We start from the raw sequence: 67,671 nt of genomic DNA, 5'->3' as shown, positions 1-67,671 counted from the left end.
GGGGGCGGCTGCTGCTGGGACACACCTACTCCTGACGCGCACTGGGTGGTCCACGCGAGATGAGCTCGGTGCTGGGGTACGGGCTGTCCCACCGTGGCCTCCTGAGCCCGAGCGGACACGCGTGGGCCCTCTCCGAGGGCCGGCAGGGCCGGAGTCTGGGCCCTCCTGCGTTCCTGGGCGCCTCCGAGGTTCCCCCCACCTCCCTTGGATCCCCGGGTCATACAAACATTCTCTGAGGACAGTTCGAGCCCAGGGCAGCGTCCTCCTCTGGCTCTCTGGCTCTCTGGCTCCCTGGCTCATGCATGTGCAGACCAGGACTCCCTGTGCTAAGAGCTGGTAGGGCGGGGCTGTTCCTAGGGGCTCCTGCTGGGACACACCTACTCCTGACGCGCACTGGGTGGTCCACGCGAGATGAGCTCGGTGCTGGGGTACTGGCTGTCCCACCGTGGCCTCCTGAGCCCGAGCGGACACGCGTGGGCCCTCTCCGAGGGCTGGCAGGGCCGGAGTCTGGGCCCTCCTGCGTTCCTGGGCGCCTCCGAGGTTCCCCCCACCTCCCTTGGGCCGGGCCGGGACGAGGCGCAGCCCCAGGAACCCTGTGCCACCTGGCTGGCCCGTGGAGGCCCCGCCCACGGGCAGGGCAGCAAGCTCCAGAGCCCCACGGCCGATGCGCCCGACCCTGCAGCCTGCTGGCCGGCTGGAGCCACAGAGACGGCAGGTCTCCCCCGGCCAAGCCAAGAGTTGGCAGCGCGCTCCCCAAAAGCCTCCGCTGGCAGTTCCCGGGAGGATGCAACTGGCTGCCCCTGGCTGGCTCCCTCCCGCTGGTCGGGCAATGCAAAGCCAGACCCACTTCTGCCCCCTGGGGTCCTGGCCTCCAGGGCGCGCTTAGAAGCGGTGCGGGCGGGCCCCTTCGGCACCCGTCTGCCCTTCGCCCGCCCGCCCGCCCGCCCGCCCGCCCGCCCGCGGAGCCTGCTGCAGCCAGCCCTGGCTCTAGGAGGCTGGCCAGCCGGCACTGCCAACTGGCCCCAGGTGCTAGCTAGAGGCAGCGGCAGGCCTCGGCAGCACACCTGCGGGCGCCCCCAGGCCGCACAAGCATTCTCGGAGGGAAGAGGAGCCCCAGGCCTCATCTCCCTCTGGCTGGCGGGCTCGCCGGCTCGCGCGTGCGCAGTCCAGGACTCCTCACAGGGAAGGCTTGTCTAGGGAGGGGCCGTTCCCGGGGTGGGGGGCGGCTGCTGCTGGGACACACCTACTCCTGACGCGCACTGGGTGGTCCACGCGAGATGAGCTCGGTGCTGGGGTACGGGCTGTCCCACCGTGGCCTCCTGAGCCCGAGCGGACACGCGTGGGCCCTCTCCGAGGGCCAGCAGGGCCGGAGTCTGGGCCCTCCTGCGTTCCTGGGCGCCTCCGAGGTTCCCCCCACCTCCCTTGGATCCCCGGGTCATACAAACATTCTCTGAGGACAGTTCGAGCCCACGGCAGCGTCCTCCTCTGGCTCTCTGGCTCTCTGGCTCCCTGGCTCATGCATGTGCAGACCAGGACTCCCTGTGCTAAGAGCTGGTAGGGCGGGGCTGTTCCTAGGGGCTCCTGCTGGGACACACCTACTCCTGACGCGCACTGGGTGGTCCACGCGAGATGAGCTATGTGCTGGGGTACTGGCTGTCCCACCGTGGCCTCCTGAGCCCGAGCGGACACGCGTGGGCCCTCTCCGAGGGCTGGCAGGGCCGGAGTCTGGGCCCTCCTGCGTTCCTGGGCGCCTCCGAGGTTCCCCCCACCTCCCTTGGGCCGGGCCGGGACGAGGCGCAGCCCCAGGAACCCTGTGCCACCTGGCTGGCCCGTGGAGGCCCCGCCCACGGGCAGGGCAGCAAGCTCCAGAGCCCCACGGCCGATGCGCCCGACCCTGCAGCCTGCTGGCCGGCTGGAGCCACAGAGACGGCAGGTCTCCCCCGGCCAAGCCAAGAGTTGGCAGCGCGCTCCCCAAAAGCCTCCGCTGGCAGTTCCCGGGAGGATGCAACTGGCTGCCCCTGGCTGGCTCCCTCCCGCTGGTCGGGCAATGCAAAGCCAGACCCACTTCTGCCCCCTGGGGTCCTGGCCTCCAGGGCGCGCTTAGAAGCGGTGCGGGCGGGCCCCTTCGGCACCCGTCTGCCCTTCGCCCGCCCGCCCGCCCGACCGCCCGCCCGCGGAGCCTGCTGCAGCCAGCCCTGGCTCTAGGAGGCTGGCCAGCCGGCACTGCCAACTGGCCCCAGGTGCTAGCTAGAGGCAGCGGCAGGCCTCGGCAGCACACCTGCGGGCGCCCCCAGGCCGCACAAGCATTCTCGGAGGGAAGAGGAGCCCCAGGCCTCATCTCCCTCTGGCTGGCGGGCTCGCCGGCTCGCGCGTGCGCAGTCCAGGACTCCTCACAGGGAAGGCTTGTCTAGGGAGGGGCCGTTCCCGGGGTGGGGGGCGGCTGCTGCTGGGACACACCTACTCCTGACGCGCACTGGGTGGTCCACGCGAGATGAGCTCGGTGCTGGGGTACGGGCTGTCCCACCGTGGCCTCCTGAGCCCGAGCGGACACGCGTGGGCCCTCTCCGAGGGCCGGCAGGGCCGGAGTCTGGGCCCTCCTGCGTTCCTGGGCGCCTCCGAGGTTCCCCCCACCTCCCTTGGATCCCCGGGTCATACAAACATTCTCTGAGGACAGTTCGAGCCCAGGGCAGCGTCCTCCTCTGGCTCTCTGGCTCTCTGGCTCCCTGGCTCATGCATGTGCAGACCAGGACTCCCTGTGCTAAGAGCTGGTAGGGCGGGGCTGTTCCTAGGGGCTCCTGCTGGGACACACCTACTCCTGACGCGCACTGGGTGGTCCACGCGAGATGAGCTCGGTGCTGGGGTACTGGCTGTCCCACCGTGGCCTCCTGAGCCCGAGCGGACACGCGTGGGCCCTCTCCGAGGGCTGGCAGGGCCGGAGTCTGGGCCCTCCTGCGTTCCTGGGCGCCTCCGAGGTTCCCCCCACCTCCCTTGGGCCGGGCCGGGACGAGGCGCAGCCCCAGGAACCCTGTGCCACCTGGCTGGCCCGTGGAGGCCCCGCCCACGGGCAGGGCAGCAAGCTCCAGAGCCCCACGGCCGATGCGCCCGACCCTGCAGCCTGCTGGCCGGCTGGAGCCACAGAGACGGCAGGTCTCCCCCGGCCAAGCCAAGAGTTGGCAGCGCGCTCCCCAAAAGCCTCCGCTGGCAGTTCCCGGGAGGATGCAACTGGCTGCCCCTGGCTGGCTCCCTCCCGCTGGTCGGGCAATGCAAAGCCAGACCCACTTCTGCCCCCTGGGGTCCTGGCCTCCAGGGCGCGCTTAGAAGCGGTGCGGGCGGGCCCCTTCGGCACCCGTCTGCCCTTCGCCCGCCCGCCCGCCCGACCGCCCGCCCGCCCGCGGAGCCTGCTGCAGCCAGCCCTGGCTCTAGGAGGCTGGCCAGCCGGCACTGCCAACTGGCCCCAGGTGCTAGCTAGAGGCAGCGGCAGGCCTCGGCAGCACACCTGCGGGCGCCCCCAGGCCGCACAAGCATTCTCGGAGGGAAGAGGAGCCCCAGGCCTCATCTCCCTCTGGCTGGCGGGCTCGCCGGCTCGCGCGTGCGCAGTCCAGGACTCCTCACAGGGAAGGCTTGTCTAGGGAGGGGCCGTTCCCGGGGTGGGGGGCGGCTGCTGCTGGGACACACCTACTCCTGACGCGCACTGGGTGGTCCACGCGAGATGAGCTCGGTGCTGGGGTACGGGCTGTCCCACCGTGGCCTCCTGAGCCCGAGCGGACACGCGTGGGCCCTCTCCGAGGGCCAGCAGGGCCGGAGTCTGGGCCCTCCTGCGTTCCTGGGCGCCTCCGAGGTTCCCCCCACCTCCCTTGGATCCCCGGGTCATACAAACATTCTCTGAGGACAGTTCGAGCCCACGGCAGCGTCCTCCTCTGGCTCTCTGGCTCTCTGGCTCCCTGGCTCATGCATGTGCAGACCAGGACTCCCTGTGCTAAGAGCTGGTAGGGCGGGGCTGTTCCTAGGGGCTCCTGCTGGGACACACCTACTCCTGACGCGCACTGGGTGGTCCACGCGAGATGAGCTCGGTGCTGGGGTACTGGCTGTCCCACCGTGGCCTCCTGAGCCCGAGCGGACACGCGTGGGCCCTCTCCGAGGGCTGGCAGGGCCGGAGTCTGGGCCCTCCTGCGTTCCTGGGCGCCTCCGAGGTTCCCCCCACCTCCCTTGGGCCGGGCCGGGACGAGGCGCAGCCCCAGGAACCCTGTGCCACCTGGCTGGCCCGTGGAGGCCCCGCCCACGGGCAGGGCAGCAAGCTCCAGAGCCCCACGGCCGATGCGCCCGACCCTGCAGCCTGCTGGCCGGCTGGAGCCACAGAGACGGCAGGTCTCCCCCGGCCAAGCCAAGAGTTGGCAGCGCGCTCCCCAAAAGCCTCCGCTGGCAGTTCCCGGGAGGATGCAACTGGCTGCCCCTGGCTGGCTCCCTCCCGCTGGTCGGGCAATGCAAAGCCAGACCCACTTCTGCCCCCTGGGGTCCTGGCCTCCAGGGCGCGCTTAGAAGCGGTGCGGGCGGGCCCCTTCGGCACCCGTCTGCCCTTCGCCCGCCCGCCCGCCCGCCCGCCCGCCCGCCCGCGGAGCCTGCTGCAGCCAGCCCTGGCTCTAGGAGGCTGGCCAGCCGGCACTGCCAACTGGCCCCAGGTGCTAGCTAGAGGCAGCGGCAGGCCTCGGCAGCACACCTGCGGGCGCCCCCAGGCCGCACAAGCATTCTCGGAGGGAAGAGGAGCCCCAGGCCTCATCTCCCTCTGGCTGGCGGGCTCGCCGGCTCGCGCGTGCGCAGTCCAGGACTCCTCACAGGGAAGGCTTGTCTAGGGAGGGGCCGTTCCCGGGGTGGGGGGCGGCTGCTGCTGGGACACACCTACTCCTGACGCGCACTGGGTGGTCCACGCGAGATGAGCTCGGTGCTGGGGTACGGGCTGTCCCACCGTGGCCTCCTGAGCCCGAGCGGACACGCGTGGGCCCTCTCCGAGGGCCAGCAGGGCCGGAGTCTGGGCCCTCCTGCGTTCCTGGGCGCCTCCGAGGTTCCCCCCACCTCCCTTGGATCCCCGGGTCATACAAACATTCTCTGAGGACAGTTCGAGCCCACGGCAGCGTCCTCCTCTGGCTCTCTGGCTCTCTGGCTCCCTGGCTCATGCATGTGCAGACCAGGACTCCCTGTGCTAAGAGCTGGTAGGGCGGGGCTGTTCCTAGGGGCTCCTGCTGGGACACACCTACTCCTGACGCGCACTGGGTGGTCCACGCGAGATGAGCTATGTGCTGGGGTACTGGCTGTCCCACCGTGGCCTCCTGAGCCCGAGCGGACACGCGTGGGCCCTCTCCGAGGGCTGGCAGGGCCGGAGTCTGGGCCCTCCTGCGTTCCTGGGCGCCTCCGAGGTTCCCCCCACCTCCCTTGGGCCGGGCCGGGACGAGGCGCAGCCCCAGGAACCCTGTGCCACCTGGCTGGCCCGTGGAGGCCCCGCCCACGGGCAGGGCAGCAAGCTCCAGAGCCCCACGGCCGATGCGCCCGACCCTGCAGCCTGCTGGCCGGCTGGAGCCACAGAGACGGCAGGTCTCCCCCGGCCAAGCCAAGAGTTGGCAGCGCGCTCCCCAAAAGCCTCCGCTGGCAGTTCCCGGGAGGATGCAACTGGCTGCCCCTGGCTGGCTCCCTCCCGCTGGTCGGGCAATGCAAAGCCAGACCCACTTCTGCCCCCTGGGGTCCTGGCCTCCAGGGCGCGCTTAGAAGCGGTGCGGGCGGGCCCCTTCGGCACCCGTCTGCCCTTCGCCCGCCCGCCCGCCCGCCCGACTGCCCGCCCGCGGAGCCTGCTGCAGCCAGCCCTGGCTCTAGGAGGCTGGCCAGCCGGCACTGCCAACTGGCCCCAGGTGCTAGCTAGAGGCAGCGGCAGGCCTCGGCAGCACACCTGCGGGCGCCCCCAGGCCGCACAAGCATTCTCGGAGGGAAGAGGAGCCCCAGGCCTCATCTCCCTCTGGCTGGCGGGCTCGCCGGCTCGCGCGTGCGCAGTCCAGGACTCCTCACAGGGAAGGCTTGTCTAGGGAGGGGCCGTTCCCGGGGTGGGGGGCGGCTGCTGCTGGGACACACCTACTCCTGACGCGCACTGGGTGGTCCACGCGAGATGAGCTCGGTGCTGGGGTACGGGCTGTCCCACCGTGGCCTCCTGAGCCCGAGCGGACACGCGTGGGCCCTCTCCGAGGGCCAGCAGGGCCGGAGTCTGGGCCCTCCTGCGTTCCTGGGCGCCTCCGAGGTTCCCCCCACCTCCCTTGGATCCCCGGGTCATACAAACATTCTCTGAGGACAGTTCGAGCCCAGGGCAGCGTCCTCCTCTGGCTCTCTGGCTCTCTGGCTCCCTGGCTCATGCATGTGCAGACCAGGACTCCCTGTGCTAAGAGCTGGTAGGGCGGGGCTGTTCCTAGGGGCTCCTGCTGGGACACACCTACTCCTGACGCGCACTGGGTGGTCCACGCGAGATGAGCTCGGTGCTGGGGTACTGGCTGTCCCACCGTGGCCTCCTGAGCCCGAGCGGACACGCGTGGGCCCTCTCCGAGGGCTGGCAGGGCCGGAGTCTGGGCCCTCCTGCGTTCCTGGGCGCCTCCGAGGTTCCCCCCACCTCCCTTGGGCCGGGCCGGGACGAGGCGCAGCCCCAGGAACCCTGTGCCACCTGGCTGGCCCGTGGAGGCCCCGCCCACGGGCAGGGCAGCAAGCTCCAGAGCCCCACGGCCGATGCGCCCGACCCTGCAGCCTGCTGGCCGGCTGGAGCCACAGAGACGGCAGGTCTCCCCCGGCCAAGCCAAGAGTTGGCAGCGCGCTCCCCAAAAGCCTCCGCTGGCAGTTCCCGGGAGGATGCAACTGGCTGCCCCTGGCTGGCTCCCTCCCGCTGGTCGGGCAATGCAAAGCCAGACCCACTTCTGCCCCCTGGGGTCCTGGCCTCCAGGGCGCGCTTAGAAGCGGTGCGGGCGGGCCCCTTCGGCACCCGTCTGCCCTTCGCCCGCCCGCCCGCCCGACCGCCCGCCCGCGGAGCCTGCTGCAGCCAGCCCTGGCTCTAGGAGGCTGGCCAGCCGGCACTGCCAACTGGCCCCAGGTGCTAGCTAGAGGCAGCGGCAGGCCTCGGCAGCACACCTGCGGGCGCCCCCAGGCCGCACAAGCATTCTCGGAGGGAAGAGGAGCCCCAGGCCTCATCTCCCTCTGGCTGGCGGGCTCGCCGGCTCGCGCGTGCGCAGTCCAGGACTCCTCACAGGGAAGGCTTGTCTAGGGAGGGGCCGTTCCCGGGGTGGGGGGCGGCTGCTGCTGGGACACACCTACTCCTGACGCGCACTGGGTGGTCCACGCGAGATGAGCTCGGTGCTGGGGTACGGGCTGTCCCACCGTGGCCTCCTGAGCCCGAGCGGACACGCGTGGGCCCTCTCCGAGGGCCGGCAGGGCCGGAGTCTGGGCCCTCCTGCGTTCCTGGGCGCCTCCGAGGTTCCCCCCACCTCCCTTGGATCCCCGGGTCATACAAACATTCTCTGAGGACAGTTCGAGCCCAGGGCAGCGTCCTCCTCTGGCTCTCTGGCTCTCTGGCTCCCTGGCTCATGCATGTGCAGACCAGGACTCCCTGTGCTAAGAGCTGGTAGGGCGGGGCTGTTCCTAGGGGCTCCTGCTGGGACACACCTACTCCTGACGCGCACTGGGTGGTCCACGCGAGATGAGCTCGGTGCTGGGGTACTGGCTGTCCCACCGTGGCCTCCTGAGCCCGAGCGGACACGCGTGGGCCCTCTCCGAGGGCTGGCAGGGCCGGAGTCTGGGCCCTCCTGCGTTCCTGGGCGCCTCCGAGGTTCCCCCCACCTCCCTTGGGCCGGGCCGGGACGAGGCGCAGCCCCAGGAACCCTGTGCCACCTGGCTGGCCCGTGGAGGCCCCGCCCACGGGCAGGGCAGCAAGCTCCAGAGCCCCACGGCCGATGCGCCCGACCCTGCAGCCTGCTGGCCGGCTGGAGCCACAGAGACGGCAGGTCTCCCCCGGCCAAGCCAAGAGTTGGCAGCGCGCTCCCCAAAAGCCTCCGCTGGCAGTTCCCGGGAGGATGCAACTGGCTGCCCCTGGCTGGCTCCCTCCCGCTGGTCGGGCAATGCAAAGCCAGACCCACTTCTGCCCCCTGGGGTCCTGGCCTCCAGGGCGCGCTTAGAAGCGGTGCGGGCGGGCCCCTTCGGCACCCGTCTGCCCTTCGCCCGCCCGCCCGCCCGACCGCCCGCCCGCCCGCGGAGCCTGCTGCAGCCAGCCCTGGCTCTAGGAGGCTGGCCAGCCGGCACTGCCAACTGGCCCCAGGTGCTAGCTAGAGGCAGCGGCAGGCCTCGGCAGCACACCTGCGGGCGCCCCCAGGCCGCACAAGCATTCTCGGAGGGAAGAGGAGCCCCAGGCCTCATCTCCCTCTGGCTGGCGGGCTCGCCGGCTCGCGCGTGCGCAGTCCAGGACTCCTCACAGGGAAGGCTTGTCTAGGGAGGGGCCGTTCCCGGGGTGGGGGGCGGCTGCTGCTGGGACACACCTACTCCTGACGCGCACTGGGTGGTCCACGCGAGATGAGCTCGGTGCTGGGGTACGGGCTGTCCCACCGTGGCCTCCTGAGCCCGAGCGGACACGCGTGGGCCCTCTCCGAGGGCCAGCAGGGCCGGAGTCTGGGCCCTCCTGCGTTCCTGGGCGCCTCCGAGGTTCCCCCCACCTCCCTTGGATCCCCGGGTCATACAAACATTCTCTGAGGACAGTTCGAGCCCAGGGCAGCGTCCTCCTCTGGCTCTCTGGCTCTCTGGCTCCCTGGCTCATGCATGTGCAGACCAGGACTCCCTGTGCTAAGAGCTGGTAGGGCGGGGCTGTTCCTAGGGGCTCCTGCTGGGACACACCTACTCCTGACGCGCACTGGGTGGTCCACGCGAGATGAGCTCGGTGCTGGGGTACTGGCTGTCCCACCGTGGCCTCCTGAGCCCGAGCGGACACGCGTGGGCCCTCTCCGAGGGCTGGCAGGGCCGGAGTCTGGGCCCTCCTGCGTTCCTGGGCGCCTCCGAGGTTCCCCCCACCTCCCTTGGGCCGGGCCGGGACGAGGCGCAGCCCCAGGAACCCTGTGCCACCTGGCTGGCCCGTGGAGGCCCCGCCCACGGGCAGGGCAGCAAGCTCCAGAGCCCCACGGCCGATGCGCCCGACCCTGCAGCCTGCTGGCCGGCTGGAGCCACAGAGACGGCAGGTCTCCCCCGGCCAAGCCAAGAGTTGGCAGCGCGCTCCCCAAAAGCCTCCGCTGGCAGTTCCCGGGAGGATGCAACTGGCTGCCCCTGGCTGGCTCCCTCCCGCTGGTCGGGCAATGCAAAGCCAGACCCACTTCTGCCCCCTGGGGTCCTGGCCTCCAGGGCGCGCTTAGAAGCGGTGCGGGCGGGCCCCTTCGGCACCCGTCTGCCCTTCGCCCGCCCGCCCGCCCGACCGCCCGCCCGCCCGCGGAGCCTGCTGCAGCCAGCCCTGGCTCTAGGAGGCTGGCCAGCCGGCACTGCCAACTGGCCCCAGGTGCTAGCTAGAGGCAGCGGCAGGCCTCGGCAGCACACCTGCGGGCGCCCCCAGGCCGCACAAGCATTCTCGGAGGGAAGAGGAGCCCCAGGCCTCATCTCCCTCTGGCTGGCGGGCTCGCCGGCTCGCGCGTGCGCAGTCCAGGACTCCTCACAGGGAAGGCTTGTCTAGGGAGGGGCCGTTCCCGGGGTGGGGGGCGGCTGCTGCTGGGACACACCTACTCCTGACGCGCACTGGGTGGTCCACGCGAGATGAGCTCGGTGCTGGGGTACGGGCTGTCCCACCGTGGCCTCCTGAGCCCGAGCGGACACGCGTGGGCCCTCTCCGAGGGCCAGCAGGGCCGGAGTCTGGGCCCTCCTGCGTTCCTGGGCGCCTCCGAGGTTCCCCCCACCTCCCTTGGATCCCCGGGTCATACAAACATTCTCTGAGGACAGTTCGAGCCCAGGGCAGCGTCCTCCTCTGGCTCTCTGGCTCTCTGGCTCCCTGGCTCATGCATGTGCAGACCAGGACTCCCTGTGCTAAGAGCTGGTAGGGCGGGGCTGTTCCTAGGGGCTCCTGCTGGGACACACCTACTCCTGACGCGCACTGGGTGGTCCACGCGAGATGAGCTCGGTGCTGGGGTACTGGCTGTCCCACCGTGGCCTCCTGAGCCCGAGCGGACACGCGTGGGCCCTCTCCGAGGGCTGGCAGGGCCGGAGTCTGGGCCCTCCTGCGTTCCTGGGCGCCTCCGAGGTTCCCCCCACCTCCCTTGGGCCGGGCCGGGACGAGGCGCAGCCCCAGGAACCCTGTGCCACCTGGCTGGCCCGTGGAGGCCCCGCCCACGGGCAGGGCAGCAAGCTCCAGAGCCCCACGGCCGATGCGCCCGACCCTGCAGCCTGCTGGCCGGCTGGAGCCACAGAGACGGCAGGTCTCCCCCGGCCAAGCCAAGAGTTGGCAGCGCGCTCCCCAAAAGCCTCCGCTGGCAGTTCCCGGGAGGATGCAACTGGCTGCCCCTGGCTGGCTCCCTCCCGCTGGTCGGGCAATGCAAAGCCAGACCCACTTCTGCCCCCTGGGGTCCTGGCCTCCAGGGCGCGCTTAGAAGCGGTGCGGGCGGGCCCCTTCGGCACCCGTCTGCCCTTCGCCCGCCCGCCCGCCCGACCGCCCGCCCGCGGAGCCTGCTGCAGCCAGCCCTGGCTCTAGGAGGCTGGCCAGCCGGCACTGCCAACTGGCCCCAGGTGCTAGCTAGAGGCAGCGGCAGGCCTCGGCAGCACACCTGCGGGCGCCCCCAGGCCGCACAAGCATTCTCGGAGGGAAGAGGAGCCCCAGGCCTCATCTCCCTCTGGCTGGCGGGCTCGCCGGCTCGCGCGTGCGCAGTCCAGGACTCCTCACAGGGAAGGCTTGTCTAGGGAGGGGCCGTTCCCGGGGTGGGGGGCGGCTGCTGCTGGGACACACCTACTCCTGACGCGCACTGGGTGGTCCACGCGAGATGAGCTCGGTGCTGGGGTACGGGCTGTCCCACCGTGGCCTCCTGAGCCCGAGCGGACACGCGTGGGCCCTCTCCGAGGGCCGGCAGGGCCGGAGTCTGGGCCCTCCTGCGTTCCTGGGCGCCTCCGAGGTTCCCCCCACCTCCCTTGGATCCCCGGGTCATACAAACATTCTCTGAGGACAGTTCGAGCCCAGGGCAGCGTCCTCCTCTGGCTCTCTGGCTCTCTGGCTCCCTGGCTCATGCATGTGCAGACCAGGACTCCCTGTGCTAAGAGCTGGTAGGGCGGGGCTGTTCCTAGGGGCTCCTGCTGGGACACACCTACTCCTGACGCGCACTGGGTGGTCCACGCGAGATGAGCTCGGTGCTGGGGTACTGGCTGTCCCACCGTGGCCTCCTGAGCCCGAGCGGACACGCGTGGGCCCTCTCCGAGGGCTGGCAGGGCCGGAGTCTGGGCCCTCCTGCGTTCCTGGGCGCCTCCGAGGTTCCCCCCACCTCCCTTGGGCCGGGCCGGGACGAGGCGCAGCCCCAGGAACCCTGTGCCACCTGGCTGGCCCGTGGAGGCCCCGCCCACGGGCAGGGCAGCAAGCTCCAGAGCCCCACGGCCGATGCGCCCGACCCTGCAGCCTGCTGGCCGGCTGGAGCCACAGAGACGGCAGGTCTCCCCCGGCCAAGCCAAGAGTTGGCAGCGCGCTCCCCAAAAGCCTCCGCTGGCAGTTCCCGGGAGGATGCAACTGGCTGCCCCTGGCTGGCTCCCTCCCGCTGGTCGGGCAATGCAAAGCCAGACCCACTTCTGCCCCCTGGGGTCCTGGCCTCCAGGGCGCGCTTAGAAGCGGTGCGGGCGGGCCCCTTCGGCACCCGTCTGCCCTTCGCCCGCCCGCCCGCCCGACCGCCCGCCCGCCCGCGGAGCCTGCTGCAGCCAGCCCTGGCTCTAGGAGGCTGGCCAGCCGGCACTGCCAACTGGCCCCAGGTGCTAGCTAGAGGCAGCGGCAGGCCTCGGCAGCACACCTGCGGGCGCCCCCAGGCCGCACAAGCATTCTCGGAGGGAAGAGGAGCCCCAGGCCTCATCTCCCTCTGGCTGGCGGGCTCGCCGGCTCGCGCGTGCGCAGTCCAGGACTCCTCACAGGGAAGGCTTGTCTAGGGAGGGGCCGTTCCCGGGGTGGGGGGCGGCTGCTGCTGGGACACACCTACTCCTGACGCGCACTGGCTGGTCCACGCGAGATGAGCTCGGTGCTGGGGTACGGGCTGTCCCACCGTGGCCTCCTGAGCCCGAGCGGACACGCGTGGGCCCTCTCCGAGGGCCAGCAGGGCCGGAGTCTGGGCCCTCCTGCGTTCCTGGGCGCCTCCGAGGTTCCCCCCACCTCCCTTGGATCCCCGGGTCATACAAACATTCTCTGAGGACAGTTCGAGCCCACGGCAGCGTCCTCCTCTGGCTCTCTGGCTCTCTGGCTCCCTGGCTCATGCATGTGCAGACCAGGACTCCCTGTGCTAAGAGCTGGTAGGGCGGGGCTGTTCCTAGGGGCTCCTGCTGGGACACACCTACTCCTGACGCGCACTGGGTGGTCCACGCGAGATGAGCTATGTGCTGGGGTACTGGCTGTCCCACCGTGGCCTCCTGAGCCCGAGCGGACACGCGTGGGCCCTCTCCGAGGGCTGGCAGGGCCGGAGTCTGGGCCCTCCTGCGTTCCTGGGCGCCTCCGAGGTTCCCCCCACCTCCCTTGGGCCGGGCCGGGACGAGGCGCAGCCCCAGGAACCCTGTGCCACCTGGCTGGCCCGTGGAGGCCCCGCCCACGGGCAGGGCAGCAAGCTCCAGAGCCCCACGGCCGATGCGCCCGACCCTGCAGCCTGCTGGCCGGCTGGAGCCACAGAGACGGCAGGTCTCCCCCGGCCAAGCCAAGAGTTGGCAGCGCGCTCCCCAAAAGCCTCCGCTGGCAGTTCCCGGGAGGATGCAACTGGCTGCCCCTGGCTGGCTCCCTCCCGCTGGTCGGGCAATGCAAAGCCAGACCCACTTCTGCCCCCTGGGGTCCTGGCCTCCAGGGCGCGCTTAGAAGCGGTGCGGGCGGGCCCCTTCGGCACCCGTCTGCCCTTCGCCCGCCCGCCCGCCCGCCCGCCCGCCCGCCCGCGGAGCCTGCTGCAGCCAGCCCTGGCTCTAGGAGGCTGGCCAGCCGGCACTGCCAACTGGCCCCAGGTGCTAGCTAGAGGCAGCGGCAGGCCTCGGCAGCACACCTGCGGGCGCCCCCAGGCCGCACAAGCATTCTCGGAGGGAAGAGGAGCCCCAGGCCTCATCTCCCTCTGGCTGGCGGGCTCGCCGGCTCGCGCGTGCGCAGTCCAGGACTCCTCACAGGGAAGGCTTGTCTAGGGAGGGGCCGTTCCCGGGGTGGGGGGCGGCTGCTGCTGGGACACACCTACTCCTGACGCGCACTGGGTGGTCCACGCGAGATGAGCTCGGTGCTGGGGTACGGGCTGTCCCACCGTGGCCTCCTGAGCCCGAGCGGACACGCGTGGGCCCTCTCCGAGGGCCAGCAGGGCCGGAGTCTGGGCCCTCCTGCGTTCCTGGGCGCCTCCGAGGTTCCCCCCACCTCCCTTGGATCCCCGGGTCATACAAACATTCTCTGAGGACAGTTCGAGCCCACGGCAGCGTCCTCCTCTGGCTCTCTGGCTCTCTGGCTCCCTGGCTCATGCATGTGCAGACCAGGACTCCCTGTGCTAAGAGCTGGTAGGGCGGGGCTGTTCCTAGGGGCTCCTGCTGGGACACACCTACTCCTGACGCGCACTGGGTGGTCCACGCGAGATGAGCTCGGTGCTGGGGTACTGGCTGTCCCACCGTGGCCTCCTGAGCCCGAGCGGACACGCGTGGGCCCTCTCCGAGGGCTGGCAGGGCCGGAGTCTGGGCCCTCCTGCGTTCCTGGGCGCCTCCGAGGTTCCCCCCACCTCCCTTGGGCCGGGCCGGGACGAGGCGCAGCCCCAGGAACCCTGTGCCACCTGGCTGGCCCGTGGAGGCCCCGCCCACGGGCAGGGCAGCAAGCTCCAGAGCCCCACGGCCGATGCGCCCGACCCTGCAGCCTGCTGGCCGGCTGGAGCCACAGAGACGGCAGGTCTCCCCCGGCCAAGCCAAGAGTTGGCAGCGCGCTCCCCAAAAGCCTCCGCTGGCAGTTCCCGGGAGGATGCAACTGGCTGCCCCTGGCTGGCTCCCTCCCGCTGGTCGGGCAATGCAAAGCCAGACCCACTTCTGCCCCCTGGGGTCCTGGCCTCCAGGGCGCGCTTAGAAGCGGTGCGGGCGGGCCCCTTCGGCACCCGTCTGCCCTTCGCCCGCCCGCCCGCCCGCCCGACCGCCCGCCCGCGGAGCCTGCTGCAGCCAGCCCTGGCTCTAGGAGGCTGGCCAGCCGGCACTGCCAACTGGCCCCAGGTGCTAGCTAGAGGCAGCGGCAGGCCTCGGCAGCACACCTGCGGGCGCCCCCAGGCCGCACAAGCATTCTCGGAGGGAAGAGGAGCCCCAGGCCTCATCTCCCTCTGGCTGGCGGGCTCGCCGGCTCGCGCGTGCGCAGTCCAGGACTCCTCACAGGGAAGGCTTGTCTAGGGAGGGGCCGTTCCCGGGGTGGGGGGCGGCTGCTGCTGGGACACACCTACTCCTGACGCGCACTGGGTGGTCCACGCGAGATGAGCTCGGTGCTGGGGTACGGGCTGTCCCACCGTGGCCTCCTGAGCCCGAGCGGACACGCGTGGGCCCTCTCCGAGGGCCAGCAGGGCCGGAGTCTGGGCCCTCCTGCGTTCCTGGGCGCCTCCGAGGTTCCCCCCACCTCCCTTGGATCCCCGGGTCATACAAACATTCTCTGAGGACAGTTCGAGCCCACGGCAGCGTCCTCCTCTGGCTCTCTGGCTCTCTGGCTCCCTGGCTCATGCATGTGCAGACCAGGACTCCCTGTGCTAAGAGCTGGTAGGGCGGGGCTGTTCCTAGGGGCTCCTGCTGGGACACACCTACTCCTGACGCGCACTGGGTGGTCCACGCGAGATGAGCTATGTGCTGGGGTACTGGCTGTCCCACCGTGGCCTCCTGAGCCCGAGCGGACACGCGTGGGCCCTCTCCGAGGGCTGGCAGGGCCGGAGTCTGGGCCCTCCTGCGTTCCTGGGCGCCTCCGAGGTTCCCCCCACCTCCCTTGGGCCGGGCCGGGACGAGGTGCAGCCCCAGGAACCCTGTGCCACCTGGCTGGCCCGTGGAGGCCCCGCCCACGGGCAGGGCAGCAAGCTCCAGAGCCCCACGGCCGATGCGCCCGACCCTGCAGCCTGCTGGCCGGCTGGAGCCACAGAGACGGCAGGTCTCCCCCGGCCAAGCCAAGAGTTGGCAGCGCGCTCCCCAAAAGCCTCCGCTGGCAGTTCCCGGGAGGATGCAACTGGCTGCCCCTGGCTGGCTCCCTCCCGCTGGTCGGGCAATGCAAAGCCAGACCCACTTCTGCCCCCTGGGGTCCTGGCCTCCAGGGCGCGCTTAGAAGCGGTGCGGGCGGGCCCCTTCGGCACCCGTCTGCCCTTCGCCCGCCCGCCCGCCCGCCCGACCGCCCGCGGAGCCTGCTGCAGCCAGCCCTGGCTCTAGGAGGCTGGCCAGCCGGCACTGCCAACTGGCCCCAGGTGCTAGCTAGAGGCAGCGGCAGGCCTCGGCAGCACACCTGCGGGCGCCCCCAGGCCGCACAAGCATTCTCGGAGGGAAGAGGAGCCCCAGGCCTCATCTCCCTCTGGCTGGCGGGCTCGCCGGCTCGCGCGTGCGCAGTCCAGGACTCCTCACAGGGAAGGCTTGTCTAGGGAGGGGCCGTTCCCGGGGTGGGGGGCGGCTGCTGCTGGGACACACCTACTCCTGACGCGCACTGGCTGGTCCACGCGAGATGAGCTCGGTGCTGGGGTACGGGCTGTCCCACCGTGGCCTCCTGAGCCCGAGCGGACACGCGTGGGCCCTCTCCGAGGGCCAGCAGGGCCGGAGTCTGGGCCCTCCTGCGTTCCTGGGCGCCTCCGAGGTTCCCCCCACCTCCCTTGGATCCCCGGGTCATACAAACATTCTCTGAGGACAGTTCGAGCCCACGGCAGCGTCCTCCTCTGGCTCTCTGGCTCTCTGGCTCCCTGGCTCATGCATGTGCAGACCAGGACTCCCTGTGCTAAGAGCTGGTAGGGCGGGGCTGTTCCTAGGGGCTCCTGCTGGGACACACCTACTCCTGACGCGCACTGGGTGGTCCACGCGAGATGAGCTCGGTGCTGGGGTACTGGCTGTCCCACCGTGGCCTCCTGAGCCCGAGCGGACACGCGTGGGCCCTCTCCGAGGGCTGGCAGGGCCGGAGTCTGGGCCCTCCTGCGTTCCTGGGCGCCTCCGAGGTTCCCCCCACCTCCCTTGGGCCGGGCCGGGACGAGGCGCAGCCCCAGGAACCCTGTGCCACCTGGCTGGCCCGTGGAGGCCCCGCCCACGGGCAGGGCAGCAAGCTCCAGAGCCCCACGGCCGATGCGCCCGACCCTGCAGCCTGCTGGCCGGCTGGAGCCACAGAGACGGCAGGTCTCCCCCGGCCAAGCCAAGAGTTGGCAGCGCGCTCCCCAAAAGCCTCCGCTGGCAGTTCCCGGGAGGATGCAACTGGCTGCCCCTGGCTGGCTCCCTCCCGCTGGTCGGGCAATGCAAAGCCAGACCCACTTCTGCCCCCTGGGGTCCTGGCCTCCAGGGCGCGCTTAGAAGCGGTGCGGGCGGGCCCCTTCGGCACCCGTCTGCCCTTCGCCCGCCCGCCCGCCCGACCGCCCGCCCGCGGAGCCTGCTGCAGCCAGCCCTGGCTCTAGGAGGCTGGCCAGCCGGCACTGCCAACTGGCCCCAGGTGCTAGCTAGAGGCAGCGGCAGGCCTCGGCAGCACACCTGCGGGCGCCCCCAGGCCGCACAAGCATTCTCGGAGGGAAGAGGAGCCCCAGGCCTCATCTCCCTCTGGCTGGCGGGCTCGCCGGCTCGCGCGTGCGCAGTCCAGGACTCCTCACAGGGAAGGCTTGTCTAGGGAGGGGCCGTTCCCGGGGTGGGGGGCGGCTGCTGCTGGGACACACCTACTCCTGACGCGCACTGGGTGGTCCACGCGAGATGAGCTCGGTGCTGGGGTACGGGCTGTCCCACCGTGGCCTCCTGAGCCCGAGCGGACACGCGTGGGCCCTCTCCGAGGGCCAGCAGGGCCGGAGTCTGGGCCCTCCTGCGTTCCTGGGCGCCTCCGAGGTTCCCCCCACCTCCCTTGGATCCCCGGGTCATACAAACATTCTCTGAGGACAGTTCGAGCCCAGGGCAGCGTCCTCCTCTGGCTCTCTGGCTCCCTGGCTCATGCATGTGCAGACCAGGACTCCCTGTGCTAAGAGCTGGTAGGGCGGGGCTGTTCCTAGGGGCTCCTGCTGGGACACACCTACTCCTGACGCGCACTGGGTGGTCCACGCGAGATGAGCTCGGTGCTGGGGTACTGGCTGTCCCACCGTGGCCTCCTGAGCCCGAGCGGACACGCGTGGGCCCTCTCCGAGGGCTGGCAGGGCCGGAGTCTGGGCCCTCCTGCGTTCCTGGGCGCCTCCGAGGTTCCCCCCACCTCCCTTGGGCCGGGCCGGGACGAGGCGCAGCCCCAGGAACCCTGTGCCACCTGGCTGGCCCGTGGAGGCCCCGCCCACGGGCAGGGCAGCAAGCTCCAGAGCCCCACGGCCGATGCGCCCGACCCTGCAGCCTGCTGGCTGGCTGGAGCCACAGAGACGGCAGGTCTCCCCCGGCCAAGCCAAGAGTTGGCAGCGCGCTCCCCAAAAGCCTCCGCTGGCAGTTCCCGGGAGGATGCAACTGGCTGCCCCTGGCTGGCTCCCTCCCGCTGGTCGGGCAATGCAAAGCCAGACCCACTTCTGCCCCCTGGGGTCCTGGCCTCCAGGGCGCGCTTAGAAGCGGTGCGGGCGGGCCCCTTCGGCACCCGTCTGCCCTTCGCCCGCCCGCCCGCCCGACCGCCCGCCCGCGGAGCCTGCTGCAGCCAGCCCTGGCTCTAGGAGGCTGGCCAGCCGGCACTGCCAACTGGCCCCAGGTGCTAGCTAGAGGCAGCGGCAGGCCTCGGCAGCACACCTGCGGGCGCCCCCAGGCCGCACAAGCATTCTCGGAGGGAAGAGGAGCCCCAGGCCTCATCTCCCTCTGGCTGGCGGGCTCGCCGGCTCGCGCGTGCGCAGTCCAGGACTCCTCACAGGGAAGGCTTGTCTAGGGAGGGGCCGTTCCCGGGGTGGGGGGCGGCTGCTGCTGGGACACACCTACTCCTGACGCGCACTGGCTGGTCCACGCGAGATGAGCTCGGTGCTGGGGTACGGGCTGTCCCACCGTGGCCTCCTGAGCCCGAGCGGACACGCGTGGGCCCTCTCCGAGGGCCAGCAGGGCCGGAGTCTGGGCCCTCCTGCGTTCCTGGGCGCCTCCGAGGTTCCCCCCACCTCCCTTGGATCCCCGGGTCATACAAACATTCTCTGAGGACAGTTCGAGCCCACGGCAGCGTCCTCCTCTGGCTCTCTGGCTCTCTGGCTCCCTGGCTCATGCATGTGCAGACCAGGACTCCCTGTGCTAAGAGCTGGTAGGGCGGGGCTGTTCCTAGGGGCTCCTGCTGGGACACACCTACTCCTGACGCGCACTGGGTGGTCCACGCGAGATGAGCTCGGTGCTGGGGTACTGGCTGTCCCACCGTGGCCTCCTGAGCCCGAGCGGACACGCGTGGGCCCTCTCCGAGGGCTGGCAGGGCCGGAGTCTGGGCCCTCCTGCGTTCCTGGGCGCCTCCGAGGTTCCCCCCACCTCCCTTGGGCCGGGCCGGGACGAGGCGCAGCCCCAGGAACCCTGTGCCACCTGGCTGGCCCGTGGAGGCCCCGCCCACGGGCAGGGCAGCAAGCTCCAGAGCCCCACGGCCGATGCGCCCGACCCTGCAGCCTGCTGGCCGGCTGGAGCCACAGAGACGGCAGGTCTCCCCCGGCCAAGCCAAGAGTTGGCAGCGCGCTCCCCAAAAGCCTCCGCTGGCAGTTCCCGGGAGGATGCAACTGGCTGCCCCTGGCTGGCTCCCTCCCGCTGGTCGGGCAATGCAAAGCCAGACCCACTTCTGCCCCCTGGGGTCCTGGCCTCCAGGGCGCGCTTAGAAGCGGTGCGGGCGGGCCCCTTCGGCACCCGTCTGCCCTTCGCCCGCCCGCCCGCCCGACCGCCCGCCCGCGGAGCCTGCTGCAGCCAGCCCTGGCTCTAGGAGGCTGGCCAGCCGGCACTGCCAACTGGCCCCAGGTGCTAGCTAGAGGCAGCGGCAGGCCTCGGCAGCACACCTGCGGGCGCCCCCAGGCCGCACAAGCATTCTCGGAGGGAAGAGGAGCCCCAGGCCTCATCTCCCTCTGGCTGGCGGGCTCGCCGGCTCGCGCGTGCGCAGTCCAGGACTCCTCACAGGGAAGGCTTGTCTAGGGAGGGGCCGTTCCCGGGGTGGGGGGCGGCTGCTGCTGGGACACACCTACTCCTGACGCGCACTGGGTGGTCCACGCGAGATGAGCTCGGTGCTGGGGTACGGGCTGTCCCACCGTGGCCTCCTGAGCCCGAGCGGACACGCGTGGGCCCTCTCCGAGGGCCAGCAGGGCCGGAGTCTGGGCCCTCCTGCGTTCCTGGGCGCCTCCGAGGTTCCCCCCACCTCCCTTGGATCCCCGGGTCATACAAACATTCTCTGAGGACAGTTCGAGCCCACGGCAGCGTCCTCCTCTGGCTCTCTGGCTCTCTGGCTCCCTGGCTCATGCATGTGCAGACCAGGACTCCCTGTGCTAAGAGCTGGTAGGGCGGGGCTGTTCCTAGGGGCTCCTGCTGGGACACACCTACTCCTGACGCGCACTGGGTGGTCCACGCGAGATGAGCTCGGTGCTGGGGTACTGGCTGTCCCACCGTGGCCTCCTGAGCCCGAGCGGACACGCGTGGGCCCTCTCCGAGGGCTGGCAGGGCCGGAGTCTGGGCCCTCCTGCGTTCCTGGGCGCCTCCGAGGTTCCCCCCACCTCCCTTGGGCCGGGCCGGGACGAGGCGCAGCCCCAGGAACCCTGTGCCACCTGGCTGGCCCGTGGAGGCCCCGCCCACGGGCAGGGCAGCAAGCTCCAGAGCCCCACGGCCGATGCGCCCGACCCTGCAGCCTGCTGGCCGGCTGGAGCCACAGAGACGGCAGGTCTCCCCCGGCCAAGCCAAGAGTTGGCAGCGCGCTCCCCAAAAGCCTCCGCTGGCAGTTCCCGGGAGGATGCAACTGGCTGCCCCTGGCTGGCTCCCTCCCGCTGGTCGGGCAATGCAAAGCCAGACCCACTTCTGCCCCCTGGGGTCCTGGCCTCCAGGGCGCGCTTAGAAGCGGTGCGGGCGGGCCCCTTCGGCACCCGTCTGCCCTTCGCCCGCCCGCCCGCCCGACCGCCCGCCCGCGGAGCCTGCTGCAGCCAGCCCTGGCTCTAGGAGGCTGGCCAGCCGGCACTGCCAACTGGCCCCAGGTGCTAGCTAGAGGCAGCGGCAGGCCTCGGCAGCACACCTGCGGGCGCCCCCAGGCCGCACAAGCATTCTCGGAGGGAAGAGGAGCCCCAGGCCTCATCTCCCTCTGGCTGGCGGGCTCGCCGGCTCGCGCGTGCGCAGTCCAGGACTCCTCACAGGGAAGGCTTGTCTAGGGAGGGGCCGTTCCCGGGGTGGGGGGCGGCTGCTGCTGGGACACACCTACTCCTGACGCGCACTGGGTGGTCCACGCGAGATGAGCTCGGTGCTGGGGTACGGGCTGTCCCACCGTGGCCTCCTGAGCCCGAGCGGACACGCGTGGGCCCTCTCCGAGGGCCAGCAGGGCCGGAGTCTGGGCCCTCCTGCGTTCCTGGGCGCCTCCGAGGTTCCCCCCACCTCCCTTGGATCCCCGGGTCATACAAACATTCTCTGAGGACAGTTCGAGCCCAGGGCAGCGTCCTCCTCTGGCTCTCTGGCTCCCTGGCTCATGCATGTGCAGACCAGGACTCCCTGTGCTAAGAGCTGGTAGGGCGGGGCTGTTCCTAGGGGCTCCTGCTGGGACACACCTACTCCTGACGCGCACTGGGTGGTCCACGCGAGATGAGCTCGGTGCTGGGGTACTGGCTGTCCCACCGTGGCCTCCTGAGCCCGAGCGGACACGCGTGGGCCCTCTCCGAGGGCTGGCAGGGCCGGAGTCTGGGCCCTCCTGCGTTCCTGGGCGCCTCCGAGGTTCCCCCCACCTCCCTTGGGCCGGGCCGGGACGAGGCGCAGCCCCAGGAACCCTGTGCCACCTGGCTGGCCCGTGGAGGCCCCGCCCACGGGCAGGGCAGCAAGCTCCAGAGCCCCACGGCCGATGCGCCCGACCCTGCAGCCTGCTGGCCGGCTGGAGCCACAGAGACGGCAGGTCTCCCCCGGCCAAGCCAAGAGTTGGCAGCGCGCTCCCCAAAAGCCTCCGCTGGCAGTTCCCGGGAGGATGCAACTGGCTGCCCCTGGCTGGCTCCCTCCCGCTGGTCGGGCAATGCAAAGCCAGACCCACTTCTGCCCCCTGGGGTCCTGGCCTCCAGGGCGCGCTTAGAAGCGGTGCGGGCGGGCCCCTTCGGCACCCGTCTGCCCTTCGCCCGCCCGCCCGCCCGCCCGACCGCCCGCCCGCGGAGCCTGCTGCAGCCAGCCCTGGCTCTAGGAGGCTGGCCAGCCGGCACTGCCAACTGGCCCCAGGTGCTAGCTAGAGGCAGCGGCAGGCCTCGGCAGCACACCTGCGGGCGCCCCCAGGCCGCACAAGCATTCTCGGAGGGAAGAGGAGCCCCAGGCCTCATCTCCCTCTGGCTGGCGGGCTCGCCGGCTCGCGCGTGCGCAGTCCAGGACTCCTCACAGGGAAGGCTTGTCTAGGGAGGGGCCGTTCCCGGGGTGGGGGGCGGCTGCTGCTGGGACACACCTACTCCTGACGCCCACTGGCTGGTCCACGCGAGATGAGCTCGGTGCTGGGGTACGGGCTGTCCCACCGTGGCCTCCTGAGCCCGAGCGGACACGCGTGGGCCCTCTCCGAGGGCCAGCAGGGCCGGAGTCTGGGCCCTCCTGCGTTCCTGGGCGCCTCCGAGGTTCCCCCCACCTCCCTTGGATCCCCGGGTCATACAAACATTCTCTGAGGACAGTTCGAGCCCACGGCAGCGTCCTCCTCTGGCTCTCTGGCTCTCTGGCTCCCTGGCTCATGCATGTGCAGACCAGGACTCCCTGTGCTAAGAGCTGGTAGGGCGGGGCTGTTCCTAGGGGCTCCTGCTGGGACACACCTACTCCTGACGCGCACTGGGTGGTCCACGCGAGATGAGCTCGGTGCTGGGGTACTGGCTGTCCCACCGTGGCCTCCTGAGCCCGAGCGGACACGCGTGGGCCCTCTCCGAGGGCTGGCAGGGCCGGAGTCTGGGCCCTCCTGCGTTCCTGGGCGCCTCCGAGGTTCCCCCCACCTCCCTTGGGCCGGGCCGGGACGAGGCGCAGCCCCAGGAACCCTGTGCCACCTGGCTGGCCCGTGGAGGCCCCGCCCACGGGCAGGGCAGCAAGCTCCAGAGCCCCACGGCCGATGCGCCCGACCCTGCAGCCTGCTGGCCGGCTGGAGCCACAGAGACGGCAGGTCTCCCCCGGCCAAGCCAAGAGTTGGCAGCGCGCTCCCCAAAAGCCTCCGCTGGCAGTTCCCGGGAGGATGCAACTGGCTGCCCCTGGCTGGCTCCCTCCCGCTGGTCGGGCAATGCAAAGCCAGACCCACTTCTGCCCCCTGGGGTCCTGGCCTCCAGGGCGCGCTTAGAAGCGGTGCGGGCGGGCCCCTTCGGCACCCGTCTGCCCTTCGCCCGCCCGCCCGCCCGCCCGCCCGACCGCCCGCCCGCGGAGCCTGCTGCAGCCAGCCCTGGCTCTAGGAGGCTGGCCAGCCGGCACTGCCAACTGGCCCCAGGTGCTAGCTAGAGGCAGCGGCAGGCCTCGGCAGCACACCTGCGGGCGCCCCCAGGCCGCACAAGCATTCTCGGAGGGAAGAGGAGCCCCAGGCCTCATCTCCCTCTGGCTGGCGGGCTCGCCGGCTCGCGCGTGCGCAGTCCAGGACTCCTCACAGGGAAGGCTTGTCTAGGGAGGGGCCGTTCCCGGGGTGGGGGGCGGCTGCTGCTGGGACACACCTACTCCTGACGCGCACTGGCTGGTCCACGCGAGATGAGCTCGGTGCTGGGGTACGGGCTGTCCCACCGTGGCCTCCTGAGCCCGAGCGGACACGCGTGGGCCCTCTCCGAGGGCCAGCAGGGCCGGAGTCTGGGCCCTCCTGCGTTCCTGGGCGCCTCCGAGGTTCCCCCCACCTCCCTTGGATCCCCGGGTCATACAAACATTCTCTGAGGACAGTTCGAGCCCACGGCAGCGTCCTCCTCTGGCTCTCTGGCTCTCTGGCTCCCTGGCTCATGCATGTGCAGACCAGGACTCCCTGTGCTAAGAGCTGGTAGGGCGGGGCTGTTCCTAGGGGCTCCTGCTGGGACACACCTACTCCTGACGCGCACTGGGTGGTCCACGCGAGATGAGCTCGGTGCTGGGGTACTGGCTGTCCCACCGTGGCCTCCTGAGCCCGAGCGGACACGCGTGGGCCCTCTCCGAGGGCTGGCAGGGCCGGAGTCTGGGCCCTCCTGCGTTCCTGGGCGCCTCCGAGGTTCCCCCCACCTCCCTTGGGCCGGGCCGGGACGAGGCGCAGCCCCAGGAACCCTGTGCCACCTGGCTGGCCCGTGGAGGCCCCGCCCACGGGCAGGGCAGCAAGCTCCAGAGCCCCACGGCCGATGCGCCCGACCCTGCAGCCTGCTGGCCGGCTGGAGCCACAGAGACGGCAGGTCTCCCCCGGCCAAGCCAAGAGTTGGCAGCGCGCTCCCCAAAAGCCTCCGCTGGCAGTTCCCGGGAGGATGCAACTGGCTGCCCCTGGCTGGCTCCCTCCCGCTGGTCGGGCAATGCAAAGCCAGACCCACTTCTGCCCCCTGGGGTCCTGGCCTCCAGGGCGCGCTTAGAAGCGGTGCGGGCGGGCCCCTTCGGCACCCGTCTGCCCTTCGCCCGCCCGCCCGCCCGCCCGCCCGACCGCCCGCCCGCGGAGCCTGCTGCAGCCAGCCCTGGCTCTAGGAGGCTGGCCAGCCGGCACTGCCAACTGGCCCCAGGTGCTAGCTAGAGGCAGCGGCAGGCCTCGGCAGCACACCTGCGGGCGCCCCCAGGCCGCACAAGCATTCTCGGAGGGAAGAGGAGCCCCAGGCCTCATCTCCCTCTGGCTGGCGGGCTCGCCGGCTCGCGCGTGCGCAGTCCAGGACTCCTCACAGGGAAGGCTTGTCTAGGGAGGGGCCGTTCCCGGGGTGGGGGGCGGCTGCTGCTGGGACACACCTACTCCTGACGCGCACTGGCTGGTCCACGCGAGATGAGCTCGGTGCTGGGGTACGGGCTGTCCCACCGTGGCCTCCTGAGCCCGAGCGGACACGCGTGGGCCCTCTCCGAGGGCCAGCAGGGCCGGAGTCTGGGCCCTCCTGCGTTCCTGGGCGCCTCCGAGGTTCCCCCCACCTCCCTTGGATCCCCGGGTCATACAAACATTCTCTGAGGACAGTTCGAGCCCACGGCAGCGTCCTCCTCTGGCTCTCTGGCTCTCTGGCTCCCTGGCTCATGCATGTGCAGACCAGGACTCCCTGTGCTAAGAGCTGGTAGGGCGGGGCTGTTCCTAGGGGCTCCTGCTGGGACACACCTACTCCTGACGCGCACTGGGTGGTCCACGCGAGATGAGCTCGGTGCTGGGGTACTGGCTGTCCCACCGTGGCCTCCTGAGCCCGAGCGGACACGCGTGGGCCCTCTCCGAGGGCTGGCAGGGCCGGAGTCTGGGCCCTCCTGCGTTCCTGGGCGCCTCCGAGGTTCCCCCCACCTCCCTTGGGCCGGGCCGGGACGAGGCGCAGCCCCAGGAACCCTGTGCCACCTGGCTGGCCCGTGGAGGCCCCGCCCACGGGCAGGGCAGCAAGCTCCAGAGCCCCACGGCCGATGCGCCCGACCCTGCAGCCTGCTGGCCGGCTGGAGCCACAGAGACGGCAGGTCTCCCCCGGCCAAGCCAAGAGTTGGCAGCGCGCTCCCCAAAAGCCTCCGCTGGCAGTTCCCGGGAGGATGCAACTGGCTGCCCCTGGCTGGCTCCCTCCCGCTGGTCGGGCAATGCAAAGCCAGACCCACTTCTGCCCCCTGGGGTCCTGGCCTCCAGGGCGCGCTTAGAAGTGGTGCGGGCGGGCCCCTTCGGCACCCGTCTGCCCTTCGCCCGCCCGCCCGCCCGACCGCCCGCCCGCCCGCGGAGCCTGCTGCAGCCAGCCCTGGCTCTAGGAGGCTGGCCAGCCGGCACTGCCAACTGGCCCCAGGTGCTAGCTAGAGGCAGCGGCAGGCCTCGGCAGCACACCTGCGGGCGCCCCCAGGCCGCACAAGCATTCTCGGAGGGAAGAGGAGCCCCAGGCCTCATCTCCCTCTGGCTGGCGGGCTCGCCGGCTGCGCGTGCGCAGTCCAGGACTCCTCACAGGGAAGGCTTGTCTAGGGAGGGGCCGTTCCCGGGGTGGGGGGCGGCTGCTGCTGGGACACACCTACTCCTGACGCGCACTGGGTGGTCCACGCGAGATGAGCTCGGTGCTGGGGTACGGGCTGTCCCACCGTGGCCTCCTGAGCCCGAGCGGACACGCGTGGGCCCTCTCCGAGGGCCAGCAGGGCCGGAGTCTGGGCCCTCCTGCGTTCCTGGGCGCCTCCGAGGTTCCCCCCACCTCCCTTGGATCCCCGGGTCATACAAACATTCTCTGAGGACAGTTCGAGCCCAGGGCAGCGTCCTCCTCTGGCTCTCTGGCTCTCTGGCTCCCTGGCTCATGCATGTGCAGACCAGGACTCCCTGTGCTAAGAGCTGGTAGGGCGGGGCTGTTCCTAGGGGCTCCTGCTGGGACACACCTACTCCTGACGCGCACTGGGTGGTCCACGCGAGATGAGCTCGGTGCTGGGGTACTGGCTGTCCCACCGTGGCCTCCTGAGCCCGAGCGGACACGCGTGGGCCCTCTCCGAGGGCTGGCAGGGCCGGAGTCTGGGCCCTCCTGCGTTCCTGGGCACCTCCGAGGTTCCCCCCACCTCCCTTGGGCCGGGCCGGGACGAGGCGCAGCCCCAGGAACCCTGTGCCACCTGGCTGGCCCGTGGAGGCCCCGCCCACGGGCAGGGCAGCAAGCTCCAGAGCCCCACGGCCGATGCGCCCGACCCTGCAGCCTGCTGGCCGGCTGGAGCCACAGAGACGGCAGGTCTCCCCCGGCCAAGCCAAGAGTTGGCAGCGCGCTCCCCAAAAGCCTCCGCTGGCAGTTCCCGGGAGGATGCAACTGGCTGCCCCTGGCTGGCTCCCTCCCGCTGGTCGGGCAATGCAAAGCCAGACCCACTTCTGCCCCCTGGGGTCCTGGCCTCCAGGGCGCGCTTAGAAGCGGTGCGGGCGGGTCCCTTCGGCACCCGTCTGCCCTTCGCCCGCCCGCCCGCCCGACCGCCCGCCCGCGGAGCCTGCTGCAGCCAGCCCTGGCTCTAGGAGGCTGGCCAGCCGGCACTGCCAACTGGCCCCAGGTGCTAGCTAGAGGCAGCGGCAGGCCTCGGCAGCACACCTGCGGGCGCCCCCAGGCCGCACAAGCATTCTCGGAGGGAAGAGGAGCCCCAGGCCTCATCTCCCTCTGGCTGGCGGGCTCGCCGGCTCGCGCGTGCGCAGTCCAGGACTCCTCACAGGGAAGGCTTGTCTAGGGAGGGGCCGTTCCCGGGGTGGGGGGCGGCTGCTGCTGGGACACACCTACTCCTGACGCGCACTGGGTGGTCCACGCGAGATGAGCTCGGTGCTGGGGTACGGGCTGTCCCACCGTGGCCTCCTGAGCCCGAGCGGACACGCGTGGGCCCTCTCCGAGGGCCAGCAGGGCCGGAGTCTGGGCCCTCCTGCGTTCCTGGGCGCCTCCGAGGTTCCCCCCACCTCCCTTGGATCCCCGGGTCATACAAACATTCTCTGAGGACAGTTCGAGCCCACGGCAGCGTCCTCCTCTGGCTCTCTGGCTCTCTGGCTCCCTGGCTCATGCATGTGCAGACCAGGACTCCCTGTGCTAAGAGCTGGTAGGGCGGGGCTGTTCCTAGGGGCTCCTGCTGGGACACACCTACTCCTGACGCGCACTGGGTGGTCCACGCGAGATGAGCTCGGTGCTGGGGTACTGGCTGTCCCACCGTGGCCTCCTGAGCCCGAGCGGACACGCGTGGGCCCTCTCCGAGGGCTGGCAGGGCCGGAGTCTGGGCCCTCCTGCGTTCCTGGGCGCCTCCGAGGTTCCCCCCACCTCCCTTGGGCCGGGCCGGGACGAGGCGCAGCCCCAGGAACCCTGTGCCACCTGGCTGGCCCGTGGAGGCCCCGCCCACGGGCAGGGCAGCAAGCTCCAGAGCCCCACGGCCGATGCGCCCGACCCTGCAGCCTGCTGGCCGGCTGGAGCCACAGAGACGGCAGGTCTCCCCCGGCCAAGCCAAGAGTTGGCAGCGCGCTCCCCAAAAGCCTCCGCTGGCAGTTCCCGGGAGGATGCAACTGGCTGCCCCTGGCTGGCTCCCTCCCGCTGGTCGGGCAATGCAAAGCCAGACCCACTTCTGCCCCCTGGGGTCCTGGCCTCCAGGGCGCGCTTAGAAGCGGTGCGGGCGGGCCCCTTCGGCACCCGTCTGCCCTTCGCCCGCCCGCCCGCCCGACCGCCCGCCCGCGGAGCCTGCTGCAGCCAGCCCTGGCTCTAGGAGGCTGGCCAGCCGGCACTGCCAACTGGCCCCAGGTGCTAGCTAGAGGCAGCGGCAGGCCTCGGCAGCACACCTGCGGGCGCCCCCAGGCCGCACAAGCATTCTCGGAGGGAAGAGGAGCCCCAGGCCTCATCTCCCTCTGGCTGGCGGGCTCGCCGGCTCGCGCGTGCGCAGTCCAGGACTCCTCACAGGGAAGGCTTGTCTAGGGAGGGGCCGTTCCCGGGGTGGGGGGCGGCTGCTGCTGGGACACACCTACTCCTGACGCGCACTGGCTGGTCCACGCGAGATGAGCTCGGTGCTGGGGTACGGGCTGTCCCACCGTGGCCTCCTGAGCCCGAGCGGACACGCGTGGGCCCTCTCCGAGGGCCAGCAGGGCCGGAGTCTGGGCCCTCCTGCGTTCCTGGGCGCCTCCGAGGTTCCCCCCACCTCCCTTGGATCCCCGGGTCATACAAACATTCTCTGAGGACAGTTCGAGCCCACGGCAGCGTCCTCCTCTGGCTCTCTGGCTCTCTGGCTCCCTGGCTCATGCATGTGCAGACCAGGACTCCCTGTGCTAAGAGCTGGTAGGGCGGGGCTGTTCCTAGGGGCTCCTGCTGGGACACACCTACTCCTGACGCGCACTGGGTGGTCCACGCGAGATGAGCTCGGTGCTGGGGTACTGGCTGTCCCACCGTGGCCTCCTGAGCCCGAGCGGACACGCGTGGGCCCTCTCCGAGGGCTGGCAGGGCCGGAGTCTGGGCCCTCCTGCGTTCCTGGGCGCCTCCGAGGTTCCCCCCACCTCCCTTGGGCCGGGCCGGGACGAGGCGCAGCCCCAGGAACCCTGTGCCACCTGGCTGGCCCGTGGAGGCCCCGCCCACGGGCAGGGCAGCAAGCTCCAGAGCCCCACGGCCGATGCGCCCGACCCTGCAGCCTGCTGGCCGGCTGGAGCCACAGAGACGGCAGGTCTCCCCCGGCCAAGCCAAGAGTTGGCAGCGCGCTCCCCAAAAGCCTCCGCTGGCAGTTCCCGGGAGGATGCAACTGGCTGCCCCTGGCTGGCTCCCTCCCGCTGGTCGGGCAATGCAAAGCCAGACCCACTTCTGCCCCCTGGGGTCCTGGCCTCCAGGGCGCGCTTAGAAGCGGTGCGGGCGGGCCCCTTCGGCACCCGTCTGCCCTTCGCCCGCCCGCCCGCCCGACCGCCCGCCCGCGGAGCCTGCTGCAGCCAGCCCTGGCTCTAGGAGGCTGGCCAGCCGGCACTGCCAACTGGCCCCAGGTGCTAGCTAGAGGCAGCGGCAGGCCTCGGCAGCACACCTGCGGGCGCCCCCAGGCCGCACAAGCATTCTCGGAGGGAAGAGGAGCCCCAGGCCTCATCTCCCTCTGGCTGGCGGGCTCGCCGGCTCGCGCGTGCGCAGTCCAGGACTCCTCACAGGGAAGGCTTGTCTAGGGAGGGGCCGTTCCCGGGGTGGGGGGCGGCTGCTGCTGGGACACACCTACTCCTGACGCGCACTGGGTGGTCCACGCGAGATGAGCTCGGTGCTGGGGTACGGGCTGTCCCACCGTGGCCTCCTGAGCCCGAGCGGACACGCGTGGGCCCTCTCCGAGGGCCAGCAGGGCCGGAGTCTGGGCCCTCCTGCGTTCCTGGGCGCCTCCGAGGTTCCCCCCACCTCCCTTGGATCCCCGGGTCATACAAACATTCTCTGAGGACAGTTCGAGCCCACGGCAGCGTCCTCCTCTGGCTCTCTGGCTCTCTGGCTCCCTGGCTCATGCATGTGCAGACCAGGACTCCCTGTGCTAAGAGCTGGTAGGGCGGGGCTGTTCCTAGGGGCTCCTGCTGGGACACACCTACTCCTGACGCGCACTGGGTGGTCCACGCGAGATGAGCTCGGTGCTGGGGTACTGGCTGTCCCACCGTGGCCTCCTGAGCCCGAGCGGACACGCGTGGGCCCTCTCCGAGGGCTGGCAGGGCCGGAGTCTGGGCCCTCCTGCGTTCCTGGGCGCCTCCGAGGTTCCCCCCACCTCCCTTGGGCCGGGCCGGGACGAGGCGCAGCCCCAGGAACCCTGTGCCACCTGGCTGGCCCGTGGAGGCCCCGCCCACGGGCAGGGCAGCAAGCTCCAGAGCCCCACGGCCGATGCGCCCGACCCTGCAGCCTGCTGGCCGGCTGGAGCCACAGAGACGGCAGGTCTCCCCCGGCCAAGCCAAGAGTTGGCAGCGCGCTCCCCAAAAGCCTCCGCTGGCAGTTCCCGGGAGGATGCAACTGGCTGCCCCTGGCTGGCTCCCTCCCGCTGGTCGGGCAATGCAAAGCCAGACCCACTTCTGCCCCCTGGGGTCCTGGCCTCCAGGGCGCGCTTAGAAGCGGTGCGGGCGGGCCCCTTCGGCACCCGTCTGCCCTTCGCCCGCCCGCCCGACCGCCCGCCCGCGGAGCCTGCTGCAGCCAGCCCTGGCTCTAGGAGGCTGGCCAGCCGGCACTGCCAACTGGCCCCAGGTGCTAGCTAGAGGCAGCGGCAGGCCTCGGCAGCACACCTGCGGGCGCCCCCAGGCCGCACAAGCATTCTCGGAGGGAAGAGGAGCCCCAGGCCTCATCTCCCTCTGGCTGGCGGGCTCGCCGGCTCGCGCGTGCGCAGTCCAGGACTCCTCACAGGGAAGGCTTGTCTAGGGAGGGGCCGTTCCCGGGGTGGGGGGCGGCTGCTGCTGGGACACACCTACTCCTGACGCGCACTGGGTGGTCCACGCGAGATGAGCTCGGTGCTGGGGTACGGGCTGTCCCACCGTGGCCTCCTGAGCCCGAGCGGACACGCGTGGGCCCTCTCCGAGGGCCAGCAGGGCCGGAGTCTGGGCCCTCCTGCGTTCCTGGGCGCCTCCGAGGTTCCCCCCACCTCCCTTGGATCCCCGGGTCATACAAACATTCTCTGAGGACAGTTCGAGCCCACGGCAGCGTCCTCCTCTGGCTCTCTGGCTCTCTGGCTCCCTGGCTCATGCATGTGCAGACCAGGACTCCCTGTGCTAAGAGCTGGTAGGGCGGGGCTGTTCCTAGGGGCTCCTGCTGGGACACACCTACTCCTGACGCGCACTGGGTGGTCCACGCGAGATGAGCTCGGTGCTGGGGTACTGGCTGTCCCACCGTGGCCTCCTGAGCCCGAGTGGACACGCGTGGGCCCTCTCCGAGGGCTGGCAGGGCCGGAGTCTGGGCCCTCCTGCGTTCCTGGGCGCCTCCGAGGTTCCCCCCACCTCCCTTGGGCCGGGCCGGGACGAGGCGCAGCCCCAGGAACCCTGTGCCACCTGGCTGGCCCGTGGAGGCCCCGCCCACGGGCAGGGCAGCAAGCTCCAGAGCCCCACGGCCGATGCGCCCGACCCTGCAGCCTGCTGGCCGGCTGGAGCCACAGAGACGGCAGGTCTCCCCCGGCCAAGCCAAGAGTTGGCAGCGCGCTCCCCAAAAGCCTCCGCTGGCAGTTCCCGGGAGGATGCAACTGGCTGCCCCTGGCTGGCTCCCTCCCGCTGGTCGGGCAATGCAAAGCCAGACCCACTTCTGCCCCCTGGGGTCCTGGCCTCCAGGGCGCGCTTAGAAGCGGTGCGGGCGGGCCCCTTCGGCACCCGTCTGCCCTTCGCCCGCCCGCCCGCCCGCCCGCCCGACCGCCCGCCCGCGGAGCCTGCTGCAGCCAGCCCTGGCTCTAGGAGGCTGGCCAGCCGGCACTGCCAACTGGCCCCAGGTGCTAGCTAGAGGCAGCGGCAGGCCTCGGCAGCACACCTGCGGGCGCCCCCAGGCCGCACAAGCATTCTCGGAGGGAAGAGGAGCCCCAGGCCTCATCTCCCTCTGGCTGGCGGGCTCGCCGGCTCGCGCGTGCGCAGTCCAGGACTCCTCACAGGGAAGGCTTGTCTAGGGAGGGGCCGTTCCCGGGGTGGGGGGCGGCTGCTGCTGGGACACACCTACTCCTGACGCGCACTGGCTGGTCCACGCGAGATGAGCTCGGTGCTGGGGTACGGGCTGTCCCACCGTGGCCTCCTGAGCCCGAGCGGACACGCGTGGGCCCTCTCCGAGGGCCAGCAGGGCCGGAGTCTGGGCCCTCCTGCGTTCCTGGGCGCCTCCGAGGTTCCCCCCACCTCCCTTGGATCCCCGGGTCATACAAACATTCTCTGAGGACAGTTCGAGCCCACGGCAGCGTCCTCCTCTGGCTCTCTGGCTCTCTGGCTCCCTGGCTCATGCATGTGCAGACCAGGACTCCCTGTGCTAAGAGCTGGTAGGGCGGGGCTGTTCCTAGGGGCTCCTGCTGGGACACACCTACTCCTGACGCGCACTGGGTGGTCCACGCGAGATGAGCTCGGTGCTGGGGTACTGGCTGTCCCACCGTGGCCTCCTGAGCCCGAGCGGACACGCGTGGGCCCTCTCCGAGGGCTGGCAGGGCCGGAGTCTGGGCCCTCCTGCGTTCCTGGGCGCCTCCGAGGTTCCCCCCACCTCCCTTGGGCCGGGCCGGGACGAGGCGCAGCCCCAGGAACCCTGTGCCACCTGGCTGGCCCGTGGAGGCCCCGCCCACGGGCAGGGCAGCAAGCTCCAGAGCCCCACGGCCGATGCGCCCGACCCTGCAGCCTGCTGGCCGGCTGGAGCCACAGAGACGGCAGGTCTCCCCCGGCCAAGCCAAGAGTTGGCAGCGCGCTCCCCAAAAGCCTCCGCTGGCAGTTCCCGGGAGGATGCAACTGGCTGCCCCTGGCTGGCTCCCTCCCGCTGGTCGGGCAATGCAAAGCCAGACCCACTTCTGCCCCCTGGGGTCCTGGCCTCCAGGGCGCGCTTAGAAGCGGTGCGGGCGGGCCCCTTCGGCACCCGTCTGCCCTTCGCCCGCCCGCCCGCCCGCCCGACCGCCCGCCCGCGGAGCCTGCTGCAGCCAGCCCTGGCTCTAGGAGGCTGGCCAGCCGGCACTGCCAACTGGCCCCAGGTGCTAGCTAGAGGCAGCGGCAGGCCTCGGCAGCACACCTGCGGGCGCCCCCAGGCCGCACAAGCATTCTCGGAGGGAAGAGGAGCCCCAGGCCTCATCTCCCTCTGGCTGGCGGGCTCGCCGGCTCGCGCGTGCGCAGTCCAGGACTCCTCACAGGGAAGGCTTGTCTAGGGAGGGGCCGTTCCCGGGGTGGGGGGCGGCTGCTGCTGGGACACACCTACTCCTGACGCGCACTGGGTGGTCCACGCGAGATGAGCTCGGTGCTGGGGTACGGGCTGTCCCACCGTGGCCTCCTGAGCCCGAGCGGACACGCGTGGGCCCTCTCCGAGGGCCAGCAGGGCCGGAGTCTGGGCCCTCCTGCGTTCCTGGGCGCCTCCGAGGTTCCCCCCACCTCCCTTGGATCCCCGGGTCATACAAACATTCTCTGAGGACAGTTCGAGCCCAGGGCAGCGTCCTCCTCTGGCTCTCTGGCTCTCTGGCTCCCTGGCTCATGCATGTGCAGACCAGGACTCCCTGTGCTAAGAGCTGGTAGGGCGGGGCTGTTCCTAGGGGCTCCTGCTGGGACACACCTACTCCTGACGCGCACTGGGTGGTCCACGCGAGATGAGCTCGGTGCTGGGGTACTGGCTGTCCCACCGTGGCCTCCTGAGCCCGAGCGGACACGCGTGGGCCCTCTCCGAGGGCTGGCAGGGCCGGAGTCTGGGCCCTCCTGCGTTCCTGGGCACCTCCGAGGTTCCCCCCACCTCCCTTGGGCCGGGCCGGGACGAGGCGCAGCCCCAGGAACCCTGTGCCACCTGGCTGGCCCGTGGAGGCCCCGCCCACGGGCAGGGCAGCAAGCTCCAGAGCCCCACGGCCGATGCGCCCGACCCTGCAGCCTGCTGGCCGGCTGGAGCCACAGAGACGGCAGGTCTCCCCCGGCCAAGCCAAGAGTTGGCAGCGCGCTCCCCAAAAGCCTCCGCTGGCAGTTCCCGGGAGGATGCAACTGGCTGCCCCTGGCTGGCTCCCTCCCGCTGGTCGGGCAATGCAAAGCCAGACCCACTTCTGCCCCCTGGGGTCCTGGCCTCCAGGGCGCGCTTAGAAGCGGTGCGGGCGGGCCCCTTCGGCACCCGTCTGCCCTTCGCCCGCCCGCCCGCCCGCCCGCCCGCCCGCCCGCGGAGCCTGCTGCAGCCAGCCCTGGCTCTAGGAGGCTGGCCAGCCGGCACTGCCAACTGGCCCCAGGTGCTAGCTAGAGGCAGCGGCAGGCCTCGGCAGCACACCTGCGGGCGCCCCCAGGCCGCACAAGCATTCTCGGAGGGAAGAGGAGCCCCAGGCCTCATCTCCCTCTGGCTGGCGGGCTCGCCGGCTCGCGCGTGCGCAGTCCAGGACTCCTCACAGGGAAGGCTTGTCTAGGGAGGGGCCGTTCCCGGGGTGGGGGGCGGCTGCTGCTGGGACACACCTACTCCTGACGCGCACTGGGTGGTCCACGCGAGATGAGCTCGGTGCTGGGGTACGGGCTGTCCCACCGTGGCCTCCTGAGCCCGAGCGGACACGCGTGGGCCCTCTCCGAGGGCCAGCAGGGCCGGAGTCTGGGCCCTCCTGCGTTCCTGGGCGCCTCCGAGGTTCCCCCCACCTCCCTTGGATCCCCGGGTCATACAAACATTCTCTGAGGACAGTTCGAGCCCAGGGCAGCGTCCTCCTCTGGCTCTCTGGCTCTCTGGCTCCCTGGCTCATGCATGTGCAGACCAGGACTCCCTGTGCTAAGAGCTGGTAGGGCGGGGCTGTTCCTAGGGGCTCCTGCTGGGACACACCTACTCCTGACGCGCACTGGGTGGTCCACGCGAGATGAGCTCGGTGCTGGGGTACTGGCTGTCCCACCGTGGCCTCCTGAGCCCGAGCGGACACGCGTGGGCCCTCTCCGAGGGCTGGCAGGGCCGGAGTCTGGGCCCTCCTGCGTTCCTGGGCACCTCCGAGGTTCCCCCCACCTCCCTTGGGCCGGGCCGGGACGAGGCGCAGCCCCAGGAACCCTGTGCCACCTGGCTGGCCCGTGGAGGCCCCGCCCACGGGCAGGGCAGCAAGCTCCAGAGCCCCACGGCCGATGCGCCCGACCCTGCAGCCTGCTGGCCGGCTGGAGCCACAGAGACGGCAGGTCTCCCCCGGCCAAGCCAAGAGTTGGCAGCGCGCTCCCCAAAAGCCTCCGCTGGCAGTTCCCGGGAGGATGCAACTGGCTGCCCCTGGCTGGCTCCCTCCCGCTGGTCGGGCAATGCAAAGCCAGACCCACTTCTGCCCCCTGGGGTCCTGGCCTCCAGGGCGCGCTTAGAAGCGGTGCGGGCGGGCCCCTTCGGCACCCGTCTGCCCTTCGCCCGCCCGCCCGCCCGCCCGACCGCCCGCCCGCGGAGCCTGCTGCAGCCAGCCCTGGCTCTAGGAGGCTGGCCAGCCGGCACTGCCAACTGGCCCCAGGTGCTAGCTAGAGGCAGCGGCAGGCCTCGGCAGCACACCTGCGGGCGCCCCCAGGCCGCACAAGCATTCTCGGAGGGAAGAGGAGCCCCAGGCCTCATCTCCCTCTGGCTGGCGGGCTCGCCGGCTCGCGCGTGCGCAGTCCAGGACTCCTCACAGGGAAGGCTTGTCTAGGGAGGGGCCGTTCCCGGGGTGGGGGGCGGCTGCTGCTGGGACACACCTACTCCTGACGCGCACTGGGTGGTCCACGCGAGATGAGCTCGGTGCTGGGGTACGGGCTGTCCCACCGTGGCCTCCTGAGCCCGAGCGGACACGCGTGGGCCCTCTCCGAGGGCCAGCAGGGCCGGAGTCTGGGCCCTCCTGCGTTCCTGGGCGCCTCCGAGGTTCCCCCCACCTCCCTTGGATCCCCGGGTCATACAAACATTCTCTGAGGACAGTTCGAGCCCAGGGCAGCGTCCTCCTCTGGCTCTCTGGCTCTCTGGCTCCCTGGCTCATGCATGTGCAGACCAGGACTCCCTGTGCTAAGAGCTGGTAGGGCGGGGCTGTTCCTAGGGGCTCCTGCTGGGACACACCTACTCCTGACGCGCACTGGGTGGTCCACGCGAGATGAGCTCGGTGCTGGGGTACTGGCTGTCCCACCGTGGCCTCCTGAGCCCGAGCGGACACGCGTGGGCCCTCTCCGAGGGCTGGCAGGGCCGGAGTCTGGGCCCTCCTGCGTTCCTGGGCGCCTCCGAGGTTCCCCCCACCTCCCTTGGGCCGGGCCGGGACGAGGCGCAGCCCCAGGAACCCTGTGCCACCTGGCTGGCCCGTGGAGGCCCCGCCCACGGGCAGGGCAGCAAGCTCCAGAGCCCCACGGCCGATGCGCCCGACCCTGCAGCCTGCTGGCCGGCTGGAGCCACAGAGACGGCAGGTCTCCCCCGGCCAAGCCAAGAGTTGGCAGCGCGCTCCCCAAAAGCCTCCGCTGGCAGTTCCCGGGAGGATGCAACTGGCTGCCCCTGGCTGGCTCCCTCCCGCTGGTCGGGCAATGCAAAGCCAGACCCACTTCTGCCCCCTGGGGTCCTGGCCTCCAGGGCGCGCTTAGAAGCGGTGCGGGCGGGCCCCTTCGGCACCCGTCTGCCCTTCGCCCGCCCGCCCGACCGCCCGCCCGCGGAGCCTGCTGCAGCCAGCCCTGGCTCTAGGAGGCTGGCCAGCCGGCACTGCCAACTGGCCCCAGGTGCTAGCTAGAGGCAGCGGCAGGCCTCGGCAGCACACCTGCGGGCGCCCCCAGGCCGCACAAGCATTCTCGGAGGGAAGAGGAGCCCCAGGCCTCATCTCCCTCTGGCTGGCGGGCTCGCCGGCTCGCGCGTGCGCAGTCCAGGACTCCTCACAGGGAAGGCTTGTCTAGGGAGGGGCCGTTCCCGGGGTGGGGGGCGGCTGCTGCTGGGACACACCTACTCCTGACGCGCACTGGGTGGTCCACGCGAGATGAGCTCGGTGCTGGGGTACGGGCTGTCCCACCGTGGCCTCCTGAGCCCGAGCGGACACGCGTGGGCCCTCTCCGAGGGCCAGCAGGGCCGGAGTCTGGGCCCTCCTGCGTTCCTGGGCGCCTCCGAGGTTCCCCCCACCTCCCTTGGATCCCCGGGTCATACAAACATTCTCTGAGGACAGTTCGAGCCCACGGCAGCGTCCTCCTCTGGCTCTCTGGCTCTCTGGCTCCCTGGCTCATGCATGTGCAGACCAGGACTCCCTGTGCTAAGAGCTGGTAGGGCGGGGCTGTTCCTAGGGGCTCCTGCTGGGACACACCTACTCCTGACGCGCACTGGGTGGTCCACGCGAGATGAGCTCGGTGCTGGGGTACTGGCTGTCCCACCGTGGCCTCCTGAGCCCGAGTGGACACGCGTGGGCCCTCTCCGAGGGCTGGCAGGGCCGGAGTCTGGGCCCTCCTGCGTTCCTGGGCGCCTCCGAGGTTCCCCCCACCTCCCTTGGGCCGGGCCGGGACGAGGCGCAGCCCCAGGAACCCTGTGCCACCTGGCTGGCCCGTGGAGGCCCCGCCCACGGGCAGGGCAGCAAGCTCCAGAGCCCCACGGCCGATGCGCCCGACCCTGCAGCCTGCTGGCCGGCTGGAGCCACAGAGACGGCAGGTCTCCCCCGGCCAAGCCAAGAGTTGGCAGCGCGCTCCCCAAAAGCCTCCGCTGGCAGTTCCCGGGAGGATGCAACTGGCTGCCCCTGGCTGGCTCCCTCCCGCTGGTCGGGCAATGCAAAGCCAGACCCACTTCTGCCCCCTGGGGTCCTGGCCTCCAGGGCGCGCTTAGAAGCGGTGCGGGCGGGCCCCTTCGGCACCCGTCTGCCCTTCGCCCGCCCGCCCGCCCGCCCGCCCGACCGCCCGCCCGCGGAGCCTGCTGCAGCCAGCCCTGGCTCTAGGAGGCTGGCCAGCCGGCACTGCCAACTGGCCCCAGGTGCTAGCTAGAGGCAGCGGCAGGCCTCGGCAGCACACCTGCGGGCGCCCCCAGGCCGCACAAGCATTCTCGGAGGGAAGAGGAGCCCCAGGCCTCATCTCCCTCTGGCTGGCGGGCTCGCCGGCTCGCGCGTGCGCAGTCCAGGACTCCTCACAGGGAAGGCTTGTCTAGGGAGGGGCCGTTCCCGGGGTGGGGGGCGGCTGCTGCTGGGACACACCTACTCCTGACGCGCACTGGCTGGTCCACGCGAGATGAGCTCGGTGCTGGGGTACGGGCTGTCCCACCGTGGCCTCCTGAGCCCGAGCGGACACGCGTGGGCCCTCTCCGAGGGCCAGCAGGGCCGGAGTCTGGGCCCTCCTGCGTTCCTGGGCGCCTCCGAGGTTCCCCCCACCTCCCTTGGATCCCCGGGTCATACAAACATTCTCTGAGGACAGTTCGAGCCCACGGCAGCGTCCTCCTCTGGCTCTCTGGCTCTCTGGCTCCCTGGCTCATGCATGTGCAGACCAGGACTCCCTGTGCTAAGAGCTGGTAGGGCGGGGCTGTTCCTAGGGGCTCCTGCTGGGACACACCTACTCCTGACGCGCACTGGGTGGTCCACGCGAGATGAGCTCGGTGCTGGGGTACTGGCTGTCCCACCGTGGCCTCCTGAGCCCGAGCGGACACGCGTGGGCCCTCTCCGAGGGCTGGCAGGGCCGGAGTCTGGGCCCTCCTGCGTTCCTGGGCGCCTCCGAGGTTCCCCCCACCTCCCTTGGGCCGGGCCGGGACGAGGCGCAGCCCCAGGAACCCTGTGCCACCTGGCTGGCCCGTGGAGGCCCCGCCCACGGGCAGGGCAGCAAGCTCCAGAGCCCCACGGCCGATGCGCCCGACCCTGCAGCCTGCTGGCCGGCTGGAGCCACAGAGACGGCAGGTCTCCCCCGGCCAAGCCAAGAGTTGGCAGCGCGCTCCCCAAAAGCCTCCGCTGGCAGTTCCCGGGAGGATGCAACTGGCTGCCCCTGGCTGGCTCCCTCCCGCTGGTCGGGCAATGCAAAGCCAGACCCACTTCTGCCCCCTGGGGTCCTGGCCTCCAGGGCGCGCTTAGAAGCGGTGCGGGCGGGCCCCTTCGGCACCCGTCTGCCCTTCGCCCGCCCGCCCGCCCGCCCGCCCGCCCGCGGAGCCTGCTGCAGCCAGCCCTGGCTCTAGGAGGCTGGCCAGCCGGCACTGCCAACTGGCCCCAGGTGCTAGCTAGAGGCAGCGGCAGGCCTCGGCAGCACACCTGCGGGCGCCCCCAGGCCGCACAAGCATTCTCGGAGGGAAGAGGAGCCCCAGGCCTCATCTCCCTCTGGCTGGCGGGCTCGCCGGCTCGCGCGTGCGCAGTCCAGGACTCCTCACAGGGAAGGCTTGTCTAGGGAGGGGCCGTTCCCGGGGTGGGGGGCGGCTGCTGCTGGGACACACCTACTCCTGACGCGCACTGGGTGGTCCACGCGAGATGAGCTCGGTGCTGGGGTACGGGCTGTCCCACCGTGGCCTCCTGAGCCCGAGCGGACACGCGTGGGCCCTCTCCGAGGGCCAGCAGGGCCGGAGTCTGGGCCCTCCTGCGTTCCTGGGCGCCTCCGAGGTTCCCCCCACCTCCCTTGGATCCCCGGGTCATACAAACATTCTCTGAGGACAGTTCGAGCCCAGGGCAGCGTCCTCCTCTGGCTCTCTGGCTCTCTGGCTCCCTGGCTCATGCATGTGCAGACCAGGACTCCCTGTGCTAAGAGCTGGTAGGGCGGGGCTGTTCCTAGGGGCTCCTGCTGGGACACACCTACTCCTGACGCGCACTGGGTGGTCCACGCGAGATGAGCTCGGTGCTGGGGTACTGGCTGTCCCACCGTGGCCTCCTGAGCCCGAGCGGACACGCGTGGGCCCTCTCCGAGGGCTGGCAGGGCCGGAGTCTGGGCCCTCCTGCGTTCCTGGGCACCTCCGAGGTTCCCCCCACCTCCCTTGGGCCGGGCCGGGACGAGGCGCAGCCCCAGGAACCCTGTGCCACCTGGCTGGCCCGTGGAGGCCCCGCCCACGGGCAGGGCAGCAAGCTCCAGAGCCCCACGGCCGATGCGCCCGACCCTGCAGCCTGCTGGCCGGCTGGAGCCACAGAGACGGCAGGTCTCCCCCGGCCAAGCCAAGAGTTGGCAGCGCGCTCCCCAAAAGCCTCCGCTGGCAGTTCCCGGGAGGATGCAACTGGCTGCCCCTGGCTGGCTCCCTCCCGCTGGTCGGGCAATGCAAAGCCAGACCCACTTCTGCCCCCTGGGGTCCTGGCCTCCAGGGCGCGCTTAGAAGCGGTGCGGGCGGGCCCCTTCGGCACCCGTCTGCCCTTCGCCCGCCCGCCCGCCCGCCCGCCCGCCCGCCCGCGGAGCCTGCTGCAGCCAGCCCTGGCTCTAGGAGGCTGGCCAGCCGGCACTGCCAACTGGCCCCAGGTGCTAGCTAGAGGCAGCGGCAGGCCTCGGCAGCACACCTGCGGGCGCCCCCAGGCCGCACAAGCATTCTCGGAGGGAAGAGGAGCCCCAGGCCTCATCTCCCTCTGGCTGGCGGGCTCGCCGGCTCGCGCGTGCGCAGTCCAGGACTCCTCACAGGGAAGGCTTGTCTAGGGAGGGGCCGTTCCCGGGGTGGGGGGCGGCTGCTGCTGGGACACACCTACTCCTGACGCGCACTGGGTGGTCCACGCGAGATGAGCTCGGTGCTGGGGTACGGGCTGTCCCACCGTGGCCTCCTGAGCCCGAGCGGACACGCGTGGGCCCTCTCCGAGGGCCAGCAGGGCCGGAGTCTGGGCCCTCCTGCGTTCCTGGGCGCCTCCGAGGTTCCCCCCACCTCCCTTGGATCCCCGGGTCATACAAACATTCTCTGAGGACAGTTCGAGCCCAGGGCAGCGTCCTCCTCTGGCTCTCTGGCTCTCTGGCTCCCTGGCTCATGCATGTGCAGACCAGGACTCCCTGTGCTAAGAGCTGGTAGGGCGGGGCTGTTCCTAGGGGCTCCTGCTGGGACACACCTACTCCTGACGCGCACTGGGTGGTCCACGCGAGATGAGCTCGGTGCTGGGGTACTGGCTGTCCCACCGTGGCCTCCTGAGCCCGAGCGGACACGCGTGGGCCCTCTCCGAGGGCTGGCAGGGCCGGAGTCTGGGCCCTCCTGCGTTCCTGGGCACCTCCGAGGTTCCCCCCACCTCCCTTGGGCCGGGCCGGGACGAGGCGCAGCCCCAGGAACCCTGTGCCACCTGGCTGGCCCGTGGAGGCCCCGCCCACGGGCAGGGCAGCAAGCTCCAGAGCCCCACGGCCGATGCGCCCGACCCTGCAGCCTGCTGGCCGGCTGGAGCCACAGAGACGGCAGGTCTCCCCCGGCCAAGCCAAGAGTTGGCAGCGCGCTCCCCAAAAGCCTCCGCTGGCAGTTCCCGGGAGGATGCAACTGGCTGCCCCTGGCTGGCTCCCTCCCGCTGGTCGGGCAATGCAAAGCCAGACCCACTTCTGCCCCCTGGGGTCCTGGCCTCCAGGGCGCGCTTAGAAGCGGTGCGGGCGGGCCCCTTCGGCACCCGTCTGCCCTTCGCCCGCCCGCCCGCCCGCCCGACCGCCCGCCCGCGGAGCCTGCTGCAGCCAGCCCTGGCTCTAGGAGGCTGGCCAGCCGGCACTGCCAACTGGCCCCAGGTGCTAGCTAGAGGCAGCGGCAGGCCTCGGCAGCACACCTGCGGGCGCCCCCAGGCCGCACAAGCATTCTCGGAGGGAAGAGGAGCCCCAGGCCTCATCTCCCTCTGGCTGGCGGGCTCGCCGGCTCGCGCGTGCGCAGTCCAGGACTCCTCACAGGGAAGGCTTGTCTAGGGAGGGGCCGTTCCCGGGGTGGGGGGCGGCTGCTGCTGGGACACACCTACTCCTGACGCGCACTGGGTGGTCCACGCGAGATGAGCTCGGTGCTGGGGTACGGGCTGTCCCACCGTGGCCTCCTGAGCCCGAGCGGACACGCGTGGGCCCTCTCCGAGGGCCAGCAGGGCCGGAGTCTGGGCCCTCCTGCGTTCCTGGGCGCCTCCGAGGTTCCCCCCACCTCCCTTGGATCCCCGGGTCATACAAACATTCTCTGAGGACAGTTCGAGCCCAGGGCAGCGTCCTCCTCTGGCTCTCTGGCTCTCTGGCTCCCTGGCTCATGCATGTGCAGACCAGGACTCCCTGTGCTAAGAGCTGGTAGGGCGGGGCTGTTCCTAGGGGCTCCTGCTGGGACACACCTACTCCTGACGCGCACTGGGTGGTCCACGCGAGATGAGCTCGGTGCTGGGGTACTGGCTGTCCCACCGTGGCCTCCTGAGCCCGAGCGGACACGCGTGGGCCCTCTCCGAGGGCTGGCAGGGCCGGAGTCTGGGCCCTCCTGCGTTCCTGGGCGCCTCCGAGGTTCCCCCCACCTCCCTTGGGCCGGGCCGGGACGAGGCGCAGCCCCAGGAACCCTGTGCCACCTGGCTGGCCCGTGGAGGCCCCGCCCACGGGCAGGGCAGCAAGCTCCAGAGCCCCACGGCCGATGCGCCCGACCCTGCAGCCTGCTGGCCGGCTGGAGCCACAGAGACGGCAGGTCTCCCCCGGCCAAGCCAAGAGTTGGCAGCGCGCTCCCCAAAAGCCTCCGCTGGCAGTTCCCGGGAGGATGCAACTGGCTGCCCCTGGCTGGCTCCCTCCCGCTGGTCGGGCAATGCAAAGCCAGACCCACTTCTGCCCCCTGGGGTCCTGGCCTCCAGGGCGCGCTTAGAAGCGGTGCGGGCGGGCCCCTTCGGCACCCGTCTGCCCTTCGCCCGCCCGCCCGCCCGCCCGACCGCCCGCCCGCGGAGCCTGCTGCAGCCAGCCCTGGCTCTAGGAGGCTGGCCAGCCGGCACTGCCAACTGGCCCCAGGTGCTAGCTAGAGGCAGCGGCAGGCCTCGGCAGCACACCTGCGGGCGCCCCCAGGCCGCACAAGCATTCTCGGAGGGAAGAGGAGCCCCAGGCCTCATCTCCCTCTGGCTGGCGGGCTCGCCGGCTCGCGCGTGCGCAGTCCAGGACTCCTCACAGGGAAGGCTTGTCTAGGGAGGGGCCGTTCCCGGGGTGGGGGGCGGCTGCTGCTGGGACACACCTACTCCTGACGCGCACTGGGTGGTCCACGCGAGATGAGCTCGGTGCTGGGGTACGGGCTGTCCCACCGTGGCCTCCTGAGCCCGAGCGGACACGCGTGGGCCCTCTCCGAGGGCCAGCAGGGCCGGAGTCTGGGCCCTCCTGCGTTCCTGGGCGCCTCCGAGGTTCCCCCCACCTCCCTTGGATCCCCGGGTCATACAAACATTCTCTGAGGACAGTTCGAGCCCACGGCAGCGTCCTCCTCTGGCTCTCTGGCTCTCTGGCTCCCTGGCTCATGCATGTGCAGACCAGGACTCCCTGTGCTAAGAGCTGGTAGGGCGGGGCTGTTCCTAGGGGCTCCTGCTGGGACACACCTACTCCTGACGCGCACTGGGTGGTCCACGCGAGATGAGCTCGGTGCTGGGGTACTGGCTGTCCCACCGTGGCCTCCTGAGCCCGAGCGGACACGCGTGGGCCCTCTCCGAGGGCTGGCAGGGCCGGAGTCTGGGCCCTCCTGCGTTCCTGGGCGCCTCCGAGGTTCCCCCCACCTCCCTTGGGCCGGGCCGGGACGAGGCGCAGCCCCAGGAACCCTGTGCCACCTGGCTGGCCCGTGGAGGCCCCGCCCACGGGCAGGGCAGCAAGCTCCAGAGCCCCACGGCCGATGCGCCCGACCCTGCAGCCTGCTGGCCGGCTGGAGCCACAGAGACGGCAGGTCTCCCCCGGCCAAGCCAAGAGTTGGCAGCGCGCTCCCCAAAAGCCTCCGCTGGCAGTTCCCGGGAGGATGCAACTGGCTGCCCCTGGCTGGCTCCCTCCCGCTGGTCGGGCAATGCAAAGCCAGACCCACTTCTGCCCCCTGGGGTCCTGGCCTCCAGGGCGCGCTTAGAAGCGGTGCGGGCGGGCCCCTTCGGCACCCGTCTGCCCTTCGCCCGCCCGCCCGCCCGACCGCCCGCCCGCGGAGCCTGCTGCAGCCAGCCCTGGCTCTAGGAGGCTGGCCAGCCGGCACTGCCAACTGGCCCCAGGTGCTAGCTAGAGGCAGCGGCAGGCCTCGGCAGCACACCTGCGGGCGCCCCCAGGCCGCACAAGCATTCTCGGAGGGAAGAGGAGCCCCAGGCCTCATCTCCCTCTGGCTGGCGGGCTCGCCGGCTCGCGCGTGCGCAGTCCAGGACTCCTCACAGGGAAGGCTTGTCTAGGGAGGGGCCGTTCCCGGGGTGGGGGGCGGCTGCTGCTGGGACACACCTACTCCTGACGCGCACTGGGTGGTCCACGCGAGATGAGCTCGGTGCTGGGGTACGGGCTGTCCCACCGTGGCCTCCTGAGCCCGAGCGGACACGCGTGGGCCCTCTCCGAGGGCCAGCAGGGCCAGAGTCTGGGCCCTCCTGCGTTCCTAGGCGCCTCCGAGGTTCCCCCCACCTCCCTTGGATCCCCGGGTCATACAAACATTCTCTGAGGACAGTTCGAGCCCACGGCAGCGTCCTCCTCTGGCTCTCTGGCTCTCTGGCTCCCTGGCTCATGCATGTGCAGACCAGGACTCCCTGTGCTAAGAGCTGGTAGGGCGGGGCTGTTCCTAGGGGCTCCTGCTGGGACACACCTACTCCTGACGCGCACTGGGTGGTCCACGCGAGATGAGCTCGGTGCTGGGGTACTGGCTGTCCCACCGTGGCCTCCTGAGCCCGAGCGGACACGCGTGGGCCCTCTCCGAGGGCCGGCAGGGCCGGAGTCTGGGCCCTCCTGCGTTCCTGGGCGCCTCCGAGGTTCCCCCCACCTCCCTTGGGCCGGGCCGGGACGAGGCGCAGCCCCAGGAACCCTGTGCCACCTGGCTGGCCCGTGGAGGCCCCGCCCACGGGCAGGGCAGCAAGCTCCAGAGCCCCACGGCCGATGCGCCCGACCCTGCAGCCTGCTGGCCGGCTGGAGCCACAGAGACGGCAGGTCTCCCCCGGCCAAGCCAAGAGTTGGCAGCGCGCTCCCCAAAAGCCTCCGCTGGCAGTTCCCGGGAGGATGCAACTGGCTGCCCCTGGCTGGCTCCCTCCCGCTGGTCGGGCAATGCAAAGCCAGACCCTCCTGGGCGCGCTTAGAAGCGGTGCGGGCGGGCCCCTTCGGCACCCGTCTGCCCTTCGCCCGCCCGCCCGCCCGACCGCCCGCCCGCGGAGCCTGCTGCAGCCAGCCCTGGCTCTAGGAGGCTGGCCAGCCGGCACTGCCAACTGGCCCCAGGTGCTAGCTAGAGGCAGCGGCAGGCCTCGGCAGCACACCTGCGGGCGCCCCCAGGCCGCACAAGCATTCTCGGAGGGAAGAGGAGCCCCAGGCCTCATCTCCCTCTGGCTGGCGGGCTCGCCGGCTCGCGCGTGCGCAGTCCAGGACTCCTCACAGGGAAGGCTTGTCTAGGGAGGGGCCGTTCCCGGGGTGGGGGGCGGCTGCTGCTGGGACACACCTACTCCTGACGCGCACTGGCTGGTCCACGCGAGATGAGCTCGGTGCTGGGGTACGGGCTGTCCCACCGTGGCCTCCTGAGCCCGAGCGGACACGCATGGGCCCTCTCCGAGGGCCAGCAGGGCCGGAGTCTGGGCCCTCCTGCGTTCCTGGGCGCCTCCGAGGTTCCCCCCACCTCCCTTGGATCCCCGGGTCATACAAACATTCTCTGAGGACAGTTCGAGCCCAGGGCAGCGTCCTCCTCTGGCTCTCTGGCTCTCTGGCTCCCTGGCTCATGCATGTGCAGACCAGGACTCCCTGTGCTAAGAGCTGGTAGGGCGGGGCTGTTCCTAGGGGCTCCTGCTGGGACACACCTACTCCTGACGCGCACTGGGTGGTCCACGCGAGATGAGCTCGGTGCTGGGGTACTGGCTGTCCCACCGTGGCCTCCTGAGCCCGAGCGGACACGCGTGGGCCCTCTCCGAGGGCTGGCAGGGCCGGAGTCTGGGCCCTCCTGCGTTCCTGGGCGCCTCCGAGGTTCCCCCCACCTCCCTTGGGCCGGGCCGGGACGAGGCGCAGCCCCAGGAACCCTGTGCCACCTGGCTGGCCCGTGGAGGCCCCGCCCACGGGCAGGGCAGCAAGCTCCAGAGCCCCACGGCCGATGCGCCCGACCCTGCAGCCTGCTGGCCGGCTGGAGCCACAGAGACGGCAGGTCTCCCCCGGCCAAGCCAAGAGTTGGCAGCGCGCTCCCCAAAAGCCTCCGCTGGCAGTTCCCGGGAGGATGCAACTGGCTGCCCCTGGCTGGCTCCCTCCCGCTGGTCGGGCAATGCAAAGCCAGACCCACTTCTGCCCCCTGGGGTCCTGGCCTCCAGGGCGCGCTTAGAAGCGGTGCGGGCGGGCCCCTTCGGCACCCGTCTGCCCTTCGCCCGCCCGCCCGCCCGCCCGACCGCCCGCCCGCGGAGCCTGCTGCAGCCAGCCCTGGCTCTAGGAGGCTGGCCAGCCGGCACTGCCAACTGGCCCCAGGTGCTAGCTAGAGGCAGCGGCAGGCCTCGGCAGCACACCTGCGGGCGCCCCCAGGCCGCACAAGCATTCTCGGAGGGAAGAGGAGCCCCAGGCCTCATCTCCCTCTGGCTGGCGGGCTCGCCGGCTCGCGCGTGCGCAGTCCAGGACTCCTCACAGGGAAGGCTTGTCTAGGGAGGGGCCGTTCCCGGGGTGGGGGGCGGCTGCTGCTGGGACACACCTACTCCTGACGCGCACTGGGTGGTCCACGCGAGATGAGCTCGGTGCTGGGGTACGGGCTGTCCCACCGTGGCCTCCTGAGCCCGAGCGGACACGCGTGGGCCCTCTCCGAGGGCCAGCAGGGCCAGAGTCTGGGCCCTCCTGCGTTCCTGGGCGCCTCCGAGGTTCCCCCCACCTCCCTTGGATCCCCGGGTCATACAAACATTCTCTGAGGACAGTTCGAGCCCACGGCAGCGTCCTCCTCTGGCTCTCTGGCTCTCTGGCTCCCTGGCTCATGCATGTGCAGACCAGGACTCCCTGTGCTAAGAGCTGGTAGGGCGGGGCTGTTCCTAGGGGCTCCTGCTGGGACACACCTACTCCTGACGCGCACTGGGTGGTCCACGCGAGATGAGCTCGGTGCTGGGGTACTGGCTGTCCCACCGTGGCCTCCTGAGCCCGAGCGGACACGCGTGGGCCCTCTCCGAGGGCTGGCAGGGCCGGAGTCTGGGCCCTCCTGCGTTCCTGGGCGCCTCCGAGGTTCCCCCCACCTCCCTTGGGCCGGGCCGGGACGAGGCGCAGCCCCAGGAACCCTGTGCCACCTGGCTGGCCCGTGGAGGCCCCGCCCACGGGCAGGGCAGCAAGCTCCAGAGCCCCACGGCCGATGCGCCCGACCCTGCAGCCTGCTGGCCGGCTGGAGCCACAGAGACGGCAGGTCTCCCCCGGCCAAGCCAAGAGTTGGCAGCGCGCTCCCCAAAAGCCTCCGCTGGCAGTTCCCGGGAGGATGCAACTGGCTGCCCCTGGCTGGCTCCCTCCCGCTGGTCGGGCAATGCAAAGCCAGACCCACTTCTGCCCCCTGGGGTCCTGGCCTCCAGGGCGCGCTTAGAAGCGGTGCGGGCGGGCCCCTTCGGCACCCGTCTGCCCTTCGCCCGCCCGCCCGCCCGCCCGACCGCCCGCCCGCGGAGCCTGCTGCAGCCAGCCCTGGCTCTAGGAGGCTGGCCAGCCGGCACTGCCAACTGGCCCCAGGTGCTAGCTAGAGGCAGCGGCAGGCCTCGGCAGCACACCTGCGGGCGCCCCCAGGCCGCACAAGCATTCTCGGAGGGAAGAGGAGCCCCAGGCCTCATCTCCCTCTGGCTGGCGGGCTCGCCGGCTCGCGCGTGCGCAGTCCAGGACTCCTCACAGGGAAGGCTTGTCTAGGGAGGGGCCGTTCCCGGGGTGGGGGGCGGCTGCTGCTGGGACACACCTACTCCTGACGCCCACTGGCTGGTCCACGCGAGATGAGCTCGGTGCTGGGGTACGGGCTGTCCCACCATGGCCTCCTGAGCCCGAGCGGACACGCGTGGGCCCTCTCCGAGGGCCAGCAGGGCCGGAGTCTGGGCCCTCCTGCGTTCCTGGGCGCCTCCGAGGTTCCCCCCACCTCCCTTGGATCCCCGGGTCATACAAACATTCTCTGAGGACAGTTCGAGCCCACGGCAGCGTCCTCCTCTGGCTCTCTGGCTCTCTGGCTCCCTGGCTCATGCATGTGCAGACCAGGACTCCCTGTGCTAAGAGCTGGTAGGGCGGGGCTGTTCCTAGGGGCTCCTGCTGGGACACACCTACTCCTGACGCGCACTGGGTGGTCCACGCGAGATGAGCTCAGTGCTGGGGTACTGGCTGTCCCACCGTGGCCTCCTGAGCCCGAGCGGACACGCGTGGGCCCTCTCCGAGGGCTGGCAGGGCCGGAGTCTGGGCCCTCCTGCGTTCCTGGGCGCCTCCGAGGTTCCCCCCACCTCCCTTGGGCCGGGCCGGGACGAGGCGCAGCCCCAGGAACCCTGTGCCACCTGGCTGGCCCGTGGAGGCCCCGCCCACGGGCAGGGCAGCAAGCTCCAGAGCCCCACGGCCGATGCGCCCGACCCTGCAGCCTGCTGGCCGGCTGGAGCCACAGAGACGGCAGGTCTCCCCCGGCCAAGCCAAGAGTTGGCAGCGCGCTCCCCAAAAGCCTCCGCTGGCAGTTCCCGGGAGGATGCAACTGGCTGCCCCTGGCTGGCTCCCTCCCGCTGGTCGGGCAATGCAAAGCCAGACCCACTTCTGCCCCCTGGGGTCCTGGCCTCCAGGGCGCGCTTAGAAGCGGTGCGGGCGGGCCCCTTCGGCACCCGTCTGCCCTTCGCCCGCCCGCCCGCCCGCCCGACCGCCCGCCCGCGGAGCCTGCTGCAGCCAGCCCTGGCTCTAGGAGGCTGGCCAGCCGGCACTGCCAACTGGCCCCAGGTGCTAGCTAGAGGCAGCGGCAGGCCTCGGCAGCACACCTGCGGGCGCCCCCAGGCCGCACAAGCATTCTCGGAGGGAAGAGGAGCCCCAGGCCTCATCTCCCTCTGGCTGGCGGGCTCGCCGGCTCGCGCGTGCGCAGTCCAGGACTCCTCACAGGGAAGGCTTGTCTAGGGAGGGGCCGTTCCCGGGGTGGGGGGCGGCTGCTGCTGGGACACACCTACTCCTGACGCGCACTGGGTGGTCCACGCGAGATGAGCTCGGTGCTGGGGTACGGGCTGTCCCACCGTGGCCTCCTGAGCCCGAGCGGACACGCGTGGGCCCTCTCCGAGGGCCAGCAGGGCCGGAGTCTGGGCCCTCCTGCGTTCCTGGGCGCCTCCGAGGTTCCCCCCACCTCCCTTGGATCCCCGGGTCATACAAACATTCTCTGAGGACAGTTCGAGCCCAGGGCAGCGTCCTCCTCTGGCTCTCTGGCTCTCTGGCTCCCTGGCTCATGCATGTGCAGACCAGGACTCCCTGTGCTAAGAGCTGGTAGGGCGGGGCTGTTCCTAGGGGCTCCTGCTGGGACACACCTACTCCTGACGCGCACTGGGTGGTCCACGCGAGATGAGCTCGGTGCTGGGGTACTGGCTGTCCCACCGTGGCCTCCTGAGCCCGAGCGGACACGCGTGGGCCCTCTCCGAGGGCTGGCAGGGCCGGAGTCTGGGCCCTCCTGCGTTCCTGGGCGCCTCCGAGGTTCCCCCCACCTCCCTTGGGCCGGGCCGGGACGAGGCGCAGCCCCAGGAACCCTGTGCCACCTGGCTGGCCCGTGGAGGCCCCGCCCACGGGCAGGGCAGCAAGCTCCAGAGCCCCACGGCCGATGCGCCCGACCCTGCAGCCTGCTGGCCGGCTGGAGCCACAGAGACGGCAGGTCTCCCCCGGCCAAGCCAAGAGTTGGCAGCGCGCTCCCCAAAAGCCTCCGCTGGCAGTTCCCGGGAGGATGCAACTGGCTGCCCCTGGCTGGCTCCCTCCCGCTGGTCGGGCAATGCAAAGCCAGACCCACTTCTGCCCCCTGGGGTCCTGGCCTCCAGGGCGCGCTTAGAAGCGGTGCGGGCGGGCCCCTTCGGCACCCGTCTGCCCTTCGCCCGCCCGCCCGCCCGCCCGACCGCCCGCCCGCGGAGCCTGCTGCAGCCAGCCCTGGCTCTAGGAGGCTGGCCAGCCGGCACTGCCAACTGGCCCCAGGTGCTAGCTAGAGGCAGCGGCAGGCCTCGGCAGCACACCTGCGGGCGCCCCCAGGCCGCACAAGCATTCTCGGAGGGAAGAGGAGCCCCAGGCCTCATCTCCCTCTGGCTGGCGGGCTCGCCGGCTCGCGCGTGCGCAGTCCAGGACTCCTCACAGGGAAGGCTTGTCTAGGGAGGGGCCGTTCCCGGGGTGGGGGGCGGCTGCTGCTGGGACACACCTACTCCTGACGCCCACTGGCTGGTCCACGCGAGATGAGCTCGGTGCTGGGGTACGGGCTGTCCCACCATGGCCTCCTGAGCCCGAGCGGACACGCGTGGGCCCTCTCCGAGGGCCAGCAGGGCCGGAGTCTGGGCCCTCCTGCGTTCCTGGGCGCCTCCGAGGTTCCCCCCACCTCCCTTGGATCCCCGGGTCATACAAACATTCTCTGAGGACAGTTCGAGCCCACGGCAGCGTCCTCCTCTGGCTCTCTGGCTCTCTGGCTCCCTGGCTCATGCATGTGCAGACCAGGACTCCCTGTGCTAAGAGCTGGTAGGGCGGGGCTGTTCCTAGGGGCTCCTGCTGGGACACACCTACTCCTGACGCGCACTGGGTGGTCCACGCGAGATGAGCTCGGTGCTGGGGTACTGGCTGTCCCACCGTGGCCTCCTGAGCCCGAGCGGACACGCGTGGGCCCTCTCCGAGGGCTGGCAGGGCCGGAGTCTGGGCCCTCCTGCGTTCCTGGGCGCCTCCGAGGTTCCCCCCACCTCCCTTGGGCCGGGCCGGGACGAGGCGCAGCCCCAGGAACCCTGTGCCACCTGGCTGGCCCGTGGAGGCCCCGCCCACGGGCAGGGCAGCAAGCTCCAGAGCCCCACGGCCGATGCGCCCGACCCTGCAGCCTGCTGGCCGGCTGGAGCCACAGAGACGGCAGGTCTCCCCCGGCCAAGCCAAGAGTTGGCAGCGCGCTCCCCAAAAGCCTCCGCTGGCAGTTCCCGGGAGGATGCAACTGGCTGCCCCTGGCTGGCTCCCTCCCGCTGGTCGGGCAATGCAAAGCCAGACCCACTTCTGCCCCCTGGGGTCCTGGCCTCCAGGGCGCGCTTAGAAGCGGTGCGGGCGGGCCCCTTCGGCACCCGTCTGCCCTTCGCCCGCCCGCCCGCCCGACCGCCCGCCCGCGGAGCCTGCTGCAGCCAGCCCTGGCTCTAGGAGGCTGGCCAGCCGGCACTGCCAACTGGCCCCAGGTGCTAGCTAGAGGCAGCGGCAGGCCTCGGCAGCACACCTGCGGGCGCCCCCAGGCCGCACAAGCATTCTCGGAGGGAAGAGGAGCCCCAGGCCTCATCTCCCTCTGGCTGGCGGGCTCGCCGGCTCGCGCGTGCGCAGTCCAGGACTCCTCACAGGGAAGGCTTGTCTAGGGAGGGGCCGTTCCCGGGGTGGGGGGCGGCTGCTGCTGGGACACACCTACTCCTGACGCGCACTGGCTGGTCCACGCGAGATGAGCTCGGTGCTGGGGTACGGGCTGTCCCACCGTGGCCTCCTGAGCCCGAGCGGACACGCGTGGGCCCTCTCCGAGGGCCAGCAGGGCCGGAGTCTGGGCCCTCCTGCGTTCCTGGGCGCCTCCGAGGTTCCCCCCACCTCCCTTGGATCCCCGGGTCATACAAACATTCTCTGAGGACAGTTCGAGCCCAGGGCAGCGTCCTCCTCTGGCTCTCTGGCTCTCTGGCTCCCTGGCTCATGCATGTGCAGACCAGGACTCCCTGTGCTAAGAGCTGGTAGGGCGGGGCTGTTCCTAGGGGCTCCTGCTGGGACACACCTACTCCTGACGCGCACTGGGTGGTCCACGCGAGATGAGCTCGGTGCTGGGGTACTGGCTGTCCCACCGTGGCCTCCTGAGCCCGAGCGGACACGCGTGGGCCCTCTCCGAGGGCTGGCAGGGCCGGAGTCTGGGCCCTCCTGCGTTCCTGGGCGCCTCCGAGGTTCCCCCCACCTCCCTTGGGCCGGGCCGGGACGAGGCGCAGCCCCAGGAACCCTGTGCCACCTGGCTGGCCCGTGGAGGCCCCGCCCACGGGCAGGGCAGCAAGCTCCAGAGCCCCACGGCCGATGCGCCCGACCCTGCAGCCTGCTGGCCGGCTGGAGCCACAGAGACGGCAGGTCTCCCCCGGCCAAGCCAAGAGTTGGCAGCGCGCTCCCCAAAAGCCTCCGCTGGCAGTTCCCGGGAGGATGCAACTGGCTGCCCCTGGCTGGCTCCCTCCCGCTGGTCGGGCAATGCAAAGCCAGACCCACTTCTGCCCCCTGGGGTCCTGGCCTCCAGGGCGCGCTTAGAAGCGGTGCGGGCGGGCCCCTTCGGCACCCGTCTGCCCTTCGCCCGCCCGCCCGCCCGCCCGACCGCCCGCCCGCGGAGCCTGCTGCAGCCAGCCCTGGCTCTAGGAGGCTGGCCAGCCGGCACTGCCAACTGGCCCCAGGTGCTAGCTAGAGGCAGCGGCAGGCCTCGGCAGCACACCTGCGGGCGCCCCCAGGCCGCACAAGCATTCTCGGAGGGAAGAGGAGCCCCAGGCCTCATCTCCCTCTGGCTGGCGGGCTCGCCGGCTCGCGCGTGCGCAGTCCAGGACTCCTCACAGGGAAGGCTTGTCTAGGGAGGGGCCGTTCCCGGGGTGGGGGGCGGCTGCTGCTGGGACACACCTACTCCTGACGCGCACTGGGTGGTCCACGCGAGATGAGCTCGGTGCTGGGGTACGGGCTGTCCCACCGTGGCCTCCTGAGCCCGAGCGGACACGCGTGGGCCCTCTCCGAGGGCCAGCAGGGCCGGAGTCTGGGCCCTCCTGCGTTCCTGGGCGCCTCCGAGGTTCCCCCCACCTCCCTTGGATCCCCGGGTCATACAAACATTCTCTGAGGACAGTTCGAGCCCAGGGCAGCGTCCTCCTCTGGCTCTCTGGCTCTCTGGCTCCCTGGCTCATGCATGTGCAGACCAGGACTCCCTGTGCTAAGAGCTGGTAGGGCGGGGCTGTTCCTAGGGGCTCCTGCTGGGACACACCTACTCCTGACGCGCACTGGGTGGTCCACGCGAGATGAGCTCGGTGCTGGGGTACTGGCTGTCCCACCGTGGCCTCCTGAGCCCGAGCGGACACGCGTGGGCCCTCTCCGAGGGCTGGCAGGGCCGGAGTCTGGGCCCTCCTGCGTTCCTGGGCGCCTCCGAGGTTCCCCCCACCTCCCTTGGGCCGGGCCGGGACGAGGCGCAGCCCCAGGAACCCTGTGCCACCTGGCTGGCCCGTGGAGGCCCCGCCCACGGGCAGGGCAGCAAGCTCCAGAGCCCCACGGCCGATGCGCCCGACCCTGCAGCCTGCTGGCCGGCTGGAGCCACAGAGACGGCAGGTCTCCCCCGGCCAAGCCAAGAGTTGGCAGCGCGCTCCCCAAAAGCCTCCGCTGGCAGTTCCCGGGAGGATGCAACTGGCTGCCCCTGGCTGGCTCCCTCCCGCTGGTCGGGCAATGCAAAGCCAGACCCACTTCTGCCCCCTGGGGTCCTGGCCTCCAGGGCGCGCTTAGAAGCGGTGCGGGCGGGCCCCTTCGGCACCCGTCTGCCCTTCGCCCGCCCGCCCGCCCGACCGCCCGCCCGACCGCCCGCCCGCGGAGCCTGCTGCAGCCAGCCCTGGCTCTAGGAGGCTGGCCAGCCGGCACTGCCAACTGGCCCCAGGTGCTAGCTAGAGGCAGCGGCAGGCCTCGGCAGCACACCTGCGGGCGCCCCCAGGCCGCACAAGCATTCTCGGAGGGAAGAGGAGCCCCAGGCCTCATCTCCCTCTGGCTGGCGGGCTCGCCGGCTCGCGCGTGCGCAGTCCAGGACTCCTCACAGGGAAGGCTTGTCTAGGGAGGGGCCGTTCCCGGGGTGGGGGGCGGCTGCTGCTGGGACACACCTACTCCTGACGCGCACTGGCTGGTCCACGCGAGATGAGCTCGGTGCTGGGGTACGGGCTGTCCCACCGTGGCCTCCTGAGCCCGAGCGGACACGCGTGGGCCCTCTCCGAGGGCCAGCAGGGCCGGAGTCTGGGCCCTCCTGCGTTCCTGGGCGCCTCCGAGGTTCCCCCCACCTCCCTTGGATCCCCGGGTCATACAAACATTCTCTGAGGACAGTTCGAGCCCAGGGCAGCGTCCTCCTCTGGCTCTCTGGCTCTCTGGCTCCCTGGCTCATGCATGTGCAGACCAGGACTCCCTGTGCTAAGAGCTGGTAGGGCGGGGCTGTTCCTAGGGGCTCCTGCTGGGACACACCTACTCCTGACGCGCACTGGGTGGTCCACGCGAGATGAGCTCGGTGCTGGGGTACTGGCTGTCCCACCGTGGCCTCCTGAGCCCGAGCGGACACGCGTGGGCCCTCTCCGAGGGCTGGCAGGGCCGGAGTCTGGGCCCTCCTGCGTTCCTGGGCGCCTCCGAGGTTCCCCCCACCTCCCTTGGGCCGGGCCGGGACGAGGCGCAGCCCCAGGAACCCTGTGCCACCTGGCTGGCCCGTGGAGGCCCCGCCCACGGGCAGGGCAGCAAGCTCCAGAGCCCCACGGCCGATGCGCCCGACCCTGCAGCCTGCTGGCCGGCTGGAGCCACAGAGACGGCAGGTCTCCCCCGGCCAAGCCAAGAGTTGGCAGCGCGCTCCCCAAAAGCCTCCGCTGGCAGTTCCCGGGAGGATGCAACTGGCTGCCCCTGGCTGGCTCCCTCCCGCTGGTCGGGCAATGCAAAGCCAGACCCACTTCTGCCCCCTGGGGTCCTGGCCTCCAGGGCGCGCTTAGAAGCGGTGCGGGCGGGCCCCTTCGGCACCCGTCTGCCCTTCGCCCGCCCGCCCGCCCGCCCGCCCGACCGCCCGCCCGCGGAGCCTGCTGCAGCCAGCCCTGGCTCTAGGAGGCTGGCCAGCCGGCACTGCCAACTGGCCCCAGGTGCTAGCTAGAGGCAGCGGCAGGCCTCGGCAGCACACCTGCGGGCGCCCCCAGGCCGCACAAGCATTCTCGGAGGGAAGAGGAGCCCCAGGCCTCATCTCCCTCTGGCTGGCGGGCTCGCCGGCTCGCGCGTGCGCAGTCCAGGACTCCTCACAGGGAAGGCTTGTCTAGGGAGGGGCCGTTCCCGGGGTGGGGGGCGGCTGCTGCTGGGACACACCTACTCCTGACGCCCACTGGGTGGTCCACGCGAGATGAGCTCGGTGCTGGGGTACGGGCTGTCCCACCGTGGCCTCCTGAGCCCGAGCGGACACGCGTGGGCCCTCTCCGAGGGCCAGCAGGGCCGGAGTCTGGGCCCTCCTGCGTTCCTGGGCGCCTCCGAGGTTCCCCCCACCTCCCTTGGATCCCCGGGTCATACAAACATTCTCTGAGGACAGTTCGAGCCCAGGGCAGCGTCCTCCTCTGGCTCTCTGGCTCTCTGGCTCCCTGGCTCATGCATGTGCAGACCAGGACTCCCTGTGCTAAGAGCTGGTAGGGCGGGGCTGTTCCTAGGGGCTCCTGCTGGGACACACCTACTCCTGACGCGCACTGGGTGGTCCACGCGAGATGAGCTCGGTGCTGGGGTACTGGCTGTCCCACCGTGGCCTCCTGAGCCCGAGCGGACACGCGTGGGCCCTCTCCGAGGGCTGGCAGGGCCGGAGTCTGGGCCCTCCTGCGTTCCTGGGCGCCTCCGAGGTTCCCCCCACCTCCCTTGGGCCGGGCCGGGACGAGGCGCAGCCCCAGGAACCCTGTGCCACCTGGCTGGCCCGTGGAGGCCCCGCCCACGGGCAGGGCAGCAAGCTCCAGAGCCCCACGGCCGATGCGCCCGACCCTGCAGCCTGCTGGCCGGCTGGAGCCACAGAGACGGCAGGTCTCCCCCGGCCAAGCCAAGAGTTGGCAGCGCGCTCCCCAAAAGCCTCCGCTGGCAGTTCCCGGGAGGATGCAACTGGCTGCCCCTGGCTGGCTCCCTCCCGCTGGTCGGGCAATGCAAAGCCAGACCCACTTCTGCCCCCTGGGGTCCTGGCCTCCAGGGCGCGCTTAGAAGCGGTGCGGGCGGGCCCCTTCGGCACCCGTCTGCCCTTCGCCCGCCCGCCCGCCCGCCCGCCCGACCGCCCGCCCGCGGAGCCTGCTGCAGCCAGCCCTGGCTCTAGGAGGCTGGCCAGCCGGCACTGCCAACTGGCCCCAGGTGCTAGCTAGAGGCAGCGGCAGGCCTCGGCAGCACACCTGCGGGCGCCCCCAGGCCGCACAAGCATTCTCGGAGGGAAGAGGAGCCCCAGGCCTCATCTCCCTCTGGCTGGCGGGCTCGCCGGCTCGCGCGTGCGCAGTCCAGGACTCCTCACAGGGAAGGCTTGTCTAGGGAGGGGCCGTTCCCGGGGTGGGGGGCGGCTGCTGCTGGGACACACCTACTCCTGACGCGCACTGGCTGGTCCACGCGAGATGAGCTCGGTGCTGGGGTACGGGCTGTCCCACCATGGCCTCCTGAGCCCGAGCGGACACGCGTGGGCCCTCTCCGAGGGCCAGCAGGGCCGGAGTCTGGGCCCTCCTGCGTTCCTGGGCGCCTCCGAGGTTCCCCCCACCTCCCTTGGATCCCCGGGTCATACAAACATTCTCTGAGGACAGTTCGAGCCCAGGGCAGCGTCCTCCTCTGGCTCTCTGGCTCTCTGGCTCCCTGGCTCATGCATGTGCAGACCAGGACTCCCTGTGCTAAGAGCTGGTAGGGCGGGGCTGTTCCTAGGGGCTCCTGCTGGGACACACCTACTCCTGACGCGCACTGGGTGGTCCACGCGAGATGAGCTCGGTGCTGGGGTACTGGCTGTCCCACCGTGGCCTCCTGAGCCCGAGCGGACACGCGTGGGCCCTCTCCGAGGGCTGGCAGGGCCGGAGTCTGGGCCCTCCTGCGTTCCTGGGCGCCTCCGAGGTTCCCCCCACCTCCCTTGGGCCGGGCCGGGACGAGGCGCAGCCCCAGGAACCCTGTGCCACCTGGCTGGCCCGTGGAGGCCCCGCCCACGGGCAGGGCAGCAAGCTCCAGAGCCCCACGGCCGATGCGCCCGACCCTGCAGCCTGCTGGCCGGCTGGAGCCACAGAGACGGCAGGTCTCCCCCGGCCAAGCCAAGAGTTGGCAGCGCGCTCCCCAAAAGCCTCCGCTGGCAGTTCCCGGGAGGATGCAACTGGCTGCCCCTGGCTGGCTCCCTCCCGCTGGTCGGGCAATGCAAAGCCAGACCCACTTCTGCCCCCTGGGGTCCTGGCCTCCAGGGCGCGCTTAGAAGCGGTGCGGGCGGGCCCCTTCGGCACCCGTCTGCCCTTCGCCCGCCCGCCCGCCCGCCCGACCGCCCGCCCGCGGAGCCTGCTGCAGCCAGCCCTGGCTCTAGGAGGCTGGCCAGCCGGCACTGCCAACTGGCCCCAGGTGCTAGCTAGAGGCAGCGGCAGGCCTCGGCAGCACACCTGCGGGCGCCCCCAGGCCGCACAAGCATTCTCGGAGGGAAGAGGAGCCCCAGGCCTCATCTCCCTCTGGCTGGCGGGCTCGCCGGCTCGCGCGTGCGCAGTCCAGGACTCCTCACAGGGAAGGCTTGTCTAGGGAGGGGCCGTTCCCGGGGTGGGGGGCGGCTGCTGCTGGGACACACCTACTCCTGACGCGCACTGGGTGGTCCACGCGAGATGAGCTCGGTGCTGGGGTACGGGCTGTCCCACCGTGGCCTCCTGAGCCCGAGCGGACACGCGTGGGCCCTCTCCGAGGGCCAGCAGGGCCGGAGTCTGGGCCCTCCTGCGTTCCTGGGCGCCTCCGAGGTTCCCCCCACCTCCCTTGGATCCCCGGGTCATACAAACATTCTCTGAGGACAGTTCGAGCCCACGGCAGCGTCCTCCTCTGGCTCTCTGGCTCTCTGGCTCCCTGGCTCATGCATGTGCAGACCAGGACTCCCTGTGCTAAGAGCTGGTAGGGCGGGGCTGTTCCTAGGGGCTCCTGCTGGGACACACCTACTCCTGACGCGCACTGGGTGGTCCACGCGAGATGAGCTCGGTGCTGGGGTACTGGCTGTCCCACCGTGGCCTCCTGAGCCCGAGCGGACACGCGTGGGCCCTCTCCGAGGGCTGGCAGGGCCGGAGTCTGGGCCCTCCTGCGTTCCTGGGCGCCTCCGAGGTTCCCCCCACCTCCCTTGGGCCGGGCCGGGACGAGGCGCAGCCCCAGGAACCCTGTGCCACCTGGCTGGCCCGTGGAGGCCCCGCCCACGGGCAGGGCAGCAAGCTCCAGAGCCCCACGGCCGATGCGCCCGACCCTGCAGCCTGCTGGCCGGCTGGAGCCACAGAGACGGCAGGTCTCCCCCGGCCAAGCCAAGAGTTGGCAGCGCGCTCCCCAAAAGCCTCCGCTGGCAGTTCCCGGGAGGATGCAACTGGCTGCCCCTGGCTGGCTCCCTCCCGCTGGTCGGGCAATGCAAAGCCAGACCCACTTCTGCCCCCTGGGGTCCTGGCCTCCAGGGCGCGCTTAGAAGCGGTGCGGGCGGGCCCCTTCGGCACCCGTCTGCCCTTCGCCCGCCCGCCCGCCCGCCCGACCGCCCGCCCGCGGAGCCTGCTGCAGCCAGCCCTGGCTCTAGGAGGCTGGCCAGCCGGCACTGCCAACTGGCCCCAGGTGCTAGCTAGAGGCAGCGGCAGGCCTCGGCAGCACACCTGCGGGCGCCCCCAGGCCGCACAAGCATTCTCGGAGGGAAGAGGAGCCCCAGGCCTCATCTCCCTCTGGCTGGCGGGCTCGCCGGCTCGCGCGTGCGCAGTCCAGGACTCCTCACAGGGAAGGCTTGTCTAGGGAGGGGCCGTTCCCGGGGTGGGGGGCGGCTGCTGCTGGGACACACCTACTCCTGACGCCCACTGGGTGGTCCACGCGAGATGAGCTCGGTGCTGGGGTACGGGCTGTCCCACCGTGGCCTCCTGAGCCCGAGCGGACACGCGTGGGCCCTCTCCGAGGGCCAGCAGGGCCGGAGTCTGGGCCCTCCTGCGTTCCTGGGCGCCTCCGAGGTTCCCCCCACCTCCCTTGGATCCCCGGGTCATACAAACATTCTCTGAGGACAGTTCGAGCCCAGGGCAGCGTCCTCCTCTGGCTCTCTGGCTCTCTGGCTCCCTGGCTCATGCATGTGCAGACCAGGACTCCCTGTGCTAAGAGCTGGTAGGGCGGGGCTGTTCCTAGGGGCTCCTGCTGGGACACACCTACTCCTGACGCGCACTGGGTGGTCCACGCGAGATGAGCTCGGTGCTGGGGTACTGGCTGTCCCACCGTGGCCTCCTGAGCCCGAGCGGACACGCGTGGGCCCTCTCCGAGGGCTGGCAGGGCCGGAGTCTGGGCCCTCCTGCGTTCCTGGGCGCCTCCGAGGTTCCCCCCACCTCCCTTGGGCCGGGCCGGGACGAGGCGCAGCCCCAGGAACCCTGTGCCACCTGGCTGGCCCGTGGAGGCCCCGCCCACGGGCAGGGCAGCAAGCTCCAGAGCCCCACGGCCGATGCGCCCGACCCTGCAGCCTGCTGGCCGGCTGGAGCCACAGAGACGGCAGGTCTCCCCCGGCCAAGCCAAGAGTTGGCAGCGCGCTCCCCAAAAGCCTCCGCTGGCAGTTCCCGGGAGGATGCAACTGGCTGCCCCTGGCTGGCTCCCTCCCGCTGGTCGGGCAATGCAAAGCCAGACCCACTTCTGCCCCCTGGGGTCCTGGCCTCCAGGGCGCGCTTAGAAGCGGTGCGGGCGGGCCCCTTCGGCACCCGTCTGCCCTTCGCCCGCCCGCCCGCCCGCCCGCCCGACCGCCCGCCCGCGGAGCCTGCTGCAGCCAGCCCTGGCTCTAGGAGGCTGGCCAGCCGGCACTGCCAACTGGCCCCAGGTGCTAGCTAGAGGCAGCGGCAGGCCTCGGCAGCACACCTGCGGGCGCCCCCAGGCCGCACAAGCATTCTCGGAGGGAAGAGGAGCCCCAGGCCTCATCTCCCTCTGGCTGGCGGGCTCGCCGGCTCGCGCGTGCGCAGTCCAGGACTCCTCACAGGGAAGGCTTGTCTAGGGAGGGGCCGTTCCCGGGGTGGGGGGCGGCTGCTGCTGGGACACACCTACTCCTGACGCGCACTGGCTGGTCCACGCGAGATGAGCTCGGTGCTGGGGTACGGGCTGTCCCACCGTGGCCTCCTGAGCCCGAGCGGACACGCGTGGGCCCTCTCCGAGGGCCAGCAGGGCCGGAGTCTGGGCCCTCCTGCGTTCCTGGGCGCCTCCGAGGTTCCCCCCACCTCCCTTGGATCCCCGGGTCATACAAACATTCTCTGAGGACAGTTCGAGCCCACGGCAGCGTCCTCCTCTGGCTCTCTGGCTCTCTGGCTCCCTGGCTCATGCATGTGCAGACCAGGACTCCCTGTGCTAAGAGCTGGTAGGGCGGGGCTGTTCCTAGGGGCTCCTGCTGGGACACACCTACTCCTGACGCGCACTGGGTGGTCCACGCGAGATGAGCTCGGTGCTGGGGTACTGGCTGTCCCACCGTGGCCTCCTGAGCCCGAGCGGACACGCGTGGGCCCTCTCCGAGGGCTGGCAGGGCCGGAGTCTGGGCCCTCCTGCGTTCCTGGGCGCCTCCGAGGTTCCCCCCACCTCCCTTGGGCCGGGCCGGGACGAGGCGCAGCCCCAGGAACCCTGTGCCACCTGGCTGGCCCGTGGAGGCCCCGCCCACGGGCAGGGCAGCAAGCTCCAGAGCCCCACGGCCGATGCGCCCGACCCTGCAGCCTGCTGGCCGGCTGGAGCCACAGAGACGGCAGGTCTCCCCCGGCCAAGCCAAGAGTTGGCAGCGCGCTCCCCAAAAGCCTCCGCTGGCAGTTCCCGGGAGGATGCAACTGGCTGCCCCTGGCTGGCTCCCTCCCGCTGGTCGGGCAATGCAAAGCCAGACCCACTTCTGCCCCCTGGGGTCCTGGCCTCCAGGGCGCGCTTAGAAGCGGTGCGGGCGGGCCCCTTCGGCACCCGTCTGCCCTTCGCCCGCCCGCCCGCCCGCCCGACCGCCCGCCCGCGGAGCCTGCTGCAGCCAGCCCTGGCTCTAGGAGGCTGGCCAGCCGGCACTGCCAACTGGCCCCAGGTGCTAGCTAGAGGCAGCGGCAGGCCTCGGCAGCACACCTGCGGGCGCCCCCAGGCCGCACAAGCATTCTCGGAGGGAAGAGGAGCCCCAGGCCTCATCTCCCTCTGGCTGGCGGGCTCGCCGGCTCGCGCGTGCGCAGTCCAGGACTCCTCACAGGGAAGGCTTGTCTAGGGAGGGGCCGTTCCCGGGGTGGGGGGCGGCTGCTGCTGGGACACACCTACTCCTGACGCCCACTGGGTGGTCCACGCGAGATGAGCTCGGTGCTGGGGTACGGGCTGTCCCACCGTGGCCTCCTGAGCCCGAGCGGACACGCGTGGGCCCTCTCCGAGGGCCAGCAGGGCCGGAGTCTGGGCCCTCCTGCGTTCCTGGGCGCCTCCGAGGTTCCCCCCACCTCCCTTGGATCCCCGGGTCATACAAACATTCTCTGAGGACAGTTCGAGCCCAGGGCAGCGTCCTCCTCTGGCTCTCTGGCTCTCTGGCTCCCTGGCTCATGCATGTGCAGACCAGGACTCCCTGTGCTAAGAGCTGGTAGGGCGGGGCTGTTCCTAGGGGCTCCTGCTGGGACACACCTACTCCTGACGCGCACTGGGTGGTCCACGCGAGATGAGCTCGGTGCTGGGGTACTGGCTGTCCCACCGTGGCCTCCTGAGCCCGAGCGGACACGCGTGGGCCCTCTCCGAGGGCTGGCAGGGCCGGAGTCTGGGCCCTCCTGCGTTCCTGGGCGCCTCCGAGGTTCCCCCCACCTCCCTTGGGCCGGGCCGGGACGAGGCGCAGCCCCAGGAACCCTGTGCCACCTGGCTGGCCCGTGGAGGCCCCGCCCACGGGCAGGGCAGCAAGCTCCAGAGCCCCACGGCCGATGCGCCCGACCCTGCAGCCTGCTGGCCGGCTGGAGCCACAGAGACGGCAGGTCTCCCCCGGCCAAGCCAAGAGTTGGCAGCGCGCTCCCCAAAAGCCTCCGCTGGCAGTTCCCGGGAGGATGCAACTGGCTGCCCCTGGCTGGCTCCCTCCCGCTGGTCGGGCAATGCAAAGCCAGACCCACTTCTGCCCCCTGGGGTCCTGGCCTCCAGGGCGCGCTTAGAAGCGGTGCGGGCGGGCCCCTTCGGCACCCGTCTGCCCTTCGCCCGCCCGCCCGCCCGCCCGCCCGACCGCCCGCCCGCGGAGCCTGCTGCAGCCAGCCCTGGCTCTAGGAGGCTGGCCAGCCGGCACTGCCAACTGGCCCCAGGTGCTAGCTAGAGGCAGCGGCAGGCCTCGGCAGCACACCTGCGGGCGCCCCCAGGCCGCACAAGCATTCTCGGAGGGAAGAGGAGCCCCAGGCCTCATCTCCCTCTGGCTGGCGGGCTCGCCGGCTCGCGCGTGCGCAGTCCAGGACTCCTCACAGGGAAGGCTTGTCTAGGGAGGGGCCGTTCCCGGGGTGGGGGGCGGCTGCTGCTGGGACACACCTACTCCTGACGCCCACTGGCTGGTCCACGCGAGATGAGCTCGGTGCTGGGGTACGGGCTGTCCCACCATGGCCTCCTGAGCCCGAGCGGACACGCGTGGGCCCTCTCCGAGGGCCAGCAGGGCCGGAGTCTGGGCCCTCCTGCGTTCCTGGGCGCCTCCGAGGTTCCCCCCACCTCCCTTGGATCCCCGGGTCATACAAACATTCTCTGAGGACAGTTCGAGCCCAGGGCAGCGTCCTCCTCTGGCTCTCTGGCTCTCTGGCTCCCTGGCTCATGCATGTGCAGACCAGGACTCCCTGTGCTAAGAGCTGGTAGGGCGGGGCTGTTCCTAGGGGCTCCTGCTGGGACACACCTACTCCTGACGCGCACTGGGTGGTCCACGCGAGATGAGCTCGGTGCTGGGGTACTGGCTGTCCCACCGTGGCCTCCTGAGCCCGAGCGGACACGCGTGGGCCCTCTCCGAGGGCTGGCAGGGCCGGAGTCTGGGCCCTCCTGCGTTCCTGGGCGCCTCCGAGGTTCCCCCCACCTCCCTTGGGCCGGGCCGGGACGAGGCGCAGCCCCAGGAACCCTGTGCCACCTGGCTGGCCCGTGGAGGCCCCGCCCACGGGCAGGGCAGCAAGCTCCAGAGCCCCACGGCCGATGCGCCCGACCCTGCAGCCTGCTGGCCGGCTGGAGCCACAGAGACGGCAGGTCTCCCCCGGCCAAGCCAAGAGTTGGCAGCGCGCTCCCCAAAAGCCTCCGCTGGCAGTTCCCGGGAGGATGCAACTGGCTGCCCCTGGCTGGCTCCCTCCCGCTGGTCGGGCAATGCAAAGCCAGACCCACTTCTGCCCCCTGGGGTCCTGGCCTCCAGGGCGCGCTTAGAAGCGGTGCGGGCGGGCCCCTTCGGCACCCGTCTGCCCTTCGCCCGCCCGCCCGCCCGCCCGCCCGACCGCCCGCCCGCGGAGCCTGCTGCAGCCAGCCCTGGCTCTAGGAGGCTGGCCAGCCGGCACTGCCAACTGGCCCCAGGTGCTAGCTAGAGGCAGCGGCAGGCCTCGGCAGCACACCTGCGGGCGCCCCCAGGCCGCACAAGCATTCTCGGAGGGAAGAGGAGCCCCAGGCCTCATCTCCCTCTGGCTGGCGGGCTCGCCGGCTCGCGCGTGCGCAGTCCAGGACTCCTCACAGGGAAGGCTTGTCTAGGGAGGGGCCGTTCCCGGGGTGGGGGGCGGCTGCTGCTGGGACACACCTACTCCTGACGCGCACTGGCTGGTCCACGCGAGATGAGCTCGGTGCTGGGGTACGGGCTGTCCCACCGTGGCCTCCTGAGCCCGAGCGGACACGCGTGGGCCCTCTCCGAGGGCCAGCAGGGCCGGAGTCTGGGCCCTCCTGCGTTCCTGGGCGCCTCCGAGGTTCCCCCCACCTCCCTTGGATCCCCGGGTCATACAAACATTCTCTGAGGACAGTTCGAGCCCACGGCAGCGTCCTCCTCTGGCTCTCTGGCTCTCTGGCTCCCTGGCTCATGCATGTGCAGACCAGGACTCCCTGTGCTAAGAGCTGGTAGGGCGGGGCTGTTCCTAGGGGCTCCTGCTGGGACACACCTACTCCTGACGCGCACTGGGTGGTCCACGCGAGATGAGCTCGGTGCTGGGGTACTGGCTGTCCCACCGTGGCCTCCTGAGCCCGAGCGGACACGCGTGGGCCCTCTCCGAGGGCTGGCAGGGCCGGAGTCTGGGCCCTCCTGCGTTCCTGGGCGCCTCCGAGGTTCCCCCCACCTCCCTTGGGCCGGGCCGGGACGAGGCGCAGCCCCAGGAACCCTGTGCCACCTGGCTGGCCCGTGGAGGCCCCGCCCACGGGCAGGGCAGCAAGCTCCAGAGCCCCACGGCCGATGCGCCCGACCCTGCAGCCTGCTGGCCGGCTGGAGCCACAGAGACGGCAGGTCTCCCCCGGCCAAGCCAAGAGTTGGCAGCGCGCTCCCCAAAAGCCTCCGCTGGCAGTTCCCGGGAGGATGCAACTGGCTGCCCCTGGCTGGCTCCCTCCCGCTGGTCGGGCAATGCAAAGCCAGACCCACTTCTGCCCCCTGGGGTCCTGGCCTCCAGGGCGCGCTTAGAAGCGGTGCGGGCGGGCCCCTTCGGCACCCGTCTGCCCTTCGCCCGCCCGCCCGCCCGCCCGACCGCCCGCCCGCGGAGCCTGCTGCAGCCAGCCCTGGCTCTAGGAGGCTGGCCAGCCGGCACTGCCAACTGGCCCCAGGTGCTAGCTAGAGGCAGCGGCAGGCCTCGGCAGCACACCTGCGGGCGCCCCCAGGCCGCACAAGCATTCTCGGAGGGAAGAGGAGCCCCAGGCCTCATCTCCCTCTGGCTGGCGGGCTCGCCGGCTCGCGCGTGCGCAGTCCAGGACTCCTCACAGGGAAGGCTTGTCTAGGGAGGGGCCGTTCCCGGGGTGGGGGGCGGCTGCTGCTGGGACACACCTACTCCTGACGCGCACTGGGTGGTCCACGCGAGATGAGCTCGGTGCTGGGGTACGGGCTGTCCCACCGTGGCCTCCTGAGCCCGAGCGGACACGCGTGGGCCCTCTCCGAGGGCCAGCAGGGCCGGAGTCTGGGCCCTCCTGCGTTCCTGGGCGCCTCCGAGGTTCCCCCCACCTCCCTTGGATCCCCGGGTCATACAAACATTCTCTGAGGACAGTTCGAGCCCAGGGCAGCGTCCTCCTCTGGCTCTCTGGCTCTCTGGCTCCCTGGCTCATGCATGTGCAGACCAGGACTCCCTGTGCTAAGAGCTGGTAGGGCGGGGCTGTTCCTAGGGGCTCCTGCTGGGACACACCTACTCCTGACGCGCACTGGGTGGTCCACGCGAGATGAGCTCGGTGCTGGGGTACTGGCTGTCCCACCGTGGCCTCCTGAGCCCGAGCGGACACGCGTGGGCCCTCTCCGAGGGCTGGCAGGGCCGGAGTCTGGGCCCTCCTGCGTTCCTGGGCGCCTCCGAGGTTCCCCCCACCTCCCTTGGGCCGGGCCGGGACGAGGCGCAGCCCCAGGAACCCTGTGCCACCTGGCTGGCCCGTGGAGGCCCCGCCCACGGGCAGGGCAGCAAGCTCCAGAGCCCCACGGCCGATGCGCCCGACCCTGCAGCCTGCTGGCCGGCTGGAGCCACAGAGACGGCAGGTCTCCCCCGGCCAAGCCAAGAGTTGGCAGCGCGCTCCCCAAAAGCCTCCGCTGGCAGTTCCCGGGAGGATGCAACTGGCTGCCCCTGGCTGGCTCCCTCCCGCTGGTCGGGCAATGCAAAGCCAGACCCACTTCTGCCCCCTGGGGTCCTGGCCTCCAGGGCGCGCTTAGAAGCGGTGCGGGCGGGCCCCTTCGGCACCCGTCTGCCCTTCGCCCGCCCGCCCGCCCGACCGCCCGCCCGCGGAGCCTGCTGCAGCCAGCCCTGGCTCTAGGAGGCTGGCCAGCCGGCACTGCCAACTGGCCCCAGGTGCTAGCTAGAGGCAGCGGCAGGCCTCGGCAGCACACCTGCGGGCGCCCCCAGGCCGCACAAGCATTCTCGGAGGGAAGAGGAGCCCCAGGCCTCATCTCCCTCTGGCTGGCGGGCTCGCCGGCTCGCGCGTGCGCAGTCCAGGACTCCTCACAGGGAAGGCTTGTCTAGGGAGGGGCCGTTCCCGGGGTGGGGGGCGGCTGCTGCTGGGACACACCTACTCCTGACGCGCACTGGGTGGTCCACGCGAGATGAGCTCGGTGCTGGGGTACGGGCTGTCCCACCGTGGCCTCCTGAGCCCGAGCGGACACGCGTGGGCCCTCTCCGAGGGCCAGCAGGGCCGGAGTCTGGGCCCTCCTGCGTTCCTGGGCGCCTCCGAGGTTCCCCCCACCTCCCTTGGATCCCCGGGTCATACAAACATTCTCTGAGGACAGTTCGAGCCCACGGCAGCGTCCTCCTCTGGCTCTCTGGCTCTCTGGCTCCCTGGCTCATGCATGTGCAGACCAGGACTCCCTGTGCTAAGAGCTGGTAGGGCGGGGCTGTTCCTAGGGGCTCCTGCTGGGACACACCTACTCCTGACGCGCACTGGGTGGTCCACGCGAGATGAGCTCGGTGCTGGGGTACTGGCTGTCCCACCGTGGCCTCCTGAGCCCGAGCGGACACGCGTGGGCCCTCTCCGAGGGCTGGCAGGGCCGGAGTCTGGGCCCTCCTGCGTTCCTGGGCGCCTCCGAGGTTCCCCCCACCTCCCTTGGGCCGGGCCGGGACGAGGCGCAGCCCCAGGAACCCTGTGCCACCTGGCTGGCCCGTGGAGGCCCCGCCCACGGGCAGGGCAGCAAGCTCCAGAGCCCCACGGCCGATGCGCCCGACCCTGCAGCCTGCTGGCCGGCTGGAGCCACAGAGACGGCAGGTCTCCCCCGGCCAAGCCAAGAGTTGGCAGCGCGCTCCCCAAAAGCCTCCGCTGGCAGTTCCCGGGAGGATGCAACTGGCTGCCCCTGGCTGGCTCCCTCCCGCTGGTCGGGCAATGCAAAGCCAGACCCACTTCTGCCCCCTGGGGTCCTGGCCTCCAGGGCGCGCTTAGAAGCGGTGCGGGCGGGCCCCTTCGGCACCCGTCTGCCCTTCGCCCGCCCGCCCGCCCGACCGCCCGCCCGCGGAGCCTGCTGCAGCCAGCCCTGGCTCTAGGAGGCTGGCCAGCCGGCACTGCCAACTGGCCCCAGGTGCTAGCTAGAGGCAGCGGCAGGCCTCGGCAGCACACCTGCGGGCGCCCCCAGGCCGCACAAGCATTCTCGGAGGGAAGAGGAGCCCCAGGCCTCATCTCCCTCTGGCTGGCGGGCTCGCCGGCTCGCGCGTGCGCAGTCCAGGACTCCTCACAGGGAAGGCTTGTCTAGGGAGGGGCCGTTCCCGGGGTGGGGGGCGGCTGCTGCTGGGACACACCTACTCCTGACGCGCACTGGGTGGTCCACGCGAGATGAGCTCGGTGCTGGGGTACGGGCTGTCCCACCGTGGCCTCCTGAGCCCGAGCGGACACGCGTGGGCCCTCTCCGAGGGCCAGCAGGGCCGGAGTCTGGGCCCTCCTGCGTTCCTGGGCGCCTCCGAGGTTCCCCCCACCTCCCTTGGATCCCCGGGTCATACAAACATTCTCTGAGGACAGTTCGAGCCCACGGCAGCGTCCTCCTCTGGCTCTCTGGCTCTCTGGCTCCCTGGCTCATGCATGTGCAGACCAGGACTCCCTGTGCTAAGAGCTGGTAGGGCGGGGCTGTTCCTAGGGGCTCCTGCTGGGACACACCTACTCCTGACGCGCACTGGGTGGTCCACGCGAGATGAGCTCGGTGCTGGGGTACTGGCTGTCCCACCGTGGCCTCCTGAGCCCGAGCGGACACGCGTGGGCCCTCTCCGAGGGCTGGCAGGGCCGGAGTCTGGGCCCTCCTGCGTTCCTGGGCGCCTCCGAGGTTCCCCCCACCTCCCTTGGGCCGGGCCGGGACGAGGCGCAGCCCCAGGAACCCTGTGCCACCTGGCTGGCCCGTGGAGGCCCCGCCCACGGGCAGGGCAGCAAGCTCCAGAGCCCCACGGCCGATGCGCCCGACCCTGCAGCCTGCTGGCCGGCTGGAGCCACAGAGACGGCAGGTCTCCCCCGGCCAAGCCAAGAGTTGGCAGCGCGCTCCCCAAAAGCCT

The sequence above is a fragment of the Oryctolagus cuniculus genome, chromosome 17 (assembly GCF_051225735.1).
Source record: "Oryctolagus cuniculus isolate XC-2025 breed Fujian yellow rabbit chromosome 17, ASM5122573v1, whole genome shotgun sequence".
NCBI classification, from domain to species: domain Eukaryota; kingdom Metazoa; phylum Chordata; class Mammalia; order Lagomorpha; family Leporidae; genus Oryctolagus; species Oryctolagus cuniculus.
This window is presented reverse-complemented; position numbering follows the sequence as displayed.